The 72089-nt window shown below is 39.0% G+C and overlaps 1 long non-coding RNA gene across 1 annotated transcript; it reads right to left on the bottom strand.

The window, feature by feature from the left end:
* Positions 1–55565: 55565 nt before the first annotated feature.
* On the bottom strand, positions 55566–68625 carry LOC134365184 (uncharacterized). The gene is made up of 4 exons (XR_010021952.1): positions 68550–68625; positions 65499–65562; positions 56223–56373; positions 55566–56004 (listed from the first exon to the last, which is right to left on the bottom strand). It is a non-coding gene; the product is annotated as an uncharacterized LOC134365184 (long non-coding RNA).
* Positions 68626–72089: the final 3464 nt, after the last annotated feature.

Genomic DNA, 72089 nt, shown 5'->3' with positions numbered 1-72089 from the left:
TTCAAGAAACTACTTATCAAAAATCCTCAAAAGTAAATAAAAACAACAAATGAAACAATTCAACAACTGAAAAACACAGTATAACAACAATTTACATAGTATTCACATTTTTTCCAGTATTATAAGTAATCTACACAAGATGTAAAGTACACAGCAGGAAGTGAATTGGTAATACACATACACTACCGCATTTATAAAAGGGACTTGAGCATCAGCAAATTTTTATATCAATAGGGGATCCTCAAGACATTCTTCAATACCTGACGACAACTGTATATTTATACGTCTCCTTCCTGATACAAGTTCTTTGGTGTCTTGAGGTATGTCTTCTGGAAAAATCTTTTCCCATTTAAATTACATTCACTGAGATTTTCCTTTGTGTGAATTCTTTTTTATCTATTAGGGGGAATTTCAGTTCAAGGCATGTCATATTGCATTCATAAGGAGTTTTCTCTTGTGTGAGTATCCTGATGTCTTCTCAAGTGTGACATTGTAAAAAAACCCTTTTTCCACATTCATAAGATTTCTCACCTGTGTGAATTCTCTGATGCATGCTGAGGTGTGACTTAAGCTTAAAACCTTTAGCACATTCTATTCATTCATATGGTTTCTCACCTGTGTGAATTCTCTGATGCATGCTGAGGTGTGACTTTAACTTAAAATCTTTTCCACATTCTTTACATTTATATGCTTTTCCCCTATATGAATTCTCTGGTGCATGCTGAGGTGTGGCTTTCAATTAAAAGCTTTTCCACATTCTTTACATTGATATGGTTTCTCACCTATGTCAATGCTCTGATGCCTGCTGAGGGATGACTTTTGGTTAAAAGCTTTTCCACATTCTTTACATTACCTGAAAAACAATACTGTGATTGTTGTATATTTCTCTTATTTAATTTTTAAGTTATTTATTTTCTTTGCCATCACATATAAGTGAGAACATGCAAAATATTTCTTTCTGTAACTGGCTTATTTTACTTAACATAATTTTTTCTAAGTTCATCCATGTTGCTGTGAATGGCAATATTTCATGCTTTTTAAGGCAGAGTAGTATTCCATTGTAGAAATATAGCACATTTTCCTTATCCAGTCTCCTGATAATGGACATTTAGTTGATTCCAACTCTTGCCTATTGTAAATAGAGCTGCAAAAAACATGGGAGTACGGGTGTCCCTTCTTCATGATGATTTCCAATCCTTTGAATGTATACCCAGCAGTGGGATGGCTGAATCATATGGCAGTTGTATCTGTAGTTGTTTGAGGAACCTCCACATGGTTTTCGATAATGGCTGCACCAATTTACAGTCCCACCAACAGTACAGGAGGGTTCCTCTTACTCTGCATTCTCACCAGCATTTGTTATTCTCTTCCTTTTTGATGGTAGCGAGTCTAACTGGAATGATATGATATTTCAATGTGGCTTTGATGTATATTTCCTGGATGGTGAGTGATGTTGAGCATTTTCTCCTGTATCTGTTGGCCATTTGTATGTCTTCCTTTTGGAAATGCCTATTCAGCTCCTTCGCCCATTTTTAAAATCAGACTATTTGTTATTCTACATTTAAGTTGTTTGAGTTACTTGTATATTCTGCATATTAATCCTTCACCAGATGCATAGTTTACAAATAATTTCTGTCACTCTGTAGGTTGTTCTTTTCCTCTGTTGTTTCTTGTGCTGTGCAGCAGCTTCTCAATTTGATATAATCCCATTTGGTTTTTCTTTTGTTGCCTATGATGTGGGGTTCATATTCATAAAGCCATTGCCCTGTCCTACTTCCAGAACTGTTGCCCCTATAACTTCTCTTTTAAGAATTTTATAGTTTCAAGTCATATTAAAGTTTTTAATCCATTCCTTCCATTCCAAGAGCATGGAATATCTTTCCACTTTTTGTTGTCTTCTTTCATTTTTTTCAACAGTGATTTGTAGATTCCACTGTTGAGATCTTTCACATCCTTTGTTAACTGTATTCCAAGATATTTTATTTTGAGGGTGACTACTGTAAATGGAATATATCTTTCTTGACTTTTTTTTCCTGCTACCTCAAAAACTCTAGTAATTTTTTTTTTTTTTTTCGTGACCGGCGCTCAGCCAGGGAGTGCACCCGTCATTCTTATATAGGATCCGAACCCGCGGCGGGAGCGTTGCAGCGCTGCTAGCGCAGCACGCTACCGAGTGCGCCACGGGCTCAGCCCTTTTTTAAAAATAATTTATTTTATTTATTGAATCAGAATCAATTATACATATTTTGGGGGTTGAACATTGAGATATGTTGATTAAATCAGTATTACTAGCATATATATTGTTACAAATCATAATTATTCTTTATGCCCCTTGTCTAACTTCTCCCCTTCCCCCATTCCCTCTCTCTCATCCCTCTAATTGCCCTAGATTTCTTCTCTTTTTCTGAAAGAAGGGTTACTCTGTTAGCTTGTTGCCTAGATGATCTGTCCAATGCTGAGAGATGTGATCAGGTCCCCCAATATTATCCTAGAGCAGATGCTACTTCTGTCACTCTAAAGTGGGGTTTGTGTAAAGAGACATCCTCTTTTCTTTGTCTCTGCTGGTGGCTCTTCTTGTATTAATGCACTCCAGTGGTTGGCGAACCATCTGTGTGGTGGCTGTGATGTCTAGCCACTTTTGCAGCAGCCATAGTTATTGTGGTGGCTGTGGTGGGCTACCCACGTGGGGTTGCTGTTTTTGGCATGTTCCTTGGCTCTGATGGTATGCCTGGTTGTGGAGTGTGTTTGGTCCCCTTCTCCTTGTCCCGGGTTCCTGGGTAAGCCCAAAGGGACAAGTGCAGTGTGCCTGGTTGTGGGACAGAGGTCCATTCCCCTTCTTGCCTCAGGTCCCTGGGCAGGCCCCAAGGTGCTGGCATGGTGTGTCTTGTTGTGGGAGAGAGGTCTGGACCCCTTCTCCATGCCCCGGGTCCCTGGGTAGGCTCTGAGGTGCTGGCATGTTGTGCCTGGTTGTGAGAGGGTGGTCTGGTCCCTGACTCCATGCCCTCAGCCCCTGGGTGTTCCTCAAGGCACTGACTCAGTGTGCCTGGTTGTGGGAGGGAGGTCTGGTCCCCATCACCATATACCCCGGGTCCCTGGGTGGGCTCCAAGGTCATGGCATGTTGTGCCTGGCTGTGGGAGGGTGGCCTGGTCCCCAACTCCATTCCCTGGGTCCCTGAGTGTGTCCCAAGGTGCTGGCTCTGTGTGCCTTGTTGTGGGAGTGTGGTCCAGTCCCCTTCTCCATTGCCCTGAGTCACTGGGCGGGGCCCAAAGTGCTGGAACGGTGTGCCTGGTTGTGGGAGAGAGGTCCAGTCCCCTTCTCCATGCCTCAGGTTCCCAGGTGGGCCCTGAAGCACTGGCTCAGTGTGCCTGGTTGTGGGAGAGAGGTCCATTCCCCTTCTCCTTGCCTCAGGTTCCCTGGCAGACCCTGAGGTGCTGGCGTGGAGTGTCTGATTTTGGGAGGGTGGTCTGGTCCCCTTCTCTATACCCCAGGACTGTGGGTAGGGCCTGAGGTGCTGGCTTTTTGTGTCTGGTTTGGGATAGAGGTTTAGTCCCATTCTCCATGCCCCAGGTCCCCAGGCTGGCCACGACACACTGGTGCAGTTTGCCTGGAGGTGGGAGTGGGGTCTGGTCCCCAGATCCAAGCCTCCAGTTCCCAGGCAGGCCCCAAGGTGCTGGTGGTGTGCCTGGCCTGGAATTAACTTTTGTCCTTTGCTTCTAACATGGGGGAAATTCCTGTGGGAGCCAGTACTTGAGCTGTGTGGTTGTTTAAATTGCTACTTTGCTGCTGTTTCCCTTGGGAAGGCTTTTTGTGCAGCTCAGGGTTTAATGGTTAACCTTATAGGTACTTCCAGCTCTCCAGAGACCCGGTGGATCTGTGTTCTGTAGAATCCCTGATCTGGGCCTGAGGTTTTTCATCAAACTGCACCCCATGCAATTCTGTATTCCCAACCAGTCTCCTCTGAGTGAGCCTGTGCTGATTGGGGGACAGATCAACTGTCCTTGCTGTGCCCCAGCATTCCCCTGGTGGGCCTGTCTCCCCCACCGCCCATGCTGCAAACACTTCCCATGGGATGGGCCATGCACCAGTCCCTTGCAATGACTCACTGGCTTCTGAATGGCTCCCTTTTTTCAGTTGTTCTGGCTCCTCGCTCCTGCAAGGGTCCATGTGAACCCTATTAGCGGTCTTGCTGTCCTGGGGGCCGCCAAGGCCCTTATCTCTCTTGCAGCCTCCAAGTAACTCCATCTGAAGGGCAGAGCTGCAGCTTCTGCCGCCTCCTGCTCCATGTGCTCATCAGCATGAGCCTTAAGGCAGGCGCAGCCTGAAATCCTCAAAGCAGCTTTTTCTTAATCTCGTCGTAGTTTCTCCTGCCTTCATGAGTTCCACAGGTCTCTCCTCCTCTTCCCCTGAGCTCCAGAGGCCCCAGGTTGGCTGAGGTTACATTTTTATAGTTGTAAATTGATTGATTTGTGGGAGAGAGTGACACTGTGGAACGTCTCTTCCGCCATCTTGATTCAAGGGCTTCCAACACTCGTGATTTTTGCATGTTGATGTATCCTGCTGCTTTACCTAAATTGTTTACTGACTCTAAGAGCTTCTTTGGAAACTTTTTAAGGTTTTCTGTATATAGAATCATTATGTCTGCAAACAGGGATAATTTGACTTTCTCTTTTCTGTTTGGGATGCCCTTGCTTTCTTTCTCTTGCCTGATTCCTCTAGCTAGTACTTCCTATACTATGTTAAATAACAGCTGAGGGTAGATATTCTTGTCTTTTTCCCATTCTTAAGGAAAAGCTTTTGACTTCTCCCTATTCAGAACGACGACATTAGGTTTGTCATATATGGCTTTATCATGTTGAGATACTTTCCTTCTATACCTAATTTGCTGACACTCTTTACCATGAAGTGATGTTGAGTTTTGTCAAATGCTTCTTCAATGTCTGTTCACATAGTCATATGGATTTTCTCCCTGATTTTGTTGATGGTATGTATCACATTTATTGACTTGTGTATGTTGAATGATTCTTGCATCCCTGAAATGAATCCTCCTTGATCGTGATGTATAATTTTTTGTATGTGTTGCTGTATTCTACTTGTGGATATTTTATTGATGGTTTTCCCATCTATATTCATCAAATATATTGGCCTATAGTTTTCTTATTTGGTGGTGTCTTTATCTGCTTTTGGGATCAGGGTGATGTTTGCCTCAGAATGAGTTTGGGAGAATGAACTCTGTTCCAATTTTTTGGAATAGTTTCAAGAGAATTGGTATTAATTCCTCTTGAAAGGTATGGTAGAGTTCAGCAGGAAAGCCATCTGGTCCTGGCATTTTCTTTGTTGGAAGATTGCTGATTACTGCTTCAATCTCATTGCTTGGTATTGGTCTGTTCAAGTTTTCTATGTCTTCCTGATTCAGTCTTTGCAGTTTCTATGTGTCCAGAAATTTCTCTATTTCCTCTGGGTTTTCAAATTTACTTTTGCAGAGTTGTTTATAACAGTGCCCAATGATTCTTTGTGTTTCTGTGGTACAGGTTTTGATGTCTTCTTTTTCATTTCTGATTATTATTTGTGTCTTCTCTATTTTCTTAGACTACCTAAAAGTGTGTCTATTTTGATTATCTCCTCAAAAAACACTTTTCCTTTCATTGATCATTTGTAACATTTGGGGCAGGTTCTATTTCATTTAGTATTGATCTGATCTTAATGATTTCTTTCTATCTACTACTTTTGTTGTGGGATTGTTTTTATTTTTCTAATTCTTTGAGGTGTAGTGTTCAAATATTTATTTACAGCCCTTCTGGTCTTCCAATATAAGCATTTATCACAATCAGTTTCCCTCAGTACTGCTTCTGCAGTATCCCACATGTTTTGATATGATTTGTCTTTGTTTTCAATACTTTCGAGAAATTTTTTGAATTACTGTTTAATTTCTTCTTAGACCCATATGTCATACAGGAGATTGTTGTTTAATTTTCACTTATTTGTAAACTTTCTAGAGTTTTCTTTGTTATTGATCTCTAGTTTAAATCAATTGTTGTCAAAAAATATAAATTAATTAATTTCAATTATAAAAATTTAATGAGAATTGATTTGTGACCTAACACATGGTGTATCCTGGAGTGTGTTCATTGTGCTGAGAAAAACATATATGCTGTGGTTGCTGAATGAAATTTTCTGTAGATGTCTGCCAAGTCCAATTGGTCTAAAGTGCAGTTTCAATCGTGTGTTTCTGTTGATTTTTCACCTTGATGATGTGTCCAATGATGAGAGAGGGGAACTCATGTCCCCAACTATTGTAATATTATAGTCTATCTCTTTCTTTAAGTCTAATAGCATTTGCTTAAGTTATCTGGGAAATCCAATGTTGGGTAGATATATACTTATGATTAGTATGTCTTCTTATGGGATAGATCCCTTTTATCATTAATCTAATCAGTCAGTCTGTGTCTTTTGAGTGGGGTATTTAATGCATTTACATTAAGACTTACTATTTAAATATGTTTACTTGCTCCTGTCATTTTGATTTTTGCTTGGATGTTTTAAATACCTTTTGTTCCTTTATTTCCATTTTATAGTTTGTCTTCTGTGTTTGTTGTTTTTTTGAGGTGGTTAGATAGAATATTTTTTCTCTTTAACATTAACATTTTTGTTCTGTTAATGGATTTTATTCCTTTGTATTCATGGTAATGATTATTGTTCAGATAGGTGATGTAGTATACCTTTCAGAATATCTTGTAGGGCTGGTTATGTGGTGGTGAACACCCATAGTACTTGTTTTTATGGAAAATATATTTTTTCTCCCTCATTTCCAAAGGATAGATTGCTGGGTATAGTCTTTGATGGAAAATTTTGTCTTTTAGTATTTTGAATATATCCCCCTATTCTCTTCTTGCCTTTAGGGTTTTTGATGAAAAATCTGTTGTTAGTCTGTTGGTGGCTCTCTTATACAAACTTGATCTTTCTGCCTTATTGCTTTTAAGATTCTGTCTTTGAGCTTTTCCAACTTCAGAATGATGTACCTTGCCAAGGACCTTTTTGGATTGAAATGGTTCAGGGATCTTGAGCCTACTCCAGCTGAAAATCCATTCTCTCCCTATACTTGGCAAGTTTTCTGTTCTTACATAATTGAACATATTTTCAATGCCTTTTCTTTTTCCCTCCCATTCTCAAACACTCATCATTCAGATGTTAGGGTGGCTTCAGGTTGTCTGCTTGTTCTCTGTGACTTTCTTCCTTTTTAAAAAAATTTTTTACTTTCTTTCATTCTTTCTTTCTTTCTTTCTTTTTTTTTTTTTTTTGGTCCACTTGTGTTATTTTGAAAAGTCTGTCTTCAGGATCATGCATTCATTCTTCTGCTCATTCTAGCATGCTGTTAAAACTCTTAGTTGTGTTACAGATATCATTTAATGACATTTCCAGTTCCATGAGTTTTGCAACATTCTTTTTTTAGGGCAATAGTCTCTTTGTACATTTCCTCGTTCAGATTCTGGATACTTTTCTCATTTTGTTGTGCTTTCTGATTCATCTTCTACCTCATTGAGTGCCCTTGGGATTGTTGCTTGAAATTCCTTTTCAGTCATTTCAAGGACTTCTTGCTCTATATGTACTTGAAAATCATATTCCTTTGATAGTGTCATAAGTTTTATTTTTCATATTTCTAGTATCTCTACATTGGTCTCTAGTAACCCGGTAGAACAGTTATTTTTTCCCGATACTCCACAGTGGGCTTTGAGGAGAGGGTGTCATTTTGCTGATGTGTTTTATACTGACTATTGAATGGGTGTTTTAGTACTGGTTTCAGGAAATGCAGTAGTGTACTCCCCAGGTAGGCACCTTGGCAAAATTCAGTGCTGGAATTGTACATTGGTAAAAACAATAAAAAAAAATAAAACATCTCAAGATAAAAATTTAAAATATTTTGAAGTAAATAAAAGAGAAAATGTAACTTATCTAAATTTGTAGGATGCAGAAATAGAAATCCTTTCAAATAATTTACAGTATTGAATGCATATATTTTTTTAAAAGAAACACCTAAAATCAATAAGCTAAGTTTGTATGTTTGGAAACTACAAGAGAGCAAATTAAATTAAAAGGAAGCAGAAAAAATGAAAATGAGCAAAAATAAAATTAAGAAAGGAAATTGAGAGAAAATTGTCAACAAAAAGTTGATTCCTCAAAAAGATCAATAAAATTTGATAAGCCTACAGCTAAGCAAACTAACAAGATAATGACACAGAAATTACTAATATCAAAAATGAAAAAGGAAATCACTACAGAGCCTGTGGACATTTAAAAAGATATATAGTATGAACAATGCTGATCACAAACTTGATAACCTAGTTGAAATGGACCAATTCCTTGAAAGACACAATTTCCCAAAACTCACAAACAGTAAAATCAAGTATTCAAATAGGGCTATATCTATTATGAAAATTGAGTTAAAAAAAAAAACTTCCAAACCGAAAGCACCTGGGCCCAATGTGTTTACTGGGGATTTAATCCAAACATTTATTAATTTTTATTTTTATTCTTATTTTTTAAAGATGGCCAGCAAAGGAATCTTAACCCTTAACTTGGTGTTATTAGCACCATGCTCTCCCAACTGAGCTAACTGGACATTCCTGTGTGGGGATCCGAACCCTTGGCCTTAGTGATATCAGCACCACACTCTCCCAAGTGAGCCATGGGCCAGCCCCATCCAAACATTTAAAAGGAAGAAATTATACCAACTCTCTACCATCTATTTCAGAGAATAAATGATAAGATACATCACAACACATTCTACAAGACACTAACTCAATACCAAAACCAGACAAAGATATTACAATAGAAAAGTAGAAACCATTATCTCCCATGAACATACAAGTATCTTCAAGAAAATATTCAAAAACCTAATCAAAAAATGTTTAAAGAGAATCACGCACCACAACCAAGAGGTGTTTATCCCAAGCAGGCAAGGCTTATTCAATATTTGAACATCAATTAATTTAATCCTTCACAGCAAAATGCTAAAAACAAAGAAATTAGATGGTCATATCAACAGACTCAGAAAAAGCCTTTGACAAAATACAGCACCCATTCATCATAAAAACTCTCAGTAAATTAGAAAGAGAGGGGAACTTCACAAGTTAATAAGGACTATCTACAGAAAACTGTAAGTTAACATTATTATTCATGGCGAAATACTCAAAGCTTTCCCAGAAAATCAGGAACAAGGAAATAATGGGCCTCTTGCCACTCACAACATCACACTAAAGTACTTCATACTGCAATAACAGAACAAAATGATATAAAAGATTACAGACTGGAAAAATAAATCAATAAAATTGTCTTTGGTTGCAGGTGATATGAGTATCTGCGTAAAAAATTCTAGTAAATAAATAAAAAAACTCCTGGAATTAATAAGTGAGTGCAGGACACAAGGTTAATAAACAAAACTGTATCACGTTTCAACAAACCAGAAATGAGCGAGTAGAATCTTAAATAAAATCAGAATACTATTTGTCAGCACCTCAAAAAATGCAATACTTGCAAATCTTCTATGTCAGAAGAAATTAACACTAAGAATACACAATGAAAAAATGTTCCACAGCCACACAACAACAAAACAAATAACCTGTTTAAGAAACAAGCAAAGAAGGTGGCTCACTGGTTAGCTCCATTGGTTACAGAGCAGAATTTCAATACCAAATTCAAAGGTTCAGTTCCCGATACAAGACAGCCACTCCAACAGCAACCCCAACAAAAAAATAGCAAAGAAATTGAATAGACATTTCTCCAACGATGATATACCAGTGTCTAACAAACACACGATAAGATGCTTAACAGCATTAAACATTAGAAAATGCAAAACCACAATGAAATGTTGCTTCAAACTCAATACAGAATAACAGCTTTCAGTGAAATTGGAATTTCAGTATGCTGTGGGTGGCAATACAAACTGGTACAGCCCTTGCACCATTTAAAAAATACATGTTCTGGCTTCTCAGAGAATTAAAAATGGTATTACCATGTGATTCAGAAGTCCAAGTTCGATGTATATAACCAAAATAATTAATAGCTAAATCTCCAAAAGATATTTCCACACCAGTGTTCATAGCAACATTAGTCACATAGTGAAGTGGTAGATTCCAAACCTCCATCCAAGAATGAATGGATAAATTGTAGTATGTACACAGAAAGGAATATTATTCAGCCATAAAAAGAAATGAAATCTTGATGTATGTTATAACAAGGAACAGTGAGGACACTATGCAAAATGAAATATGCCACTCACAAAATCACAAGTATTGTATGGTCCCACTGGTATGAGTCAAATTTTGAGAATCAAAACTAGAATATCAGGTGCCAGAAGCTACAAGTAGGGGAAAATTGAGTGTTGTCATTTAATGTATATAAAGCTTCAATATTCCAAAATAAAAAAAGTTCTGGACATCTCCTGCACAACACTGTAAATATGCATAATACTACTTAAAGGTAAAAAATGATTCAAATGCTAAAGTTTTTGTTATGTGTATTTTTCTTTACCAAAACTAAAATTAAAATATTTTAAAAACCAATAGATGTAACAAACTAAAATATTTAAAAATATTTGATTAACAAAAATACTTAGGGAAAAGAAAAAGCAAAGGATTAAAATGTAGATGACACAACAACAACAAAGAAAAATAGCAAAATGGCAGACCTCAATATACCCCTTTTTAATAAGAAGATTAAATGGAATTAGTCTAAATAGCCTACTTAAGGCAAAAACTATCAGATTTGATAGAAAATTTAAGATCCAATAATATGCTGTCCAGAGACATACACTTTAAATATAAAAGACACAAACAGACTGAAAGTTAAAAGACAAAATTAAATTAAAAGTACTACACAAACACTAATTATGAAAAGCTTAAGTGGAAATATTAATACTAGCCAAAAGAAGCTTCAGCACAAAATATATTACCAGAAATAAATGGAGCACTGAAGGATGTGGGCCACAATATTGCCTATGAGAGCATTGAAAATGGAAAGGAAATCTCAACCTCTGAGGGGTCTGCTGAAGCAGACTTCTGTGAACAATGGGAAAAGTGCTAGCTGGTCTCCTCTCTCTGCCACTGAGAAAATATGAGAAGAGAGATAAAGAAGGTTGAGTGGCCAGATCACTAAGATGGTTAGAGCACAGTTTTGATAACTCCAGGGTCAAGGGTTTGGAACCCTACATAGACCATCCATCAGTAAATAAATAAGCAACAATGAAACAAAGAAAGATGTTCAAACTCAAACAAAATTTAAAGAAGATATAAAGGAGCCAAAACTTGCTGAGTTTAAAAGAAAACTACTTTTCAACCCAAGTTTTTGCCTACAAAATATTTTCAAAGACACAAACTACTTTGTTTCAAGAATTACAGTGTTTTGTTTAAAAAAATATTTTCAGTATTCTAAGTATCATAGGGTGTGATACATAGACAGTGCCTGCTAAATAAAACTCCTAAAAAATAGCTGCCTCAGAGAGAAGGTGAGGTCAGAGAAAAAAGGGCCTAACACAGAGCTAGCATTGGTATAGTGGATTATAGTACACTGGAAGCTAGTGCTTTTAGAGATGTACAAGGGTAATTTCCGGAATCGAAAGGGCATAATTAGAAAAAAAAGTTTAAAGAGTCATTGGATTTTCAACTATTATAACCTAAAAATAGGCAAAGAAATTGGTCAACTGCAAACAGGCATTTAAGAAAAATGGATTTTGACAGAGAGAAGTGAGAGGCCAGAAGACAGTGAAGAAATGGGAGACATTGTTTCCAGAGACAAATACGGGGTCCTAATCAAAGAACTAAACGAGGTGCCCAATGTGCACAACCTACTGCTCAAACCAGTGACTGCAGGGTACCGCCCCTTTCCACCCACTGTGTCTGAAGGGAAGTGCCCACATGTTCATGCCAGTCTCCTCAATGTGAGCTGGCCACATGTTGAGGAGATGAAGATAACAGGTCACTGGACATGACTTATTAGGGGTTTTAGTCAATTGTATAACAGTACAAGTTTTCTAGGGCTCTTGAGAGGGGCAAAATACATTCTGCATGTGGTAGAAACTTCTGGCCAGAGAGCAAACTGTGGTCTTTTAAAGACTGCTGCAAAGTCTTACTATTCCTCTTATTAAGAGGTGGAATCTAATTGTGTTCCTTTTGAATCAGGGCTGCTCTTTGTGATGTGCTTGACTAACAAAATGGGTTAGGAGACATGTTTTTGGTAGCTGAGTATAGATAACCAGATGCCTCACAGCCACTTCCTGGGCCTCTTGGACAATTGCCGTGGGAGAAGCCAGACAAACCTGACTACCCTGAGACTGCCAGACACTCAGGAAGCCCACCTGGCCACAAAGAGAGAGCTGGATGTCTGCCCAATGTCCCCAGCCACTGGTGTTCTCCCGTGTGACACAAGATACATCATGCAGCAGCCAATCCACACTGCCCTTTTACAGTCTTACCCACAACATTCCAACATGGAGTAAGGAAGAAATTCTTATTCTAAGCAACTTGGTTTTGTATCACTTTGTTACACAGCTGATCATTGGAACACCAAACAAGTCGTTAGAGACCATGGACAGTACTCTGATATGCAACAGGAAGTACGTAGGTTCACTTTGAACATTAGGTCCAAAATAAAACCAGGATTTCACATCTTGTGTTACATCTCAAACTCTAAGAATGTCAATCTTCAGTTAATCATTTTGTCACTTTTCTTTCTTAACTGACTGTTAGCTATGGTTCTAGTTTATAAACATACTGATGACTAATGCACACATCCATTTTTCTCATTCATTTGTAAGTGATTACTTGAAATAAAAGGAGAGTAAAATACAATATGTAAGAAAGTTTAAAAATATGACAAATCATTTTGAACTAGAAACAGAAAACCGTACGGTAAGAAAAACTACACTTAGAATCATTGACATAAATTTATAGAAGCAAAATGTACAAATTATGAAAATCTGCAATTTCTGTTTTTATTCTTTCCATGCCTTTTTATTGGCTCTTAATGAATGTCCCACTAACTTCTAAAGGCTTTCTCCCCTCAGACTCTTAAGAATGTCACCACAGGTGCTTGTTAGAAGCACAGGTCACCAGGGATTGACCGTCACCACACAGGAAAAAACCTCTTCAGGGTTTTACAAGAATATTTCCAATGGAACAAAGTTATTGTCTTTGTAAGTACCAACACCTCCTCCCCCATATAGGCAGTGTATACAGAAATCTGAATAAATGAAAAGAACAAGCAAACAAAAGGAGCAAGAATTGACACCACAAAGGATTAGACACAAGAAACAGGGAAGAGTCCAGGAAACATCCCACTTCACTGGCTTGGGTCACTGCATGGATCGTAGTGATACCACATGTAAGAGAAAAGAAGTAGATGTCCTTTTCATTTTGGATTCATTGACCTTTAGGTACATTTTAAATAGCTACAAAAAGCAGTCAACAGCCAGTTGAACCTATGACCCAAGGAAAAGAGAAGAAGAAAAGGGAAGAAGCTAAAGAAAACCTAGAGTGCAAACCACAGATTACTGAATGAGTCAAGAAGAAGAGCACAGAGATAAGAACAGCACCCAGAATGAAGCTCTGTGATGAGCAATTTTTAGAAGAATTCAGAAAAGAGAAAACCATCAGTAATGGCATGAGAGAAACTAACTAACACAGAAGAATTTCCATGAGAAGATCATGAACAACAGCTTCAAATGTGGCATAAGAGTCAAGTTAGAAAAAGACTACAGAATAGGCACTGGATTTCACTGTAATTTAAGTGATAATTCCATGTTTTATTCATGAATCAAGTACAGTCTTCCAAATCGGTACACAAACCACAGGACTTGTAAGTGAAGCCTTCTTGAACCAACAGCCTAAATCACCGCACCAGGTCACTAAAGCTACATTTGCCATCCAGGTAACGCTAGCATGAAAACTGCCCAGCTGAGTACACTCAACATGTCGATCCATAGAACTTCAGGGAAATAAAATGGCCAAATATTTGAAACCATTGCATTTTGATTTGTTCTTACACAGCAAATGCTAAATAATACATGTAAGCTCCCAGAACTTGGTATATGTAAACAAAATTATGTGGGTGAGAAATTCTTAAATTACATGAAACCTTACAGGCTGCTTATTCAGCAACATGTGCCTTAGCACTCACGAACCATGTCCACTGTGGAAAGCTATGTGTTTATTTCCAGGTTGGCAGTCAAAAATATTCTAATAGAGGTGGAATTTCAGAATTTAGGGCCAGGGCCAGCCCGTGGCTCACTTGGAAGGGTGGTGCTGATAACACCAAGGCCAAGGGTTCGGATCCCCATATAGGGATGGCCGGTTAGCTCACTTGGGAGAGCATGGTGCTGACAATACCAATTCAAGGGTTAAGATCCCCTTACCAGTCATCATTTAAAAAATAACAACAAAAAATTTAGTGCCAATAAATCCTCATATCCCATGAGAATTTGGTATATTCTCTTCTCAGGTTCCATTCCAATCATGTAAAAAAAAGAGTTGGCCTTTTTGACATGATATTAGAAAGACCAGAGACAAATTATTAGTCAACTCAGATACTCTGAATTTTTATATCTTGGTGTATCAACATGCAAACTTGACCTTCCATATGTACATTTCCTTCAAGCTGAGGTTTACTCATTTCTACTTTCCCTTTTTAATTCATGCTCCCCGCTCCCCATAATACCCATGTAATACAGTGAAAAAAATGGAGAATAAATAAAGAAATAACTCACCAGAGATTTATCTATATTTTCTTGTTCTTGGAAATGCACAGTGCACTCTGGCAGCTTAGCTGGGAGAGGAGGGAATGGAGTGGATTAAGGAGAGAACTGTTGTGGCTTGACCCCAGATTCTCCTGCCCAAAACTCTCTACATGTTAGCTGAAAAAGACAAACAAACAAACAAGAAGCCACCCAGTGAGACAACAATCCTTTATGGTCAATAAGTTGCAACAAAGACCCATTAAATGTACATCTGTAAGTACATTAATTGGTACACATTAGACACACAATTTATTTTTGGAGTTAATAAAAACATACATTACCTACTGATTTAGCAAGAATCAACATTACCTAAAATAAAACTTCACCACTTAAATCAAAGAAAAACACATTGTGTCATTGCTAAAACTAATGCTATAGAAATATAGTTAGGTTATATTAACTATTTTCATATTAACATAATGACTCCACACATGACTCCAGATAAGTGTTTCCACTACAACACATCTTATTTATATGTACCTAAATATCTGTTTAGTATGCATCATGCAACCCAACATCATTTACCCATGAGCATATAGTTAAAAAATGTACATTATGGGGCCAGCCCATGGCCCACTTGGGAGAGACTGGTTCTGAAAGAAAGGCCAAGTGTTCAGATCCCTATATAGGGATGGCTGGTTAGCTCTCTTAGGAGAATGTGGTGCTGAAAACACCAAGTCAAGGGTTACGATGCCCTTCCCGGTCATCTTTTTAAAATAAAAAAATATAAATTAAAATTAAAATTAAATGCACATTATGTATATTTCTTTTAGTACACTATTCCAGTAGTAATACTCCCAGCACCCAAACCCTCATATAGTATGCTCTGACAATGAACTGGGCTTTGCTATGTGACTTGATTTTGCCAACAGCACATTAACAAATGTCATACAAATATAAGTTTGACAAGTACTGGCCACTGGTGATTGCCTTCTTAAACACAATCATAGTGTGAAGAAGCCTGGGGCTACACTTTTGGAGACACAGGGCCCAGCCAAGAGTCAGCACAAACCACAGGATATGTGAGTGAAGCCATCTTGAACCAACCAGCCTCAGTCAAGTCAACAGGTGACTAAAACCGAACTGCCCAGCTAAACACACCCAAAATATGGATTCATAGAACTTCAACATAATAAAATGCCTAGGTTTTTAAAGATATTTGGGTTTTGATTTGTTCCTTACATGGCAAATGCTAAATGATACACCTAAGCCCCCAGAACTCAGTATGTTTTGAACAAAATTGTGTGCGAAAAAACCTTAAATTATATGTCAAATACAATCAATATACCTTCAAAACCACAGGGACGAGTTTTGAAAATTACAATGAATGTCAATTAAGAGAACTTCATTGAGGTTCCTGGTACTAATGCAGGCTATGTGAATCAATAAAACCAATTGCTTGCACGACAGTAAATTATGGTGCAAGATTTCCTGGATTTTTGTTTTGTTTAATATCATGCAGAAGTTGTTAACTTTAAAAACATAAAAAGTGTCTGTTTCTTATTAGTAGTGAACTGTACCAGAGTAATTTCAAAAGTTCATGGAAAAATATAATTAAAAGAAAATAGGGATCTGTCCATGAAGTGTTTGAAGCACACTAGTATTCTAATTTTCCCATTAAGTAATGTAAAATTGACTCCTATATATATATATCGGCAAAATTTGTGATTTTCAAGAAGAGAATACTAACAATAAAGGAAGTACTTGTTATTTACTCTTTGTGGTGACATGATCCACACAAAGCACTGGAGATCAAAAAAGGATAAGGCTGTGTAAGGCAATGTATGTTAAAGCATAGATTGTTTTAAGTTCACTTCAGCATTACAGAAGTAATCTCAACAGTGAACAAACAGTTGTTTTGATGGAAGTGTGGTGAAATGGAGAACAGGCAAAAACTCAGGATATGTAAGATGTACAAATCATGTGACCCTGCACAACCCACATTTCCTCATGTCTAATTATTTTCACTTTTCTTACAAGATCGAAATACCTCGCAAAATATTCCTGAACTACTAGAAAGAAACTGTGAAGATATAAAACCATCAGCATACCTCTAGATGCCAAAGTTGGTGACAGCCTGAGTTTGAGAGAGCTCTGACACTTGGAACAATGAGGAAAAATTGAAGGAATGGGAGTGTGTTCAGAGAGCACTGCAGACAGATCCCCTCAGCTGTGACAGGTTATTCCAGCAACCCACAGAATACATTTGAACCTCTTCAGTGACTAACATTTCCTAGGTCTTTGCCTATTCTTCTCAAACTCACTCTCCCTTTTGGAAGTTGGCCTAACCTTCCAATATCACCCAGTCTCAGGTAGCTACTGAATGAGATATTACCGTCCAACTCCTGTTCACTGTAAGCACTGGACTGAATAACTGGGTGGGCTGTGAAAGTTAGGCCCTTCTGGGACTCTTTTGCCTTTGCTCTGAAGCAGTACTGAGAGGGTTCAGGCCACAGTGATCTTCTCCCAGGTGAGATTACTATTCATATTCATAGGGTGCCCTCCTTCAAACTCTGTCATAGCTCCTGTACCCCAAAGAAAACCAAATTGTCATCCCATGCCCCAATATCCCTCCTAGAAGTCACTGTCCCTGAAAACTTGTTCTTATTTCAATGTCTGTAAACACAATCCAGGAGTGCTAGGCAGACTACACAGTGCAGGGGGGACCAGAAACTTGAGCTGAAGAGACACCAAGAAACCCCACAACCCAATTGCCACAGAGTAACACTCTGTCTGCTCACACCTTACAGTTATTTCTCTGGGAATCTAGAGGCATTGCACTAATATCAACATGCTTATGTTACAGATGGGTAAAGTCAATGTCCCATAAGTCAGTACCAGGTTCCTGGATGGCAGAGCTGGAATGTGACCTCCTGCACATCTCCCAGGCTCACTGTCTTTGCTGGAGTGAGAAGGACTGAAGCCGTGTTGGGACCTAAAGCTGCCTGGGATGCGGAGGGGGGGAGGATTTTTAAAAGGACAGTTTTTTCTCTCCACTCTAGCTTCCCATCCCTTGACTTTCTTATCTCCCTCACTACGTAGGAAAACAAGGCTGAGAAACTAATTAGTACTTTGCAAAGCTAACAGTTCTTTCTCTGAGATTTGTAGAGTTATGAGAAATGATCAAGGCCAAATGACTGGAAGCTGACCTGGGGCACAAGCCAAGTGCACCAGCCCAAATCAAAATCTTGCAGGGTCCTGAGATAACTGTGAAGATGAGAACAGAAACCAGATGAGGCCTTGGTGAGACCTTGTACCTGACCCATAGACACGGACCCCTTATAGCTCACATCTCCTGCTCTCCTCCCACATTCGATTCCCTCAAACCTTCCTTTAAAAACCCCTCAGTAAATGTAAATCTTTGAGATGGTGTAGCTGCCAACTCCTTCAACTGAATACAACTGCCCTTCTAAAACCCACTATTTGGGCCGGCCCGTGGCTCACTCGGGAGAGTAAGGTGCTGAGAACACCAAGGCCCCGGGTTCGGATCCCATATACGAATGGCCGGTTCACTCACTGGGTGAGCGTGGTGCTGACCACACCAAGTCAAGGGTTAAGATCCCCTTACCGGTCATCTTTTAAAAAAATAAAATAAAATAAAATAAAACTCACTATTTGAATTCTGAGGTTTTTACTTTTCTTTTCAAAGGGGAGGGCAGCCGGACCTGAGTCCAGTATCATCTTCACATGCCCCAGCCACGTTCCCATCACCACCTTGGACCAGCTCCCCCATCCTGGGACATCTGGAACTGGCTTCTGAACACCTGGCAGCGCCGTCCTCTGATGGAACTATCTGGAACCGTCTGGAAAGCATAGCCCAGGCGCCCCTTCCCTGGCCCAGGTCTGTACTCACACTGCACATCAGGCCCCGCCCACCGAGGCCTGCGGGCTCCTCTTTCATGCTCGGACCCACCTTCAGGGACACACAATCCAACCCCGGGATCTGAGGAGCAGCGTTGGGAACAGCGGAAGCATCTGGAATCTCCACACAAAAGATGGTGGAGTGGGCGGAACTGCACATGCGCAGTAGAAACCCTGAAAACCCTGTCCCGTAGGACTCCTGTGAGGGTGACATCATTTCAAGGCAAAACTACATTTTCCATATAGCGAGGTAAGCGAGGATGCACATGCGCAGAAGAAACACACAAAGACCTATACTCCTGTGCCTGCTCTGTTAGTGGTCAGTGAGACTACATTTCCCAGAGTACTCTGGGAATTTCCATTAGTAAACAAACAAGAAATTTTTAAAAATTTACCCTGCACGGAGTACTGCTACTGCTACTGGGAGATCAGTCCTCGTTAGGTCACGACTGGTCTCCAACCAGGCAATAGACTAGTCTCTATTCCACAGATGTGGAATTCTGATTTTTTATTAGATGTTTGTTTGACAACTTGAGACTTTGTGGCAGTAATGGGGAAATTCAAATGGGGGCCTGATATAGCCATTATAGACCCATGTCTATTTTTATACGTGCATTTTAAAGTATGAAAAAATTGAGTCCCAGTTAAGGTGCCAGAATGGATGGTTCCCAGCATCCCTCTCTCTCACAAATCAACCAATTTACAAGTATAAAAATGTAACAACAGCCAAGCTAGGGCTGGGGGAGCTCAGGGGAAGAGGAAGAGAGACCTACAGAGTTCATGAAGGCAGGGGAAGCCATGATGAGAGAAAGAAAAACTGTTCATAGCGTTTCGGGCCACAGCGGCCTTAAGGCTGGACCTGCTGAGAGCATGGAGTAGGAGGCAGCAGAAGCCAAAGCTGTGCCTTTTAGATGGAGTTGCTTAGAGGCAGCAGGGGAGAAGAGGACATTGGTGGCCCTCAGGACAGCAAGACCACTAATAGGGCTCCTGTGGACCCACGCAGGAGCAAGGAGTCAGAATAGATGAAAAGGGGGAGCCATTCAGAAGCAGGAGAGTGACTGCAAGGGACCAGCACAGGGCCAATCACATGGGATGTGTTTGGAGCACAGGTGGTGGGGGAGATGGGCGCACTGAGCGAACACTGGGACACAGCAAGGACAGCCAATCCTCCCTCAAGTCAGTGCAGGACCACTCAGAGGAGACTGGTCAGGAATATAGAATTGCATGGTGTGCAGTTTGATTAAAAGACTCGTGCCCAGATCAGAGTTTCTACACAACCCAGGTGCACTGGGTCTCTGGAGAGCCGGAAGTAACTAAAAGTCCAACCATTAAACCCTGAACTGCACAGAACGCCTTCCCTATGGAAACAGCAGCAAAGCAGCAATTTAGCTCAAGCACACAGCTCAAGTACTTGTTCCCACAGGAAGTTCCACCATTTTAGAAGTAAGCAAAGGGCAAAAAATTAGTTCCGGCCCAGACACACCAGCACCTCAGGGCTGCCCCAGGACCTGGAGCATGAATCCCAGGATGGGGTACCCTGCCCACCACCAGGCACACTGCCAGGGCCAAGGAGCATGCCAAAAATATCACCTCCATGTGGGTGGACTACCACAGCCACCATAGTAATCACGGCTGCTGCAAAAGTGGCTAGATATTTGCAGATGTTTTGCCAGCCACTGGAGTGCATTGACACAAAGAGAGTCACCAGCAGAGACCAAAGGAAAGAAGAGGATGTCTCTCTCCACAAAGTAAATTCCAGAGTGACAGAAGAAGCATCTACTCTATAATAATATTGGGGGACCTGAACACAGCTCTCAGCATTGGACAGATCATCTAGGCAACAAATCAACAGAGTAACCATTATTCTTTCAGAGGCAGAGAAGAAATCTAGGGTTATGAGTGGTGAGAAGGGGAGAGAGAGGGGTAGGAGGGGACTGGACAAGGGGCATAAAGAATAAGTACAATTTGTAACAATATACATACTAGTAATATTGGTTTGATCCACATATGTCAACATTGAATCCCAAAAATATGTATAATCAATTATGATTTAATTTAAAAAAATAACAAAATATGAAAAAATCATATCTCCATTTTATTTTAAATGTGTTTTTAAAAATATACATGGTTATTATCTTTCAAAACATTGAGATGTTTGTTCTCATCTGTTAAACTAATTTGTGAGTCTCATTGCATTCTATTAGACAGTTAAAAAAACTGCTCTAGTGTATAGTGAAATAAAATAGCAGGGTCACAGGGTAGGTGCATTTCTTAATTCTTGTGCCAATTTACACTTGCAGTGTTTGATAATTAATTGCCCAGAAATTCACATTTGTCCTTTTATTAAATAAAATTTTAGTACTTTGGTGTGTGTGTGGGGGGGTGGCCATGAACTTTGCCTTTTCTTCTCTGGTTTCTGCAGCAACACAGGCAAGGAGATCATTACACAGGTTTATCAAAGTTTCTGTTATGATGAAGTTTCTCTTAAAACTGGAACTAGTGCTGGCTGTTTAGCTCACTTGGGAGAACGTGGTGCTGATAACAGAAACATCAAGAGTTGAGATCCCATTATTGGCCAGCCACCAAACAAAGAAAAACCACAAAAAAAGCAAAAATGCCGAGCTTAAGTAACCAGAGTTGACATGGGCTTGAGTGGTTTGAATGTGGGGCAGAGTAAAAGAAGGGCAAACTTTGGGGGTGTGTGGATGGGATGTGTGGGAGGCTGTGGTCATGCCTAAAACTTATCCCTGGTTTTCTCTTTTCCCAATGTATTTTCTGCCTTGTTTAAATTCCTCTGTTTTCTTTTATTCTTCAACTTCCCCTCAGTGATATTAATTGCAGATCTAGGGAACTCAGCTTTGATCTTCCCACAGCCTTCTTGTCTCAGACATTAGAATCAGTAGACTCCCAACTTTGAACTCCTAAATCCCATGCCTCTCTCAAACACTTATTGGTAGGGGATGGGGGAATCCTTTAAACACAGGATGATTGGCAGGGATTGGGTGGTGGGAGTCGCTGCCTGATCTTTCACACTCTGGATACAGTTTGTCACTCTCTCTCTTTGTATGTCTGCCTCCTTTCCATAAAAATGGAGACAGTAATACACATTTGGATGTGAAGCCATCACCCTGAGCCCACCTCTATTAACATAAAGTCCAATAATGCAATCCCTTTCCTTCCCCTGTGAAAGTAAAGTTCTCTCCTCCAATGAGAAGAGGCTCAGGGATGATGCCTAAGTGCTTCCACACTAGCCATGTGTTGTAGCTTTACCTGTTCAAGTATACACTTCTATTGTTAAACTTATTTCTAAGGATTTTATTTTGATTCTATTGTAAGTAGAATCGTTTCTTCAATTTTATATTTCTATTATTTCTTTCTGTGTACATAAATACAATTGATTTTTGTATATTGATCTTGTCTTTTGTAACTTTTCAGAACTGTAACAGTTTATCACTAATTCCTTATGGTTTTCTACATACAAAAACATGTCAACTGAAAATACAGAAAACTGTACTTTCCCATCTAGATTCCCTTTATTTACTTGTTGCCAGTTTTTCTGTGTAGTACAACGAGGAAAAGATGTGTTGAGGGAGGATTGTTTATCTTGTTTCTAATCTTAGAAAATAAGCGTGTGAACTCTCACCACTAAAAATAGTGTGAGCAGTGGGTTTTTCATATGCTCTTCATCAGTTTGAGGATGTTCCCTTTTATTCCTATTTTGTTGAATGTTTTCTTCATGGAAAGATGTTGGCTTTTGTCAAATTTTTTTTGTCCATCTATTGAAATGTCGTGTGGCTTTGTTTATTAATTTATTGATATACTGTCTCATACTATGTATTTTTTTTCTATTAACCAAACATGTCCTCCTGGGATATATGAAACATTGACACGGGGTATAATTATTTTTATATGTTGCTTGGATCTATTTACTTTTTTTTTTTTTTTTAAAGATGACCGGTAAGGGGATCTTAACCCTTGACTTGGTGTTGTCGGCACCATGCTCACCCAGTGAGCTAACTGGTCATCCCTATACAGGATCCGAACCCATGGCCTTGGTGTTATCAGTACCACACTCTCCCAAGTGAGCCACGGGCCAGTCCCTCTATTTACTTTTATATTTTTACAAAATTTTGCAACTACAGTCATAAGATACATTCTTCTGAATTTTTCTTTGCTTGTAATGTCTTTGTAGAATCTCGGTATCATGGTAATACTGATGCTGGCAGTGAGTGGAAAAGCAGCTCTAGAGCGGTTATCTCGGGGGGACTTCGGGAACAGTTGATGGTAAATTTCCAAGTGTTTGATAGTGTTTATCATTAAAGTTTCTGGACACGATCCTTTCTTGTTATTTAGTGGTTTTTCATTGTTAATACAATCACTTCACTTGTACTAGGTCCATTAGTATGATTTATTTTTTCTTGAGTCAGATTTTGCAATTTGCTTGTAGGAATTTGTCCATTTCATGTACATTATCTAATATATTAATATGCCATTCTGCATATTATTCTTCTGTGAACAGTTTTACGTGTGAGGATGGTAGTAATGTCTCCTCTTTAATTTCTAAATTTAATTATTTGTCTCTCTTTCTCTCTCTGTCTCTCTCTGTCTCTGTCTCTCTCTTTCTCTCTCTCTGGTCTAGTTAGGATTTGTCCATTTCTTTAATCTCTCATGATCCTAACTTTGGTTTTCTATTCTTTTTCTTTTCCCATTATCTATTCATCGATATCTCCTGCAACCATGATTCTTTTCTTCCCTCATCCTACTTTCTATTTTATTTGCTCTTCCTCTCTCAGTGTCTTCACATACAAGCTCAGTTTACTAATTTAAAATCATTCTTTTTTAGTAAAAATATTTACATCTATTGACTTTCCTATAAGCTTTGCTTTAATTGTCTTCCACACTTTGTCAATTGTATCTTCATTTTCAGTCATGTAAGTATTTTCTAATGTCCATTTTGATTTCCTTGACCCGTTCATGATTCTGGAGTGTGTTGTTTACTCCAGATAAATATATTTTTAATTGAAATGTAATGTAAGATAATATATCAGACAGTATCTCACTCTGTAAATTTAAGTTTTTCATGTGTGATATTGTGCTTCAATTGTTCAAGGCTATACTGGTGTAATATGAAATGTATTTCTTACCATGGGCTGAATTTCAAAAATATGTGAAAACCACAAGTTATTCTTAGTCACTCTTTTTGCCTTTGAAATGTGTTCACCAAGTTGCCTCTTCCTTCTAATGTGGTCCTCACAAAAATCTGCCTGTAAAAAGAAGGGTCTCATTTACTACTGTGCTTGCCTCTGTGTGTGTGTGTGTGAGAGAGAGAGAGACAGAAACAGACACAGAGACAGAGAGGGAGAGAGAGATACTCTCTTGTATCCTGTGCTGCAGTTGCCCACTGCTCCTTAGACCGCAGGCCAAAAATAAAAATCTCAGCCTCCATGCACCAGCATGCATTATTCAAATAGAATTTGGGGAGTGGGGTCACCATGAGTAAATGTTTACAACAAGGTGAAAGAAAGAAGACCCTCAGGTGTCTGAGAGTGCAGGGCACTCGGGCTATTCAGATGTGCCACAGAAGTGCTGGATTCACCCTTGTTAGGAGCCCCCAATTCTCCCTTTCTCAGAACTCTCTTTCATCACCTTCGCCCCTAACTCTTAATGTCTCTGCTCTTAAGAACTAAACGCTTTCTCCCTCTCTGACTTGTCCATTCCCATGTAGATTGAATGAGGCATTGGGGCTCCAGGACCTGCAGGCTGTGATCATAACACATTGGCAGCGAATTGTTAACCGTTTACTGTCTCTTTCTTCTCACTTTTGGTTTGTGGACTCTCCCATCGCTTCATTCCCACATTCAGTTCTTCCTCAATAAATGGCTCACAGGCTGGTGGAGGGAGTACATCTTCAAGATCACCTAACAGAAGAGTAAAGGGCTTACCAAAAAGATAAGAAAAAATGGTGATACAGCATTGGTTAGAATTTCAGAAGCCTTTTACATGGGCCAACCCGCTTGCTGCTTTTGCAGTTATTCACAACCCCAATGGGACTGGTCCCCTGGCAGCCCTCTCACTTCTTATACTGTCTTTAAAATGTCCAGTCACTTTCAAACAAATTGAAGTTGAATTTTTTTTACTATTTTTCCTACTACAATAACTTATTACTGATGAATATCTGTCCTTACCAATGTGACTAATGTCCAGCTTTATCTTTCTTGGGGAATTCCTTTTCCACCCATTTAGGGCTAAGAAATTTACTTCTGACTTGATTTGGGATAACAGACATCTCCTGTCATGGGCTGGGACCATGCTAAGTGTGTTGAAACCACGGAGATAAGTGTTCCATCCCATCTCCATGTTTCTAAGCTCACTTACAGTTATGCAGGGTCAGAAGACTAGTTATGACCCATGATTCACCTCCAATAATGCAGGGAAGAACAAGTGTCCAATCTGAAATATGCTCCAGGTGAAGTAACTCTAAGAATTCAGGACCAAAAACAGGCTTGGTCCCTGAGTGACTCTGAGCAGCAGCACGTACCCCTTGTTGACCTGAATGTAAAGGTGAGTGAGAAATATGTTCTCTTGTCTATAACCACTGAGATAAGAAGTTTACTTTTTAGGGGAGAAGAACAAAGTCAAATCTGGTGGGTCTCACAATCTGCTCCAGCTCTCCACGCCACACGGAAGGGAGCACGGAGATGTGCTGAGTTGAAATGACAGTGGTGGGCTTCAGAGAGATGAGGCCACGGGAATTTGCAGACAGAGTTGCGGAGAGGAAGGAGCAATGCAGAGAGTGAGAAAGAGAGAGAGAAATGGAGATCATTATATGTGCATATACTCCAGACTGTTTGGATAAATACAGCACCCCACATGCATTGTGGGGGGAATATTGAGATGCTTGCAAAAGATGAATAGAGCAATAATCGGGACACTACAGGGCTCTACGGGCTTGAAAATATTTTGTATTTAGTCACAGTCGCTGGTGAGGTGCTCCGAGTGGGCTGGGGTCTGTCTCCTGCTCTCCACCTAGACTCAGGTCTCTGTCTTCTCCTAACTCTGTCTGGGTTCACTGCTCTCCACATGCCTTCCACTAAAAATTGTGGAGGTTCTGCACACTGCTGTCATCTCCCCGTCTCTATTTGGTATTAGTCCAATGACACTGGTTTAATATAAAGTCTGATAAATCTAGGGGCCAGCCCGTGGGTCACTTGGGAGACTGTGGTGCTGATAACACCAAGGCCACGGGTTTGGATCCCTATGTAGGGATGGCTGGTTGGCTCACTGGGAGAGCGTGGTGCTGACAACACTAAGTTAAGGGTTAAGATCCCCTTACCCACCATCTTTAAAAAAAATAAAAATAAAAAATAAAGTCTGCTCATACTGTCTAAAAAATAGAAACACAGTAGAGACACTTACATTCATTACATGAAGTGCTTTTACTATGATACCAAAAGCATACTGAGATATTACAAGGAAAAAAATTCAAACCCGTTTACCTTGTAAGTATAGATCCAAATTCTTCAAGAACAATACAACCAAACAGAATTCAGCAACATATAAAATAATTATTCCCAATGACCAAGTTAAATTCTCAGAAATAGAAGTTTGGTTAACAGCTAAAAACCATTTAATGTAATATATCATACCAATACAATAACAAAACCACACGACCATCTCAACACATGCAGAAAATGAATTTGACAAAATTTAACATCCTTTTATGATGAAAACACTTAACATAGGAATAAAAGGAAACATCAACAACAGGTAAAGGCCATTAAAATACAAACAAACTCACAAACAAAGACCCACAGCTAACATTATTCTTCACAGCGAAAGCCAGTAGACTTATTTTCTGACATCAGGAACAAGATCAGTATATACATTCTGAACACATCTGCTTATTGCTGTACTAGATGTGCTGGCCAGGACAACTTGGCAACAAAAATAAGCACTACTTTGGAAAGAAAGTACAATCATATTTATTCACAGAGTACATGATCTGGTACATAGAAAATTGTAAGGAGTTCACTAAAAGCTACTAAAACTAATAAACAACTTCATGAAACTAATAGGATAGAAGATCAATGCACAAAAATTAATCAAATTTTTGTACATGAGAAATAAACAGTCATAAATATTCAGAAAACGATTCTACATACAATAATATTAAAAGCAAAACACGAATAACTCAAACAAAAAAAGTGTAAACTTAAACAATGAAAACTACAACACACGGCCAGTGTGGAAAGACTTAGGTATCATTCCTGAGCCTCCTGTCCTTAATAGAGAGAGAAAAGGAATTTCATTCATGGACTATGTTACAAAATGGGCTCAGGGTGAGTTCTACACATCAAAATATGTATTGATGTCTCCACTTTTATGGACAGGAGACAGGCTCACTAACAAAAGGAATGAGGAGCTATACTTTAGAGGATGGAATATAGTCACTGGTGGCCCCCACCAACCCCGGCTAATCATTCTGTATTTAAAGGATCTCTGATATCAGACCAACAAGTGTTTGGTGCTATTATTGTTAATATTTTTTATTGTAAAATATATGTAACAAAAGTTTTGACATTTTAAGCATTTTAAACATACAATGATTGAAATTAAATGCATTGACAATGCTGTGTAAACAGCACTTCTATATACCCAAAGCTGTTTATGACCTCCTAAGCATAATCTCTGCACCCTCTAATCAATAACTCCCCATTATTACTTCCCCTTCAGTTTCTGGTAACCTGTAATCTTCTTCTGTCTCTAAATTTTTCTTTTTAACTTATTTTTTCTTAATTGACCCATGATAATTGTACATATTTGTGAAGTAAAATATGATATTTGGGTACATTTATATACTGTGCAGAGACTACATCAAAGTAACTAATGTCTTTTTTTTTCCCCTAAAGGATATGGGGTTTTAGGTCCCAGCATGGCTTCAGTCCAGCTCACTCCAACACACCTACATTATACCTGTGCTCCTTCATTTCAGTATATACACAAAAGCAGTTTTTCCAGCTGTGCAATGTAATCCACTGAAGGCTCACAAATTAGTTTATTGGATGAGAACAAACATTTTTTAACAGGCTGAAGGAATTATATAAATTTCTTGTTTGTTTACAAATTCAAAGTGAAACAGAGAAGATTTTTCAATAGTTTAAAATGCATTTGTAAAAAACAGATGTGGGTTCTATGACAGGAATACTTATATCAAAACTAAAAAAAGAAAGTAAAAGAACATGTGACTTATTATGATTATTGACTAGCTGACCCACATTTGAATTTCTCCATTATTCCCACAATGTTCCAGGTTGTCACGTGCATGGACGCCAGCCCTTATTCAGCAGGTGCTGGTCTCCTGGTAACAGGACTCCCTGCTGAGAAAATAAGCCAAATGTTTTTCTTCTTTGGTTCCTAAGGGAAGCCGGAGAGACTTCTGGGAAATGTCCTCAGTTCTCCTGTGACATCATCCGTAGAGGACTATGGGAAGGGCTGCTCCGTGTTGCTTCTGCGCATGTGCTGCTCCACTCACTCCCGCCATCTTCGCCTGCAACTTCCCACCCTGGGACTCTCCAGAAGCTACTCCTCAGATTTTGGGGTTTGCCCCTGAAAGTTAATGCCAGGCTGAAAGAGGAACCCTTGTCCAATGGGTAGATCCTGGGGTCAGGACGGGGTTCCCAGCACTTGGTGGAGCAACATCAGCGGGTGTCAGCGGCTGGAGCTGATGGGCCTGTGCGAGCGTGAACGTGGGACAAGGGACACAGGTGCACTGTCAAGGGTCAGAGTGTCAGAGGTCAGGGCACTTCAAGAAGAGCAGGTGTGGCTTCCGCTGCCCAAAGCTGACATTCCTGGGAATTGAAGTTGGCCGTGGAGGTAACTATGTTTCTGTGTTGCTGCATTCTGGGTGGTTGTAGTGTTGTTGAAGGATTTTCAACCTGTACTCACAAGATAAATTGGTCTGATTTTTTTTTCTTTGTGATTTCTCAGGATGCTTCTGGTGTGGTAGTAAAACTGCCTCATGTAATAAACAGAAACGTGTCTCTGCTGTGCTTCTATTTTTTGGACAGTTCATGCAGACTTTATGTTAAATCTCCAAATGTTTGGTAGAATTTAACTGAAATTTCTGAACATAAAAACTTCACGGTGTATAGTATTTTATTATTAAAGCACTTGTAATAGTTCTATTCAGATTATTAATTATTTTCTTGACTTTATTATTATTTTTATTATGAGGAGTTTCAGGAGTTCTCTCTTTCTAGGAATTTCTTCATTTTATCTAAATTAACTAACATATCAGCATAGAACTCTTCATATTACTCTTCTCTAACATTTTCTTGGTTTTCTAAGGTTGGTACTAATGACCTATCCTTAATTTTAGCTATTGGGCTCTTCCTTTTTTTTTTTTTTTGCTTTGGACTAGCTAAAGATTTGTCAATTTTTTTGATCTTTGGTTAATCTGCTGATTATTTTATTGTTATTTTTTATTGTTTTTTATTTTCTATTTCATAGTATTGTCTTGTAATTTTTTTGTTCCTTATGCTAACTTTAGGTTCTATTTGCTCTGCTACTTTCATTGTCTTATTGTGGAAGCTTAGGTTATTGATTTGAGATCATTGTTTCTTTTTCTTATACTTAACCAGGGGTCAAGTTCAAGATGGCTCTCAAGTGGGGGTGAGCTGGCTTGGGGTTTGCAGACAATAAGAGTATGTGAGATGTTCATGTTCCAGCTCTGCCGTGAAGGAGCCTGTTGCTACCTATATAATATTCAGTTTATCCATCTGTGCCTTGATCGTATTAATACTGGTGAAATCCCCCCAAAATCCTGTAGGAATAATTGTGAAGTGTGTCCTGACTAAGTGTTACTATGCAGTAATTGTATTTGTGTGGTTTCTTTGTGTCTGTTCAACAAGCGCAGTTTCTGTCCACTCCTGCACTGTAGAGCCTGCCTAGCACTCATGGTTTGAGTTCAGAGAAGTTTATACAAGAATTAATTTCCATGGACAGTGAGATCTATAAGGGAGAATGTTGTACTGCATGATGGTTCCATTTTGGAAGAGTGCAAAGTAGTTCTCTTGCACTGTGAATACGGGGGCTACATAAGTAGGAATTGTACCTGAAAGGACACTTCTCTCACATGAACACCCTCACTAGCCCTTCAGAGCAGAGACAAAAGAGTCACAGAAGGAAGGTCTTATGTTTGTAGGACCCAAGCAATTTTTGAGACTAAGTCCCAGAGTTTTGGGGGATACTGCCTTCTTCAGCAGTTATCAGTGACTGGGTGATATTGATAAGTTCAGACCAATTTTCAGCAGGGAGATGTGACTTGGGTGAGAGATAGGAAAGAGCCTAGGAAGTCATTACTTATTGGAGGGGTCTTCCGGGTGTGCTCTGTAGCAGAGGATAACCTGTTATAATTGAGAGGATTTGTCTACATTGCTCCCTAACACCCCCCCATTACTTCATTCTACCCTCATTATTTCCAGATTGGAGCTCTCTTAATCCTAGTCTGTCACCATAATTTGTGTCCAAATAAAAAATATGCTGATACTTCCTCTATTCTGATAATTCTTCCTGGTTGTTCAGAGAGGGTTTTCCAGCATCTTTATGCCATGTAAAAAAGAAATTGGATGTGAAGTGATGAGTAAGTTGCCCAGGGTCACATAATTTATACATACCAGGCATACTGAGACTTTGATTAGTGTTATCTACTTTGCCGCAATAAAGTCAAAACTCATATGGAGTTTCGGGATCAATTACATAACCTGCGTTCAATTTAGAACAGACGTTTCAGAAAACATTGCCTTGAACATGCCTATCCTTTCTTTCTTAATGCTTTCTGTGGATTTTATGGGCCCATGGGGCATTATAACTATATTGCATTTCATGTCACTAATCTAATCTTTATAATCATAAGTTCTAGAGGAAGTTAATCGAAGCCTATATTCCATTATTTAAAAAGGGAAAATTAGATTGAATCACACAATTACTTCTAATCAGTTTCTTAAAATGTAAAGAAAGCCATGTACATATTTAAACATAGTCTTGTGATCTTAAGAGAATTTATTTTTATGGTTCACATGACATATCTTATTACCAGCAACCATGCTGAGGTCCATCTGGTTGACATTTATTGTGCTTATAACAACTTGTGTGATTGTGGAGTTCTGTTCATTGTATTTGTCACATAATCTGATTTTTTCTTTTATTCCCACCAATATGTTAAACATACTAAATTTGAGGGGATTGAAGGTATTAGAATTTGATGGGTAGCAAATGAACAAAAACTTACTCATTTAAAAAACGTTCATTTATAATTCTATGATTCAGTGTTTGGGCTGGGCTGAGCTGGGCTGTACTATGCTGGCGTCACTTGCAATCACAAATGAGGCTATAGGGGTCTGGGGCCTTGACTGAGGCTGGTTCCTTGAAGAGGACATCACTCAAAAGGGTAGCAGTTTGTGCTGACTCTTGGCTAGGCCCTGGTTATCCAACAGGCAAGCCCTGGGCTTTTTCACAACCTGACAGTTTTAAAGAAGGCAAACTCTGTTGGGCAATTATTCTTCAAAACTACATTTGCATCTCATTTACTGAAGTCCCATTGGACAAAGTAAGTGAAATGGCAAAGCCCAGTGTCATTGTGGGAGGGAACTATGTGAAGGCATAAATAGAGGGAGGCACATCGCTGGGAATCACTTGTGGAAATTATACTATGACAAATATACACTATGTACATTGTACCCCACACCATCATGGGCCAGAAATGTGACGTTGCAAGATGCATACTTTCCATGAATTTTTGGTCTATAAAAACAAGAGGTTCCAGTGGAAACACTGTTATGGACTTCTGTGGTGTGTCTTTAATAATGGGAAAGTAGTTAATACCTCTCAAGTATCTTTCTATAATATCACTTTTAGTGAGTGTGTAATGTTTCTTTTTTGGTGTGCTGTCATTTATTTTAAACAACCATCCTTAAAAGATTAATTTGCTTTTTCTGTAACATTAAGTGTTATTAAATCGCTAGTGAATGAATGTTTTCATTAACCTAAGGATAAATTGTGGGTGTGATCTCTATGAGTGAAGAGAAAAAAGGATCAGCACACTCAGTGTGGGTGCTCCTTCAGGGAGTTCTTTCCTGCCCATTATCATGTAAGGGACTACTGCCCCACGGGGAGGCTTGTATTGTTTTATTTTGTTTTCTAGTTGTTTTGTAGACAGCTTTGCCCAGGAGAATCTAGAGCCAAGCCCAAGATTCATTCCTCTCATGACTGCTTCCATTCACTTTCTCTTCCATCTATGATTCCTGACTCCTCTACCTGTTTCCAAGAGCAAAGAAAATAAATCCATCTCTGGTAAATTGTTTATTTAGGTATTCATCTGATGCTTTTACACTATGCTTTAAGAACTTTATGAGTATTCATTAGTTAAAGCAAAGAAGTTAAAATAAATAAACTTAATGTTAGTGAAATATACATAAACAAGAGAAAGTTGGCATGTTGATATAGGTGGGTTACAGGATTTTGGAGCCAACTAAGTTGAGTGCGAATTGGTCTCTGGTCTTTCTGATACCATCACAAAAAGGCACATTGTTACATGATTCCAGTTGATCCTAAGATGACAACATGCTAAATTCTCATGAGACATAAAGTCTGAAGCAGGGTCTTTATTGGTCACATGCATGGTGCAGTGGACAGTGTTTCACTACCAACCTGGAAATAAACATTCCTCATTCTGCAGTGGTAGCAGTTATCCAGTGCTAAATCACATATCAGTTAATAAGGTTATTCAGGAATTGCTTAAGCGGTGTCATCCCAGGCAGCTTTTGAAAGTTAGCACTTGAAGCGTGGGAAAGCCTGGAATATGTAGAGGACAGAATCCACTGCAGATCCTTAATGACTGTACACATTTCTCTCAGCTGCTCTGTATATGCGGGTGGAACAACCGACAATACAAAGTTATATTTTCTAGTAAACATTTTTGTTGGACATTTACATTTTAATCCACTCGATATGGCTTTAGTTCAGTTCTTCAAAAGTTCACCAGTAACTTAAATCATCATCCAATTTAATGACCTTTTTTTGGCTGTTCCTTACTTGAATCTTCTGATGTGCTTGAAACTGCCATTCATGATTTTTCTGTGGTAATTGCTCTCTTAGTTTGTAACAACCTTGATGCTGGTTTCTTCTCTGTATGTTCTGAATTCTCCCCCTTCCTTTTTGTCTACAATGCATCTCATCCATGTGTTCCATCTTGCTCCCATTCATTTCACTGCAGTTCTGTTTGACTGATTCAGCTTGCTGAGGTTTGATGCACCTGTTTCTCTCCAGTTCTGGGCTCTTTCCCAGCATTTAGGACTGTAGGTTCAACCCTCTGTTGAATGCTTCTTTGTAGCTATCAAAAAGCACCTTGAACTCAACAAATTGCAAACAAAACCCACAGTCTTTATTCTTCTTATGTAATGGAGGTACTTCAAAATCTCATGGAAAGATTACTACTACCTTTTAGTTCTATCTTTCACTTTCCTTTTTTTTGTCAGCTGGCCAGTGTAGGGATCTGCACCCTTGATCTATGTGTTATAACACCACACTGTAAGCAACTGAGCTAACCAGCCAGCCCTACTCCTTATTTCTATGAACTTTTTGAACTACACTCATATAATATTGTTACCAAGAGTCTTGACCCAAACCACCAAAAGGGGATTTACCCCAAACTCCTCCCTCTCCCTCCATTCCAGTTGCATCTGGTCTCATGTCCTGCTACTTTTGTTTTCATGTTTTTAAATTTTTATTGCTGTGCCTGTAAAGGGGGAGAAAGTGTTGTTGCTCAAAAACAGTAACTTTCTATTTTACCTTGGAAATCTCACTTTGGGGAAAACCTGAAGAGTACATTTGTTTAGTGATGAGGATTCATCTCTCTTGTACTTTATGCTACTAGCCAGGAGGAGTAGAAGCACACTTAGGAGTCAGTGGGAGAAAGTATGCAGGAGTTAGTAGGATACTTGTGAGCAAGAGTCAAGAGGAAGATAGGGCTTGCCCCATGGCTTACTCGGGAGAGTGCAGCACTGGTAGCGCCAAGGCCACGGGTTCGGATCCTATATAGCGATGGCCAGTGCACTCACTGGCTGAGCGTGGTGCAGTCCACACCATGCTGAGGGTTGTGATCCCCTTACCGGTCAGGAAAAAAAAAAGAGGAAGATACACTAAATAAAAACAGGGAGCACAGCTTTTAATAATTTGTACCTTTTTCTTAAGTTTTATGTCCATGATTCTATCTTTAAAGAACTTTTCATTATAATATACATTACCTAAAATTTGACACTTTAATCTTTTTTAAAGTTAGAGATCAGTAGAATTAAATACATTTAAATTAATTTGCAACCATAAGCACCATGCATCTGTAAAATATTTCATGTTCCTCAAATAAAATTTGTACTTGCCAAACACTAAATCCCTATTTTCCTCTACCACAAGCCCTGGCAAGCACTATTCTGCTGTCTACATCTATGTATTTTTCTTCTTTAGAAACCTCATCTAAGTACAATCATACCATATTTGTTTTCTCATGACTGGCTTATATCATGTGGCTTAATGTCTTCAAGCTTCCTCTATGTGGTAGTACTTTCCAGTTTTTTCTTACTTTGTACACATACACCACCTTTTGTCTATTCATTCATACATGGGTGGATGCTTGTTTGGCCATTGTGGGTAATCCTGCTGTGAACATGCAGCTGCTAATGTCTGGTATAGTCTCAGCTTTCACTTCTTTTGAGGCTATACCTAGTAGTAAAACTGATGGGCCACATGATAATTCTATGTTCATAAACCTCCATAACATCTTCCACATTTTACATTTCCACCAGCAATACATTATCGTGGCAGTTTCTACACTTCCTTCCCAACTCCTGCTTTTTTTCTTTTTTCTTTTTGTACAGGCCATTGTAATGGAGGTAAAGCAATAGTTTTTTGTGGTTTTGATTATGCATTCCTCTGATGACTAAGTTATGTTGATCAACTTCTCATGTGTGTATCAGCAATTTGTATCTCTTCTTATGCGTATTTTTAAATTTTCTTGTTTTGTTTTTTAATTGTAGAATTTAAAAATATATATTCTGAATATCAATATCTTATGACATGTTTTCTAAATTAACCTCCATTATATTTGTTGTCACTTAACTCCATTAATTGTGTCATTTGATGCAGAAAAGTTTCTAATTTTATATAGTTTGACTTATTTTTGTTGGTGTTCTTGTATCTTGTGTAATATTGATTAAATCATTGCCAATTCCAAAGTTATGCAGTTTCTCCCCTATCTTTTTTCTTAGTTGAACCTTTAAAATTTACCATTATAATTGGATATCATAAGATAAAATATGAGATGATTGTTATTCATTCATTTAGACACTAATATTTGATCTAAATTGTGACAATCCATGTTTCCAGTTAAGGTACCATGTTTGGTCTCTAATGACTTTAGCATTTCTAATATTCCAGATGCTGTTGTCTAAGCAAGTTGCTAAGACCAACCCACAGTTGAAGAAAATTAGTTTTTACCCCAATGGTAGGAGTGGGAAGGAATTTGTGGCTGCCTTTTCTCTATCATATATGTCATTGTTACAATACAGTTTAAGCAACACACATTCTCATTTCCTTTTACGTTTCTTGTTTTATTCACAATTTGTTTACAAGTGTATTATTTAATGTTTGAATATTTGAGGCTTACCTGAATTTCTTTTTCTTTTTTATTTCTAATATTATTTCATTTTTATTTAATTTCAGAAAACACATGTAAGAGTTCAATCTTTTTTTTTTTTTTTTTGTAAAGATGACCGGTAAGGGGATCTTAACCCTTGACTTGGTGTTGTCAGCACCACGCTCAGCCAGTGAGTGAACCGGCCATCCGTATATGGGATCCGAACCCGGGGCCTTGGTGTTATCAGCACCGCACTCTCCCGAGTGAGCCACGGGCCGGCCCAAGAGTTCAATCTTGAGACGTGTTTTATCAGGTAGCATTTGTTCTGTCTGGTTGAGTCTTCACATAGTGCCTTATAATTGTCAGTCAGGTCAAGACAGTGTCATTCATGTCTGTATTCTTACTGATGTTTCATCTGGTGGTCACATCTATTAATAAGAAAAAAGTATTCTCCAACTGTAATTGTAGACTTTTTGTATTTCTTGATCAGTTCTGTGGCTTTTTAAAAGGAAAATGTCTTTTGAGGCTTTGTTTTTAGGCACATACATATTTAAACTCATTATAATATCCTAGTGTAAGATCTACTTATTATTATGAAAGTTCGCTACCAGGGTAATACATTTTGTGTTGAAGTTTATTTTGTCTGGTAGGAAGATCTCAACTTCAGCTTCTAATTCTTAGAGTTTGTATAATATAATTTTTGTTTTCTGTCCTTTTACTTACAGTCAGTGTCTTTGAATTTGAAGTGTGTCTCTGTAAATAGCATGTTGTTGAATCTGTTTGTCTGTTTTTCTGTTTATTCAAGCCTCACAATCTCTGCCTCTATTTAAATATTTACTCAATTTACAGTAAACTATATCTTTGAATGTAGAACACCAAGAAATGTCCATATCCAGAAAATTTAACCTATTCTACCAAACATTTGGATATTTAGTTTCAATTCTTCCTAAACTCTCCAAAATACAGAAGCAGTAAAGAGACTTCCCAAATTATTTTATGAGGCCAGGATGATCATGATAACAAAACCACACAAAAAGAGCAAAAGAAAAGCAAAATTGTGAACAATATGTTTTATGAATGTAGATGTAAAAATCTTCAATAAAGTACAAACAAGCAGGATCCAGCAACATATAAAAATAACTGTACTCTTTGCCAAGTTGCTTTTATTCCAGGAATACTAGTTTGATTAAGAGCCCCAAGTCAATCAATATTATAAACCATATCAATACAGTACTTAACAAAACCACATATCCACCTAAATAGATGCAGAAAATAAATTTGTCAGGATTCAACTTTCTTTAAGATGAAGAAACTGAACAATGTAGGGATAAAGAAGACATTCCCAAACTGATAAAAGGCCTATTAAATCCTCAGAGCTAACATTAGCCTTAATAGCAAAATTCTGCCTCATTATTTTCTAAATTTAGGAACAAGATAATTGTATCCATTTACACCACATCTATTCATTACTGTACTGAAGGTGCTAGCCAGAACCCAGTTAACAGTTGCTAAAAAAGAAAAAAAAAAAGAAAGAAAAGAATAGAAATGCAGAAATATATAACAGATATCTTGTTTGGAAAGAAAAAATGTTTAATTGTTTTTATTCACAGATGGCATAATCTCATATTTAGAAAATCCTAAGGAATTCACTGAAAACTCTTAGAATTAATAAATGAGTTTATAAAAGTAACAGGATACAAGAACAATATGCAAAAATTAATTGTATTTCTTTACACAATAAATGAACAATAGAAAAATAAAACTAATGACACAATTCTAGTTACACTAGCATCAAAATTAAAATACTTAATAATAACTTGAAGAAAAGTGTGTAAATGTGAGCAATTCAATACATGAGTAGAGTGTTAACACCTAGATATCATCATCTCTGAGCCTCCTCTCCTTGGCTCTGAGGACGTTTCCTTCACAGAGGGAGGAAGGGGTTGCACTCTTGGCCTTTATATTATTAGACATCAGCTCAGAGTGAGCTGTACATCTGAATAGGAAAAATATGACACAAAGAAACTATGTTTTTCCTTTGCTCTAACAGCACAATCATCAACACAGAAGACAAACATCTGTGACCAAATGTGTGGGGTTTCTCCCCACTAGCAAGCAAGACAACAATTATACATCAGACACCAGTGTCCTGTAATTCAACTCAATTCTGACATGATCTACCTGAACACAGTGTTAGATCTCACAGGATGAAGCCTCAGGCACCAAGCCGTCCCCTCATTTTGGGTGCCACTTGCAAGTCCAGGCCTCTGAAACTTCTGACCAAACAGCTATAAATTAAGGATTCACAACCCCCTCCTTGGATTCAATTAGTTTGCTTGAATGGCTCAAAGTACTCAGGGAAACTCATACTTACACTAACTGGTTTATTATAAAGAATATCACAAAGGATACAAACAGATGCATGTGATGAGGTATGGGGGATGGAGCGTGGAGCTCCCATGACCTCCACAGGTTGCCCCCTTCCAGGAACCTCCATGTGTTTAACTATCTGGAAGCTCTTCTCACCCTGTGCTCTTGGGTTGCTATAGAAGCTTCATTATGTAGGCATGATTGAAGCATGGACAACCATGTAGAAATGTGATTGGACCAAAGGGTCTGATCTAACACTAACAGACTGGGTGGGAAAACCCAACAAGACCTGTTTGTTCAGGTTCTTCTTGACTTATCTGTGCCGCATTCCTTCCTCTCTGGCATAGAGCAGAGCCCCTCTTGAAATGGGGTCTTATCACCTACAATCAGCTAATTTGGGTGAGGGGACTTTCTGTCCTAGAGAGAAAAAGGAGCAGATAAAAAAGCAGAGAAAGGTAAAAGAGTAGCATGAGAGAGGAACTGTAGATGAAAAATGATATATAAATATTATAATTTCTCACCATCCAAATGTGTGTTACTGTCTCCATTTTTATGGACAGAAGACTGAGGCCCACAAAGAGGAAATGACAAACCATATCTTAGAGGATAGACAGTCACTGATTCACCCCCACTTCACACCTACCAATCATCATGTATTTAGTAAAGCCCAGATATCACATCAATATTTCTTTATGTTAGAGCCTAGGAACCAGGGGTCTGAGGAAGAGAGTCTTTAGATGATAAATTCTGAGTCAAAATGTCTCTGGGGGGGATCAAGACTGAGTTCCCTAGATTTGTAGGTTAGTAATTGGGGGGCAATTGTAGGATCAGAGGAAACACAGGAATTAAAACATGTCAGAACATACATCTACATCAGAAAAATAGAAAACCAGGGATCAGGGTTAAGCAAGAGTCAGCCCTCTCACACCCCCTACTCATTCATCCTGAAACATCATGCTTTTTTAATTCTAATTTTCATTTTACACATGTCCACATCAACCTGGATAACTCAAACAGGCCCCATTTGAGAAGGAAGAGCAATAGCAGTAGGAGCTCTGAGAAACCCTTGTGTGAGAGTCTTTGCCTAGTTTATGCCTTAAACCAGAGAAGGAAACACAAAGGTCAGGTTCCCCCCATACACAAAAATAATAATAATTAATTAAAGATTTAATAGACGGATAGATGGACAGGTGGATGGATCTTGGGGGTCTGGGGAAATAATTTTTAGAAACTGGAGTGTAAATTAGACCAAGAATTATGCAGTGCACTTTCCCTATGGTCTTGGTATTTTATTCTAATATACAGTATCCACTACAGCAGAGTTTTCAGCTGCATAATATAATCCATCGAAGATGCACAACTTAGTTTACTGGGTGAGAAGGAACATTTTTATATTGGATTAGAAGAGTGTTATATTAATGACATGACTGGAAACAAATTAAAAGAAAAAAGAGACTATTTATTTATTTATTTATTTAGCTTTAGAATGGACTGTAAAAAAATACATGTGTGTTCTACAATCACAATATCTTTTTAACTGAACATTTAAATAATTAAGTTAATTTTTATATCATCAACTGCTTTGCCCACATTCAAATTTCCCCCATTGAGCCCACAATGTTTCAGGTTGTCACACCAGGATTTAATAAAGAAGCAGAATTTCACATGCTGTCATGTGAGCAGAGACCAGTATGGACCACCCGGTCCTGTGTGCAGGTCGCAGGTTTCACTCCCCGGAAAATGAACAAAACTTCCTCCTTTGGTTTGTAAGGGACTGGAGCTGAGGCCTGTGGAAATGTTGTCTCTTCCTTCAGTGACGTCACCAGCAGACCATGAGCTGCTTCACCTATTCTCACCATCTTCTGCTGGGGCATTTCAGACCCTGCAGCTCTCCAACACTGGTCTGTAGGCTGTGGAGATGGGTTCTGTGTCTCTGAAGGTAAATGTAAGGATTAAAGAGGAGCCCCTGAGGACTTCAGGGGACCCTGGTGAGTGGGTTGTGTGTCCCACCAGTTAGTGAAGTAGAAACCTTGGTGGATCTTTTTTCGGCCAGATCTGACATGCCATTGTGAACTGAGGTTCCAGGCCAGGCCAAGTGACCAACACTAGCACTGGGGTCTGCAGATCCTGGTCTGAGAAAGGGGTTGCTTGAGTTGTGCTTTCAGTGATTGCTTTATCAGAAGAAGGTGTGCTGCCAGGACACCGGGTGCTTTTGTCTAGTTATACAAAAGCTGGTTCCTGAAGCTGAGTGAATAAATAGGGGGAGGTTTTTTTCAGAGATAATGCATGTGGGAGGTCTGTAGTGTGAGTTCACATTACAGCTCTGACTGAAGGATGTGGGCAATGTTACTAGCATAAATAACATTCAGTTTACCCATCCATAAGTTGTTGAGGATATTAACAGTAATGGAGTAATGCCCCTGGATTCCCAGAAAAATAATTGTGAAATGTGTTTAGGCCAAGACTTACTATGTGGCAGTTGTATTTGTGGGGTTTCTTGGTGTCTGTTCGGCAAGTGAAATTTCTGTTCCCCTCTGGTAATATGCAGCCTGCCTAGCATTCCTGGTTTGAGTTTACAGAAGTTTATACAGGACCTAGTTTCCCAGCACAGTGACTTCTAGGAGAGAAATTGGGGTACTAGATGATGGTCTTGTTTTCTTTGGAGTAAAGGAGGTTTACAAAGTTTGAGGGAAGACATGGTATGAATAGAAATTTCACATGAAAGAACACTCCTATGGCCTGAATCCTCTCAATATCACTTTAGAACAGAGTGAAAAGAGCCCCAGAATGGGCAAGACCCTGGCTTCCTATGTCCCAAGTGATTATTGATCCTACTGCCTACAGTGAACAAGAGTTGAGTGATACTACATTTTCTGAAAGCTATCAATGACTTGGTGATATTGGAGGGTTTGAACCAATTTCCAGAACAGAGAAGTGAGTCTGACTGATAATGATAGACAAGGACCTAGGAAATATTACTTATTGGAGTGGTCTTGAAGTTGTGGACTGGGGTACAGTGATAACCTGTCACAGTTGAGACAATCTCTCTACAGAGCTCTCTAAACACACTTCTATTTTTATTTATTTTGTTTTTAATTTTCACTCATCTAGTTTTAAAATTTCCCCGCAATTGTTTTCACAGCTTGAGATCTCTTAAACCTAGTCTATCACCCAATTTGGCATCTAGAGAAATGCTTGTGATCCATCTACCCTGAGGTCTTTCTCATTTTGATAAGTGTTATCAGTTTTGCCACAATTAACTCAAAACAGGTGTTTGTTTTTGCCATCATTTTTGTGACATTGAAGTCAACTTACAAACATTGCTTTAAAATGCCATATTTTAAACATCTATACTTATTTTTAATCCCAACACTTTCTGGGGATTATGTCACTATAAAGGGTTGATAACAAGTGTTTTTCCCTAATGTTAGTTTATCTATTCCTAAAAATCATAAATTGTGCAGGAAAATAATAAGAATCCTATTTTATGTGATTTGAAATGGGAAAATCAGACTGCATCACATTTCTGCTCAAAACCTATAAAAAGTAAATAAAACACAGTACAATGCTCCTGTATCAGAATTATGTTATGATGTAAAAAACAAGACATGTTCTTTTAATCTTCAGAAAATTGATTTTGTTTTATGCACATAGCTTCAACCAAATTGGTTTACTCAACTGATTTTTTTGTGTGTGTGGTTTTCAAAATTTCTACATGTGGTTATAAAGTTCTACTTAGTGTATTTGGTATGTAATTGAAAAGTGTCTCTTCCACTCTCGTAATAGGTAAAAATGTTGACTTTCATATGCTTAGATATATCAGCCTTTCCAGTGTAAGAAATTCTCTGTATCAGAATTTGGGCTGAGCTCAGTTGGGAAATTCCTCTTCTGGTGTTGTCTGCTTTACAGATGAGATTGAAGTCACCTTGTGGCTTGACTGAGGCTGGTTCATTCAAGATGGCTTTGCTACATGTCCTGTATGTGCTATTCCCTTTTTCTCCAACAGGATAGCCCCAGACTTTATCCAAATACAAACATTTCTAAGAATGCAGTCCCTAGTAGCAAGCACTTTTTAAATGTATGTTTTCATCACATTTACTGATGTCCTCTTGACCAAAGCAAGTCCAATGGCAAAGCACATGTAGTCAGAGGGGACTACATAAGGATGTGGATACCTGAAGGTTTGTCATTTGGAACAATTACTGGAATAGTATATCACAAGGAACGTAATTATGTATTTTTTCTATCTAAATTTGGGTGAAATATGTTGAATTGCAACATACTTCTAGAATATTTACATATATAAATGCTAGAAGTGTTATAGTAGAAACACTCATTTAGAGCCCTGCCTTGTGTCAGTGTATTAATAGAAAAATAGAGCATATAGCCCATATTTCCTAATCAGTTGTCTTTTATCTTTATTTTGCTTTGTTTTCCTTTGCTTTGTTTTTACCCAATTTCTCTGGCTAGAAATTTTAGTAATATGAGGAGCAAAGTTGGGGAGGGTAGGTATCTTGATCTTGTTTCTGATCTTCCAGTAAAAGGTTTTTAACTTTTCACCATTGGGGATGGGGTTAGCTTTGGGGCTATCATATGTGACATGTAATGTGTTAAGGTACTTTTCTTCTGTTAACCTAGAAAAAAAATACAGTACAGAAAATAATCTCCAACTATGTTGAGTTTACTCATGAATGTAAAATTAGATTGAAATCAGGAATGCACATCATGGCAAGCCATGAAGGCATTCTGTGAGGGAAGGGTGAGAGAAGTTTTTCTTGGCATTAAGGGAGAAGTTCACATAAGCTGCTTGGAAACAGAGTTCATTGGTTTTGGAGGCTCAAATTCAGGTTTGTCATCAGTTCTTTGGTTGAGGTGCCATTATTAGGCAGTTTCTTTTTGGAGCATCTTATCTGATTTAGTGCAATAGCAAATGATGCCTAATGATCAACTTTGCTACAGAAATGTATGTTTGTGCAAAGATGGATATGATGGAAGATGTGAAGGGATTTCTGATAGATTTTTTGAAGGTCCTTGGAAAAATTCTTACCTCAGACAAGCAAGCATGAGCCCCCACCTCTTGTGCATTTTTTGGCTCTAATTTTTCTGTTTCTTACAGAAATTAATTCCATCAACTTTTACATTTTCACCTTTCATCAAGAGCTTTTATTTGAAATCATCACTGATAAATAAGTCTAATGTCAGATTTTTTGTGTCCATTGTTCCTGGGATGAACGTGTTCTAGTCAGTGGATCTGGTCTCAAATTGGGGGTAATGAACTCCTGTAAGTCAGTGTCAGGAGCCTTCTAATTACATGTGAGAAATGAAGAGGACTTAAACAGTTCATTTTGGCCTGGGTTGTCTGAGTTTTATCCTTAAGTTTCATTTATCTAATTTTTAGGCATTTGTTATCTCACAGCACTGGGCAAACATTATTTTGACAGGAATGGCATTTCTATACAGACTTAATAGATAATGAGTACACAGTTTAAAAAAGAAATGCAAAGTAAAAATACCAGAAACATGACCATTCCAAGATGTGTAATGGTTTTTAAACCATTAATTAGACTTAAAGGCACTCGATTAAATAAATCCAATGGCAGTGGAGAACTAGGTGAGGCTTACAGTAGCCTTGTGGCTTTTTCTCTTATTTTATGCAACTGAATCTCTATTGCCCCAGAGGATTTTACTAAGGCACAACAGGTAGTGTTAGCAATAACATAGACAACATCTTCCTGAGCTAATAATGAAGAACAATTCTATTATCTAAGGCTATCCTGGCTAGAGATGTTAACGTGCTGTTGCTCAGCAATACATTTTACTATGGAATCTGCAAAAATTCATAGTGCGGCTGCTAGGTTTCTTATCATTCCTTCATTAGTATCTATAATATATGTGGTTGAAGAGATCTGCCAAAGGAAGCTAATCTAGAATTCCATAATTCACCAAGCAAAACACACTTGACCCCTTGATGTAGTGGGTGGGGACTAGTACAATGAATATTCCATTGATCAGCTTTAGACTCATTATGTATTGCTAACAGAGCAGTCAAACATCCCAATCCACATTGGCCTCCTTCTGTCCACTGACTAAACGTATAGATGCCCAAATTGAGGTATCCCACCTACAGAAGGACATGTGCCTGATGCAAGGACAGACAATTCTTCCTTCTGTGAATTATTATATGTAATGAAATTAAACCAGGAGTTAGTTATATTACTATATATTGTTAATGATGACTCCTCTGGGGATTGGTTTCAATAACATTTTTTAAATATCTTAGGGAGACTGAAGGAATGTTTTAAGGAAGAACCATAACACATTTCTAGGGTCCTGAAACTGGGTAAAGCCTTGGCTTGACTCTGCCAGTGGGCTGGGTCAGAATGCTTCCCAAACCTCCTGGTCTCTGGATTGTTCATATTCTGGTCCCCCAAGGCAGAGGGATAAGGCCTGAGATGCTCTTGCCATGAGTCCAGAGAGTCTAGAACCCACCAGACACTCATTATTAAAAAAAAAAGAGGGTAAACAAGTTGGAATCCAAAGCTAGTCAGTTCTATGCTGTAGTTCCCACTGGTTTACTGAGAAATGGAAATGTGCAGTTTGTCCACTTATGAGCACAATATATATAACTCACATTTTCAACAGGAACATGTGAGTAATTCTTAGTGTGCAGAAAGTTGATCAAACTTGTCTTTAGGTGTCTGTACTTGAGGTAGATTTTAAATCACCCTATATGAAGAAACCCAATGAAAACCAATGAAGGGAGTCAAGGTGTGCACCTCCTGGGCCCAAATACATTGAATGAAGTACAAAGAGATTTCTTCTCTGGACAGGCTCCCACATCAGGTAGGTCTGTGACATGATGTGGTTAATGAGAGAGGCCCACCCGGGCTTCCAGACTGGATAACATGGTTTCCATAGAAAATGGGGGAATACAGCATGGTGGACAGATTCTACAGCCACCCTGAGACCTAGAGCAACAAACCTAAAACTTAACCTCTCATTTTTCTATCTATGAGATGGGTCAGTCACACCTGTGTTAGGAAGTTTTGATACATTATCAAAACATTTTCACATCCAGTGGATATTAGAGAATACAGTGAATGAGAATAAATAAATCACATGTACAAACTGGTATTTACAGTAACTTGTGCTTCTGCACAGAAAATAAAACAACAAAGTGAGGAGTCATCACAGACTTAGAGTAAATATCTGCAAACTGTATGTCTGATAAATGGTTAATACACAAAACATAAAAGACTCAAAGTACTTGAGAACAAAAAATACATATAACCCTATTCAAAAATGAGCAAAGATCCTGAATAGACATTTCGTAAAAGAAGACATGAAATGGCAAATAGAAGCATGAAAAAAATCCTCAAGTTCACTAATGCTGAGAAATGCAATTTAAAAACCACAATGAGAACACATCACACCTGTTAGAATAGCTACTATCAAAAAGATGATAGATAATTTCATGAGCATGTGAAGAAAAGAGAATCTTCATGAACTGTAGGTGGGAGTGTAAATTAGATCACCATTTTGGAAATAAGTGTAAAGTTTTCTCAAAAAGCTAAAAATAAATCTACCATAGATGTAACCACTCCACTTCTGAGTATACATTCAAATGAATTGAAATCAGTTTGTCAAAGAGATGTCACCATTCCAATGCTCATTACACCATTATTCTCAACAGGCAGCATATCAAAACTACAGAAATGAACAGATAAAACTGATAAAGAGTTTGGATGTGTCGTCCCACCAAAACTCACGTGGAAATCCCAATATGGCACTACTGGAAGCTGTTTGAGTCATGAGTGAAGATCCCTCATGAATGGATTAATGCTCTACCTGGGGGAGGAGGGTTAGTGAGTGGGTTCTCACTCTTTTAGACCCTATGAGAGCTGGTTGTTTAAAAGACCTTGGCACCTCCTCTTGCTCTCTTGCTTCCTCTCACCCTGTGATCAGCTTGTATCCACTGGCTGCCTGCCATTTCCACCATGAAAAGAAGCAGCCTGAAGCCCATGCCAGATGCAGCTGTCCCAAAAATCATAAGCCAAATGAACCTCTGTTCTTTATACATTACCCAGTCTTGGGTATTCTGTTATAGCAACAAAAACATACTAAGACAAATATAAATGTCATGCGTATAAAAAATGGAATTCTACTCAGTCTTAGGAAAAAACAAATTGTCAATTGGGGCAAGATGGCTGAATCTAGAGGATGTCAAGTTAAGTAAAATAGCCATACTAAAAAACAAACAAACAAATACTACATAATTTTAGTTATATGTACTCCATAAAAAGTCAAACTAAGAGAAATAAAAAATAGAATGGAGATAACCAGAAGCTGAGGGTTAGGTTGGGAGTCAAGGGTAAATTTGGACATGTTATTCAAATGGTACAAAGTCTCAATTTGGCAGAAGGAATAAGTTCTGGTGATGTACTGCAGAGCACGGTGAATATAGCTAAGAGTAACGCATTGTATATTTCAAAGTTGCTAACAGTGGATTTTAAATGAACTCACCATGAAATGATAAGTATGTGAGGTAATGAATGGTAATCAGTCTGATTTTATCATTTCACAATGCATACATGTGCTGAAACATCACATTGTACCTCATGAACACATACAGTCATAATCTGCCAATTAAAACAAAATAAAATTTTTTAACAAGCAGGAATTACCCAAATGAATTTTAAAAAATACAAACACGAATAAGTTAAATATTGTGCACAGGAAAAACCCCTTTAATTAAAAAACAGAAATTGGTTGAAAATTAATGAATGGCAAAATATATGGAAGGTAAACAGAACCAAAAGACAGTTACACTGGCTGGCCATACTAATATCACACAAAATAAATATTAAAACAAAAATGTTATTGGGGATAAAGAGGGACATTTTATAATGACAAGCATATCAGGCAAGAGAACATCATGACAATTATAGACACACATGCATCAAACACAGAAGCCCAACATTAAATAAAAATAATTGGGGAGGAAATTGTGAGAAGTAGACTATTCTATATAAATATCTGGAGATGCCCAGTGAAATTTTCACTAATGGGCAGAACAACTAGGCAAAATAGTGACAATGGTATAGGAGTGCTGGACAACACTATAAAGCAACTTGACTTTACCGATATGTGTATGTACAACATGCCACCCAACAACAGAACACACATTCTGTTAAAGTACACATGGAATGACCCCAGAAAACACCATTTGCTAGGCCTTAAAATAGCCGCAATAATTGTGAGGATTGAAATCACACAAAGTATGTTCTCTGACCACAATAGGTTTAAGTTGACAATAATTAACTGGAGGATATTTCAGTAGTTCACAATTATGTTGAAATTATAAGGAAGAAACACCAGTCAGTAAGTCATAAAGTCACAAAACAAATTAGAAACACTTTTAGACTGAAAACAAAAACATGAGATACCAAAAGTCAAAAAGGAGTTAGAATAAAAAGAACAGAAAAAAAGAAAATACAGAGTTTAAAATGATAAAGAAATAATGGTGCTGTAATTTCTGCCCACTGGTACCAGAGATTAGGGGACAGAAGAGTGGCAAGTGGAAGTGACCTCTTGGCCCAATGGGCCCTGCAACACCTTGTAGAGCTAGGGCTGGGTCTGAAGCTCACAGACCCCTAGAGCTCATTCACAAACCCTTCACAGACAGGTCTAAAAGCTAGGTAACTGGCAAAAAGATCCTCAGAGCCTTGGTTGAAGAAAGAGTAGTCTTTATTCAGCACACACACATCTAGGAGCTAGGCAGTACAAAGGAGAAACTCAGAAACTCAACTGCTACCAGCTAAGTCCAAAGAAAAACTGAAACTGAGCAGCTGCCAGTAGAGTAAACATGCTCTATTTTTAGACACTTGGATGCCAGCTCTGCCGGCCGGCCGCACTGCTTCACAAACTGAAGAACACACAAAAGCAATTAACTAGAAATATACATGGGTGCACATGCACACTAACTCTACCCACACACAACTTGTTTATGAGAAATGTAGAGGGAGCCTGAATAAATTATCCAATTTTCCCCAAACACTTGCATTCAGCCACGCCACAAGTTCTATGCTGGACCCCATTTTGTTTACTCACACTTACACTTCCTTGGGGCTTAGGTCTCCTCCCATCACTAAGGTTCCAAGGACAGAGAAGGGGCAACTGCTGACTCCAGGAGGCTTCTTCAGTGAAAACCGGCACTGGGGCCATTGGAAGGTCTGCAGATCTATGTGCAGGTAAAACCATGCACAAAGCAATAACCAAGTAGAACTGGGATTTGCTCCATTGCTCCTCCTAGTGGCAAGATACAAACACAGCACTCCATCACTGCAGACATAAACACAAGATAGCCCTGAAGTACAGAGCACGTGTTACACACAATCATATCTATTATGTGGTCCCATTTAAAACTATGAGGAATAGGAATAAGGGATACATCTTACTTCTAGACACTACTTTTCACTAAATAGAGTACGATAAATGTTACAGTTCATAGCAGTTTAAATGGCTGCAGATTTAATCTCTTAATAGTTATGTGTCTGATTTGTATATTCTCATGGAAGTATTTCTACTCAACCCACAGACTAGCTCTGTGTTAGCTTCAAACTTTAGAAAAAATTACATTTACTGAAGAGAGTTTTGTAATAAGTGTCATAAAAACTTACCTACAATAGGAGAGTAGGAAAAAAGAAAGAAGCTCAGTACTTTAGAAAATTAAAAAAAAAAAATAAGTGGCATATAATGTCAAAAATTCTGAGGTAAGACTTCTAGTGAAGATGGCAGAATAAATGGTCCCCAGTGTCACTCTCTCCCAGAAATCAACCAATTTACAAACATTAAAAAGCAACGACAGCCAACCTGGGGCTGCTAGAGCTCAGGGGAAGAGGAGAAGAGATCTGCAGTGTTCACAAAGGCAGAAGAAGCCATGATGAGAAAAATAAAAAATCACCCCCACCATTTTGAGCCCCAGCCACTTTAAGGCTGGACCTGGTAAACACATGGAGCAAGAGGTGGTAAAAGCCACAGCTGTGCCCTTTGTATGAAGTTGCTTGGAAGTGGCAGGGGAGAAGAGAGACCTGGTGGCCCTCAGGATAGCAAGGCCACTAACAAGGTTTCTGTGGACCCAAATAAGAATGAGGACCACAGACAACAGCAAAAAGGAGCCACTGAGAGGTCAGTGAGTTATGACAAGGGACCATTTCTCGGGCTATCCTATGGGAAGTGTTTGGAGTGTGGGTGGTTGGGGAGTTGGGCCAACCAGGGGAACATTGCTGCACAGCATAGGCAGCTGGTCTGCCCTCCAGTCAGCACAGGATCACTCAGTTTAGACTGGTCAGGATTATAGAATTAGTGGGGTTGCAGTTTGCTGAAAAGAGTCAGGCCCAGACCAGAATTTCCGTACAACCTGAGTGTACCAGACCTCATGAGACCTGGAATTACATACACGATCAAGCATTAAAGCATGAGCTGCACAAAATGCCTTCCCCAGGGAATCAGGAGCAAAGCAGAAATTTTGCTAAACCGCAGGGCTCAAGTGCTGGTCACCACAGGAAGTTCCTTCATTTTAGATGTAACCAAAAGACAACAAGTTTCTTCTGGGGCAGCACTTAAGTGGTGGGAACAGAATAATCCAACCCAAAAGTGAAAGAAAAAACAAAACACCCACAGATAGCAAACAAAGTTTGATCTTAACTAATAAAGGTCTAACACCACCATAGAACACCTATAAAACATAGAAGGACCAGAAGCTCCTGGGTTCCCAAGCCAGGGAGGTGGGAGTGCTGAGGGCCTCAGCCAGGCCCATGAAACATGCACAACCACTCCAGTGATGACCACTGAGCCTTCACAGAAAGAATGCTGGGCTCCTGAGCCAAGGGCCTCAGCCACATACTCCCAACATCCAAATTCCACAGAGTGATGACCACCAAGCCACTGTAGGAAGTGCCCTGGGCTCCCAAGCTGGAGCTGTGAGGATCAAGTGTCTCAGCCAACCCCCAACATCCACAATGAGCCCAATGATGACCACTGAGTCATTACAGGAAGCACCCTGGGCTCCTGAGCCAGGGCTGTGGGGGGCCAAGGTCCTCAGCCATTCTGCCCCCAAATCCACAACCAGCCCATTGATGACCACCAAGCAACTGCTAGTAGTGCCCCGGGATCCCAAGCTGGGATGGAGGGCCGAGTGCATTGGCCACACCCCCTAACATCTGCAACAAGCCCAGTGATGTTCATTGAGCCACACAGGAAATGTCCCAATCTTCCAAGCTAGTTCAATGGGGAGCTGAAGGCATCAGTCTTATCCCCCAGACATCCAGAACAAGCCCACTGACAACAAATGAACTGCCACAGGAAGCATCCCAGGCTCCTGAGCTGGGGCAGTTGGGGGCTGAGAGCTTGAGTCACACCCTCCTGACATCTTCATCAAGCTCAGTGATAACCCAGCCACCACTACAAGCACCCAGGTCTCCCCTGCGGAAATGAGGGAGGCCACAGGCTTCAATCATGCTCCACCTCATTCCCCATCTTCCCACCCTATTTCCCCACCCCCTTCTCCTCCCCAACTGCTCCACAACATCTTAGAATGAGGTGTGGAGCCAGGGGGAACAAAACACAACCATACCTAGGCAAGCTTCTGCCATTTTCTGGGCCCTGCTATGGTCTGGAGGCACAGAAGTACAGAAAGGTGAACCCATCCACAAAGAGGCAAGCTACCACCACTGCCCTGGGTCATGCCAGTGTCCTAAGTTATGGAGTCAGGGGAAGATGCATCCAGCCACAACCAGATAAAGAGCACACCAAAAACACCATTTTCATGCAGGTAGCCCACCACAGCCACCACAATTGCCATGGCTACTGCAAAAGCAGCTAGGCTCTATAGCAGCAATCCCAGCCACTGTGCACATGGTACACCAGAGTCAACTGCATTGAGACAAGGTGAGGCGCCAGTACAGATGAAAGAAAAAAAGAGGTCTTTTCCACAAATCACACTCCAGAGTAAAAGAAGCATCTGATTTGTGATAATAGGGGAGGATTTGATCACACCTGTCTCAGTACTGGACACATCATCTAGGCAAAACACCAAGAGAGGAACAGTTAATCTATCAGATGGAGAGAACAAGTCTATGGGCATTAGAAGGGAGAGGGAAAAGGAAAGGATGGGGCAAAGGGAAGTGGGAGGAAGAAGGGCAGAGACTGGATAAGGGGCATAAAGAATAGTATAATTTGAAACAGTGAATATACTAATCAGAAAATTCTGAGGTAAGTCACATTATTTATTATCTTAAGTGTAAATATTTCCTATCCATACTTGTGCTGGGTTCTATCAAGATATATTTTTAACAAATACTTATATACATACACACAGCATACTCGGAGCTGTTTTGTGCACTGTACGGTGTAGCAGCATCTCTGGATTCTTCCCACTAGCGATTTTAACATCCAGTTATGACAACAAAAAATGTCTTCAGACATAGCCAAATGTCCCCTGGCAGGCAATATCATCACTCATATTTAACTGTTGTTACATAGTCAAAACTCTAAAAATAGTTCTGATACTAAATTTATCAATTCTATTTGAAAATTTGCATTCACATTACATAAATTGAGAGCTTTTTCATTTCAAATTATCTGACATATAAAAAATGAAAGTTAAGTTGAAAGCTTAGATAAGTTAAGGATATTGATGAAGATAAATTTATTTTCAGTGTTCAATGAGATGTCCCTGCCTGGTAAGGTGTTCCATATTTAATAAATTGTTTCTCACCATAATTTAATTTTTCCATAAGCAGACTTGGGTGTAAAAGGTGACAATACATGTTTCTCTTCTGTGTGAATATTCTCATATTCAAGGACTTGTAACTTATCTGAGAAAGTTTATAATCTTAGTTAGCATAGTGGGCTACATGTGTTGAAACACAAAGAGATCACACATGAAAAGGGTCAACACAGTAAGCATTTCTTACATAAGTATGAATAAAGGATTCATGGATAGAGCTGGAAAGAACTATGGTTTTTTTCAATTCATGGTCTTAAATTATGGTGAATTTCTCCCACCTATGGCCCCCAACTCCACCCTGGCAGTCATCAGCCCTTTAGTCCCAGAGAACATGAGAAATCACAGACACGCATGAACATTTTTTTTTTATTGCCTGGCCTTGAAGAGGCCTGAAAGTAACATTTATCACCTGTCTCCATACTCCCCTGAACACAGCTAAATTACATGGTTCCACACACAATAATTTCAGGGTGAGATTGCAGGCATGTGTACAAAAGAAAAAAGGTGTCTTTTGGAAATATGTACCCAGTCTAATCCATACAGAATTTCCCCCCTGTGCAAATTATCTCATGACTGATGCAGGTTGAGTTCTTTTCACTTTACTTTTCTTTTTTTGTATTTTCAGTAGCTGCCAGTACAGAGAACAATGCTGTTATTAGCTCTAACCAACAAAATGCTAACTATAGCCAGCCCTGTAACTGCTGAAAAAAGATGTTTTCACAATTATTGACCTCCTTCTATATCTGACGGGTGAACATATGGTGATTCAACCAAACACTTATTAAATTCCTTAAAAATCAGAGAAAAAAAAACTGTACTACAAGTAAAAAACAAAAGTATAACAACTATTTACAAGGAATTCCTACTGTATTCAGTAATGTAAATAATCTACTCAAATGTAAAGGATACAGAAGAAAATGCATAGTAAAATTGAAAAAGTACACCATCTATAGAAGGGGCTTGATCCTTTGCCAGTGTTTTCTTCAACAGGGGCTCCTGGAACCAACCTTCAATACCAAGGGACAGGCGAACGTTTATAGAGCTTCATCTTGCTGTAAGTTCTCTGATGAAACATGAGGTGTGACTTATGGCAAAATGCTTTCCCACAACCATTACACTAATTGGGATTTTCCCATGTGTGAATTTGTTCGTGTCTATTACGGTGAGTTCTGGTAAAATGCTTTCCCACATTCCTTACATTTACGGAGTTTCTCACCTGTGTGAATTCTCTGATGGCTGCTGAATTGTGACTTTCAGTTAAAAACTTTTAAACATACTTTACATTCATATGGCTTCTCACCAGTGTGAATTCTTTGGGGGCTGCTGAGGTTAGACATTTGGTTAAAAGTTTTTTTGACATTCTATACATTCATACGGTTTCTCACCTAAGTGAGTTCTCTGTTGAATGCTCAGGTGTGAATTTTGGTTAAAAGCTTTTCCACAATCTTTACATTCATGTAGTTTCTCACCTGAGTGAGTTCTCTAATGAATGCTGAGGTATGACTAGGTTAAAAGCTTTTCCAGTCTTTCTACTCATATGGTTTCTCACCTGTGTGAGTTCTGTCATGCCTCCTGAGGTCTGACTTGTGTCTAAAAGCTTTTTCACATTTAAATTCATATGGTTTCTTGTAAGTGTGAGTTTTCTCTAAATGCTGAGGTATGACTTTAGGTTAAAAGCTTTTCCACAGTCTTTACATTTATATGGTTTCTTATCTGTGTGAGTTTTCTGTTTCTCACCTGTGTGAATTCTCTGATGTCTGCTGTGGTGTGACTTTTGGTGAAAGGTATTATTACATCTATTACTGTAGAAAATTTTTTCATATTCTTTACATGGTTTCTTACTTGTGTGAATTCTCTGATATAGAGTGAGGACAGACTCATGGTAGAAAAATTTTCTACATTCATCATTTATATATGGTATTGCATCTATGTGAACATTCTCAGGATGGCTGAGGAGTGAATTTTCACAAATGTTTTTCCCACAGTTAATACTTCCATAGTACTTTTCTCCTGTGTGAATTCTCTGATGCATTCTAAGTGTGAATTTTGAGAAAAAATTTTCTCATGTTCATTCCAACCATAAATCTTCTCCTGTGTAGGTGTTCTCTGATGTGATGTAATGTATAATTTCTTAATAAAAGAGTTCTCACATTCAGTGTATTTACAGTGTTTCTCTCCTGTGTGCATAATCTGATGTTTAATGAGTTCAGATTTTTTATAGAACATTTCCCCACATATATCACATTGAATAGTTTTCTTTTACCCCTGAGCTATTTCTTGGTCAATGACAACTGACTTACAACAACCTTTCTCATATTTATTACACTTAGGTGGTATCATTGATATGAGTATTTTTATGTGTAAGTATTATTGACTCTGTGTTGGAGGATTTTGCTTTTCCACTGTATTCTCAAGGCAGCAGCTTTTCAAAATGTATTCTCAGTTTGAATATTCGGATGCTGACTAAGGTGATCAAGATATCTGGGAAATTTTCCAGTTATATGATAGTCATCAGGTTTCTCTCCAGCAGGCATCTTCTAGGGCTCTCTAGAAAGAATTGCATTCTGACATATATAAAATTCCTCATGTCCCTTTCCTGAAGAGTATTCATTATTTACAATCAGATTTCAAACATGATAAGAATTCAAATAAAATGATTTTCCTAACAAAACTCTCTCTTCAGCTGATGTGTTGCCCTTGGTGATTACAATTTGCTGCAAGCATTCAGCATGAATTTCTTGGTTCCTCTCCACTAGGTCATCTTCTATCTGGACATCTCAAATGAGAAAAAAACCACTATCTATGAGCAACACATAAGCATATGTCATTGATTGTTCAAGTAAAGGTACGGAAATGCCCTCCAATCATAGTAACAAAAGATTTTATAATACAATCAATAATATATATTGCTTTCAGGAGTTTATGGGATTTCTTCTTACTGACAGTGTACTATTGTACTAATACATTTTTCTAATGTTATACCATACTTTTCTTTCCTTCTTTGTTCATTTTTAAGGTTGAATTTATGAGTAAATATTTGTTAAGAATTTTTACCCTGTGCCCTGTAGTTTTCAACTAAGCAACTTTCATTTCTTTACATCATTCTCTTTTATTTTTATAACAGTGGGTGTCTCCTGCTATTGTTCTCACTTTTTCACTATGAAGGTGGCTAGGTTTTCCTTCATCAGGTATTTTCAGGTACAGAAGTGAGCCAATTTATTACCACATATGCAGGAATATGGCTTAGGATAAGGATTTTGGATTTGTGTTTATATGCTTTCCAATTCTTCCTTAGAAAATGGCTACAGGAATGTGGAAGTTTTTCAAATAATATACTTTTCTCCAACCTAGATAAAGGTAGCTTCCTCCAAGTTTCTCTAAAATGATAACATCTTCTTCTTTTAAACCATTACAATAAAGGAAACTTCAGATCTCCCCCCTAGACACCTACTTCTGTTCTAAAATATATGGTTCTGCATCCAAGGCTGTTCCCACCCCACCTTTGAAAAATGTTCTTTTGACTCCTTCTCAAATCAACTTGTATTCTATTCCCAATTTCTGGTCCACAGACCACCACATGATAGTTCATTTCTTGTGAAAGCTTTTTTTGTGCAGTGAAGCTTTGGTGGTCTTCTATTCTAATAAAAATATTCTCCTGAATGTTTCTCATTTTTTTGAATGATTTACACAAAGAAAACAGAAAAATGCTAACTTTTAACTCCACTCCCAAAGAACAATCTTATGCCCTCAACATCAAACCTTTAGTTCACATGGCCTTGGCACCAAGACTCTCCTGGTTTTCCTTCAAAGTCAAGGACCACCCCTTTCCCCTTTCTCATGCAGGGTTCTTCTCAGTTTCAGGATTTTCGTGTGGTGGTACAAGGCTCACTGCTGTACCTCATTTCCTATTTTCTTATGGACTTCCTATGTGATGTACTGCACTAATTTCTGATTCTGTGAAGAGTCCCCACCAGAACAATGAACCTAACCAGATGCAGCCCCTTGAACTTAGAATGCTGACACTGCAGAACAGACTTGTAAGAAAAAGATATATTTCTTCATCAATTATCCAGTTGCAGGTATTCTGTTACAAGCAACAGAAAACAGATAGAGTATGAAAAAATGTACATGAGAATTGAGGACACAAGTGCATCTGAAAACATTGAGAAAGCAAATAGGAAAAATAAATGTCAAAGAAGACAAATGTAGGAATTAGATTTTGGGTTCATTTAAAACAGATTCAGCAAAATAAAATATTGGGATGTCCATGGGTCACCAAACCTCGATGATTATGTAATAAAGGGCTTGAAGACGTGCCATTTTCAGGTCTGGGACTTGGGGTGAAAACTGCTAGAAGCAGCTGAACACTGCCAACATCTAATGGGCTTTACTTGGCTTCTGCCGAATATCTGCTCACAAACCTTGCATGATCTTGTTTGGGCATTCTTCATTTGTCCATGGCTCTGCTCCTTCTTCTAACTTGACAATCAACTCAGCTTTGTTAATGTAGTGTTCTGTTAATGGGAAGAAATGTAGGACTTTTGAAAGCTGCTATATCTGATCCTCGGAAGAACAGCAAGAGCTCAACTTCTGAAGTTGTGCAATAAAGAGGCCAATTTGAACCTCATGATAAAGAGAGATAGCACGTTTTCATGAAATGTAATCTTACCAAAATAGTATGAAACCCTATAAATGGTTCCTATATTTATGAACAAAAAAGAAACTGGTTCACCTGAAAGTTACTGGGGAGTTTTACTCAGTGACAGCAGGTTGCTGTAGGTCTCCAGCTTCACATCCCTGTATAAAGTCCTCTGAGCATCATTCAGGTTCTGCCACTCCTCCCAGGTGATGTCCACAGCCGTATGCCCAAATGACACCAACTCCTGTAATGATACATTGTTTCCAACTCGAGTCAAAATCACGGGGTCTCAAAACAGAAATATGGGAGTTGACACATATGTGTGTGCATGTGTCATATCTGTCTTCTGTAAGATGCCACTGTTTTGTACTCCATAGAATGGAAGAAAAATCAAATGACAAATATCAGACTATAATAAGTTATTTCTAAAAATAATATTACAAAACTTAGTTTTATACCTTAAGAAATATACTTGTTGTTAGTGATAAAAATGTGAATAATTTTTTTCTTTTTCAAGGAGAGTATAAACAGGAATGAAGACATACACATAAATACATTCCTGAAATACTCTGCAAGATGAACAATTTTAAACTCAACTAGAGTATGGACTGGGGTAAGAAAAAATAGAGAATATAGTGTTATTTTGTATTCAGTTTGCACTTAACAGAAATGCCAAAAAGTTAAAATCATCCATGTGAAGTGCATGGTCTCTTGAATATGAGGAAACAGCAAAAGACCAGTCACAAGAATATGAAGAACACACCCCACATTAATGGAACTACACACAGCACCATGTCTGAGTGCATGATAATACACAATAGAATGATTCTGCACTTAAATATGTGATGTATTTCAAACAGTAAAACATTTTATGTAGTTATTGTTTATTAATTACTTATGAATTAAAAGTACATAAAAAAGGCATTTCAAAATTTCTTTCCTATGTGCCAATGGACTGCTTGTGTCTACATGAGGATGTACACTGCAACTTTCTAAACCACAGGGAGCAAATAATGTGGTCCTGAAAGTAGATACTTTATTTGCATTTTAACAGTCATGCACTACACATGGAGAATGAAAAAGGCTTTTAGGGAGAGTCAGAGGGGAAGAAAACAGCATGACAGAAACCAACTACATTACAACATGGTGAAATAAGCACACATAATAGAGACAACACTATGAAAAAGTGAAAGAAAAAGCAAAAAAAGAACATGGTAGTAATTTGCTCTGTAGAAATTAAAAAGAGGAGTTTTACTCTCAGGCTATCTACATAGTCACAGCTAGTTAGGTCCTGGCCCTGTAAAGAAAAGTTTGAAAAATGGGATAAATATATAATGGGGAAAAGTGAAACAGATTTGAAAATATAATACTTGAAATATCTGTGGAAATGTCCAAGTGGCAATTGTGTATATGATTCCAGCATCAAGGGAGAAAGTTAAACTGATGGTAAAGATTTCAGAAGTATCAAAATTTCCACGTTATCTGAAGACATCAGAGTGAGTGAACCTAGCATGTTGAAAGTTAAAAAAAAAAAAGGTACATAATCTGCGGAAACAATTAAACATAAGATAGAGGAGAAGAAAATGTGGCATTAAACCATAATATATGAATTAATTCTCCCAGAGGACAATTCTTAATATGTATTTGCCTCAAAAGAGATTATCAAACTATGTGATACCAAACCTAATAGAACTTCAAGGAGAAATAGAAGAATCCACTATCAAAACTGGAGATTTCAACACCCTCCATCAACAGACAGAAAACCATAAAGGCATAGTTAATAACATGATCTGGATAGAATGGATATCTACAGACTACTTCTTCCAACAACAGAATAGATATTGTTCTCAAACTCACATTAAAATCACTAAGACCATATTCAGAGCATTAAAGCACACTTTAGGAAAATTAAGATAATAGAAATTATACAATATGTGCTCACAGACCACAAAGTAATTAAAGTATAAATCAGCAATAAAATAATAACTAGAAGATCCCCAAGTAGGGTGGGATTTAGCAATACATTCTAAGTAATTCATCAGTTAAAAAAAAAAACTCAAGAAAAATTAAAAATATTTTAAGTAAATAAATGTGAAAATGGAGCTCACTTGTTTAGCGCACAGCATTGTAACACCAAGGTCAAGGAGTTCTATTTTTGTACTGGTGAGCCACCAGAAAAAAAAAAAAGTGAAAATGACTCTTACCAAAATTTGTAGGATACAGAAATAACAGTGCTCTCAAAAAATGTTATGGCACTGAATGCATAAATTAAAAAAAACCATACACACACATCTAAAATCAATAATCTAGGTTCTTACCTTTGGAAACTAGGGGAATATAAAAAACCTAATTAAATTGAAAGGATGTAGAAGAAAAGAAATAAAAACTAGAAGAGAGATAAAATTGAAAAATAATCTGGAGAAAAAATAAACTTAAAAGGTGATTCTTTAAAAAGTTCAATACAATTGATAAGCCTATAATCAGGCTAAACAAAAGGTAATCAACACCAGACAGAAATTACTAATATGAGAAATGAAAGACAGGACATCACTACAGGTCCTGTGGACATTAAACAAATAATAAATAATATGAACAACTCTGTTCACACATTTGACAACCTACATGAAATGGACCAATCCCTTAAAAGGCAGTTTACCAAAACACACACACAAAAATACACAATGTGAATAGGCCTGTATCTACTATGAAAATTGAGAAAACAAATAACAACATTCAAAACAGAAGCACCTGGCCCAGAAGTATTCACAGGGGAATTCAAGCCAACATTTAAGGAAAAAAATATACCAACTTCCTACAACTTATTGCGGATAATAGAAGATGAAATACTTCCCAAGTACAAACTATTATCTCTCATGAACATATATGCTGTGAAGTTTAATTCTAGGTGTCAACTTGGCTAGATGAAAGAATGCTGAGAAACCTGGTAAAGCTATCTTTTTAGGTGTGTCCATGAGGATGTTTCCAGCAGAGATTAGTATGAGAGTCTGAGTGGCCTGGGTGGGAAAAACCCACCCTCAGTGTGGGTGGGAATCATCCAATCCACTGGGGGTCCAGAGAGAACAAAAGACAGAGGAAAGAGGTGGAGCTCGCTCTTTCTGCTGGAGCTGGGATACACTCTTCTCTCCTGTCCATGGACATCAGAGCTCGAGACTCTTCAGTTTTGGGGTTGTAGAACTTACACCAAGGACACCAACAGCTTCCCTGGTTTTGAGGCTTTTGGACTTGGCTGAACCACGCTACAAACATCCACTTTATAGACGGCCTATTGTGGGACTTTTCTTCATAGCCACATAAACTAATTCCCCTAATAAATCCCTCTCATATAATTATAACATATTCTATTGATTCAGTATCTCTGAAGAACCCTAATACACATGCAAATAAGCTCAATAAAATATTACAAACCTAATACAACAATGTCATAGAGAATTATGCACCATGTGGTATTTATCCAGGTGGGCAAGGGTGGTTCAACATATAACATCAATTGATGTAATCGATAAAATGAAAATACTAGAACAAACAAAAAAATCACATTATCACATCAATAGATGCAGAAAAAGCATTAGAAAAAATACAGCATCCATTCATCGTAAAAATTCTCAGTGACCTAGGAATAGAGGGGAACATCACAGCTTGATAAAGATTATCTACAGGAGAACTGCAGCTAACATCATCCTTAATGGTGAGAAACTAAAAGCTTTCCCAGATAATCAGGAACAAAGCAAGAATGTACCCTCTCATCACTCCCCCAATATTGCACTAAAATTACTGCGTAGCCATAACACAACAAAATAAAATAAAAGATTTACAGATTGAGAAAGAAATAAATGAAATTGTCTTTAGTTTCAGATGATATGATTATCAGTGTAAAATATTCTAGCAAGTAAATGAAAACCTCTGTGAATTAATAACTGATTAGGACAAGATTGCAGGATACAACATTAATACAGAAGTTAACCACTTTTCTTTACCCTAGCAATGACTAAGTAAAATTTAAGACAAAAGACACAATACTATTTACATTAGCAACTCAAAAAAGAGAAAAGAGAGAAAATCATCTGCAAGAAACTAACATGAAGAATACATTGAAAAAACACCTACAACTAAATAACAAAATGAATAATTAGATTAAAAAATAAGCAAAGGACTTTAACAGACATTTCTACAAAATTGATATACCAATGTCTAACAAGCTCATGGCAGAAATGCAAAACCACAAGGAAATATCATTTCACACTGAATAGAAAATAATTATTGGCAAAATTGGAAACTCTGTATGCTTTTGTGAGAATGTAAAGTGGTTCAGCCCCTATTTTAAAAGAAATAGTATGGCGGCTTCTCAAAAAAGTAAAAATAGAATTATGATAGGATTCATAAATCCAAGTTTTGTGAATATATCCAAAATAATACCAGAATCTCTAAAAGACATTTCCATGCCTGTGTTCATAGCAGCATTACTCACAGAGTTAAGAGGTCAAAGCAACCCAAATGTCCAGCCATAAATGAATGGATATATAAAATGTGGTATATAAATAAAAAGATATAATAGCCAATCTTAAGAAGAAAGGAAATCTGAACATATGCTATAACATGGAACCTTGAGGACATCATGCAAAGTGAAATAAGACAGTCACAAAATGCCAAGTATTGTATGGTCCCACTGATAAGAGTCAAAGTTTCAGAAACACAAAGTAGAATGGTGGTTGTCAGAGGCTAGGAGAAGGGGAAAATTGAGAGTTGTCATTTAATTTATATAGCGTTACAGTTTTCCAAGATAAAAATCTTGTGGATATCTCCTGCATAACAGTGTCAATGTACTTAACACTATGTAAAGGTTAAGAAATGATGCAAATGGTAAATTTTATGCTATATGCATTTTATCAAAGTTAAAAATAAATTAATTTAAAAGCCAATAGACGGACAAAACTAAAATGTTTTTTAAAAATGAATTAATTGCTAAAAAGTTAGAAAATAAAAAGCCGAGGATTAAAAGGCAGATGAGGCAAATAAATAGGAAACTGCAAAGTGGCACACTTAAATTAAACAATATCAATAATTAGTTTAAATGGAATTGCATTACATATTTTACTCAAGGCAAAGAATGTCAAATTTTATAGAAAAGTAAGACCCAACAATATGTTGTCCAGAGAACTACACTTTAAATACAAAGTAACAGGGCCGGCCCGTGGCTCACTGGGGAGGGTGTGGTGGTAATAACACCAAGGCCATGGGTCCAGTTCCCTATATAAAGATGGCTGGTTAGCTCACTTGGGTGAGCATGGTGCTGACAACACCAAGTCAAGGCGTAAGATCCCCTTACCGGTCATCTTTTTAAAAACTAACTAAGTAAATAAATAATAAATACAAAGAAACAGACTATGTAAAATAATGAAAAATATATCTACCATAGCAACACAAATTATGAAAAGCTTAAGTGGAAATATTAATACTTGCAAAAGAATGTTCAAAACAAATTATGTTACTAGATATAAATGGAACACTGAAGGATTTGGGCCACACTATCACCTCCCATAACATGGAAAATTGAAAGGCATCTCACCATCTCGGTGTCTGCCAAAGGTGACTTTTGGGCAGAAAATTAAAAGTGCTACCTGGCCTCCTGTCTCTGTCACTGAAAAAATAAAAGAAGGATGTTCAATTTTCAAACAATTTAGAGAAAATATGAAGGAGCCAGCACTTGTTGAGTTTGAAATAAAACTATTTTTTAATCCATATTCCCACAAAAATATTTTCAAACTGTTAAACTGTTCTTTGGCAAGTATCAAATCCATCATTTTCCAAAAACAAAAAAAGAACAAAAGTATTTCTAGCTTTCTAACTACCTTAGGGTTTGACACATAGATAGTCCTAGTAAACATAAAACTTCTAAGGAAATAGCCACCATAGAGAGACAGGGAGGTCAGAGAACAAAGGGCCTGACTCAGAATGTGTGAGGGTAGCATTGGTCTACTGGATTTTAGCACAATGGAACCCATGTTTTATGGCAGTGATTACACCAGATAATTTTCTGTATCAAAAGGCCAGAGTGAGAAAAAAATAATAAGGAAGGTTGTTGGATCCACCAACATATAATAACGAAAAATAGGTAAAGAAAGTCAGTCAACTGCAAACCCAGGCATTTAAGGAAAAGAGATATTGACAGAGAATGGTGAGAGTCCAGAGGACACAGTGAAGAGGCACAAATCATCTTTTCCATGGACGAGGACTAGACCCTAATGAAATACTAAAGCAGGTGCCTGACTGAAATAAGAAGCTACTCAGACCAGAGCCCATGGGGTGCTGCCCATTCTCACCAACACTGTGTGAGGAAAAGTGCACACATGGTCATGCCTGTCTGTTCACTGTAAGCTGGATGTGTGTTAAAAAGATGACAGGACTCCGGAGCTTATTTAGTGTGGAATATACTAAAAAGCATATGTACTTCACAGGGCCTGGTTTTCCAAAGCCTTGCAGTTTCAAATATTGACCTTGCAAGGAGAGGAAATTTCCCTCAGGGTATAAGTCTCGGTTGCAAGTTAAGGATTGTGGCACAGCAGGTTGCTGGCTCAAAGACAGACTAGTTACTGATTGTTATGTAAAGATACTGAGAAATTGCTGTTAAGAAGGAATGTTTGCTAAGATCAAACTGTTGTTGATAGGACCACTTAATTGCCTTACTGGAATGTCACCTGGCTTGTTTCACTGAAAGTTACCAGCCTACACTGTTAAACCATAACCCCACCTTTTTCTCTTCCTGTAACTTCCTGGTCTTGAAAATAAATGCAGGAAGAGGAACCCAATTCAGTGTTAATTTCCCAAGGAAGAAATGCCTCTCACTTTGGGGCCTCTCACTGCTCAAAAGAGATGGGCTTTGAGTAATCCTTTCATCTCCATCACCCAGAGGAAGTAGGGTGACAAATCCATGGGTGGGGCAAAGCAATGCAAAGCAACAATTTAGTTTGGATTTTTCTCAACTGCATAATGGTAGGATATTTCTAAGGCTCTTCAAAAAAGTATATTTTGCATGTGGTAGATATTTATGGTCAGAGAGCAAACTGTGGTATATTAAAGAGTGCTACAAAGTCTTGCTATTCCTGTTATTGAGAGGTGGAACCTAATTGCCTGGTTCTTAGTGATGTGCTTGACTAAGAGAATACACTGGAAGAGATGTTTTGATATCTGAGTAGAGATAATAAGAATCCTTGCAGCTTCTGCCTGGGTGTCTTGGTCACTTGCTCTGGGAGAAGCCAGACAAACCTGACTACCCTGAGAATGCCAGTCTGTGAGGAAGTTCAATATGGCCACAAAGAGAGGGCTGGATTTCTGCTCAATGTTATGAGCCAGTAGAGTTTTTCCAGCTCAGAGCAGAGATATCCTGTAGCAGACAACCCACATCACACTCTCCAGTTTACTGACCCAAAAACATTGTGACATGTAATAAGAAGATGTTCTTATTTTAAGCCATGAAGTTTTGTGATTCTTTGTTGCAGAGCAGATCACTGGAAAACCAAAATTATTAGGGACCTTAGGTAGTACTCTGATTTGAAACATGAAGAGTGTAAGTTCACACTGAATATCAGATTCAAAACAAAGAAAGAAAGCATTTCAAATCTTATCTTACATCTCAAACTACAATTATGAATGTAAACGTTCAATTAACTGCTTTGTCAATTTTTGTATTAACTAGCTATTAGCTGCAGTTCTGCTTTAAAAACATTCTGATGACTAATGCACACATCCATTTTTTCATTCATTTGTAAGTAATTATCTGAAATAGGAGAATAAAATACAATCTGTAAGAAAGTTTAAAAGCATTATGGGTCTTATTGAACTACAAGCAGATAACTGTATATTAATAAAAACTATAAATAGAATCACTGCTGTAAATTTATAGAAGTCAACAGCACACATTAAGAAAATTTGTGCTTTCTGTTTTTATTATTTCCATGTCTTTTTTTTTTTTTTGATCATTGTTCAAACATGTCCCAGTCACTCCTGAAGGCTTTCTCCCCATAGACTCCTAAGGATGTCATCCAGTGAAGCATACATCACGGGGGATTGAATCTCATAACCCAGCACACATTACTTTCAGGTTTTTACAAGAATGATGTTTCCAATGGAACAAAGATACTGTCTTTGTAAATACCAACATCTCCTCCTATATCAGCAGTGTATATGGAAATTAGAATGAAATGAAAAGACAAAACAAAGTAGCAGAAAGTAACACAAGAAAAAATTAGACCCAAGAAACAGGGAGGAGTCCAGGAGATATCTCATTTTGGTGGCTTGTGTCAGTGGCTGGGTGTAGTGATCGCACATATAAGAGAAGATGGGGAAGTGGTTTTAATTTTAGATTTGTTGACCTTAGGTGACATTATTTTTCCTGGCAGGTGGCTGGTGCAGAGATCTGAACCCTTGACCTCGATGTTAAAACATGATGATCTAACAACTGAGCTTAGAAGCCAGCCCCCTCAGATGCACTTTGAATAGCCACAAACAAGCATTCAACAGAGTTCATCCTACGATCAAAGACTAGGGAATTAGCACAACCTGGAGAGAAAGAGGAGTAAAAAATACAGATGACTGAATCAATGAGAAAGAATTTCACATGAGAAGAACAGGGCACAGGATGAAGCACTGCGATAAGCTATGTTATAAAGAAGAAAGTAGAAGAATTCAGGAGAAAAGAGCAAAAACCATCAGTGAAGTCATGAAACAAACTAATAAACTAACACAGAGGAATTTCCAGGAGAATATCATGAACAGGAGTTCAAAATGTAGCAAAAGACTCAAGCTAGAAAAAGACTAGAGAATAGTCATTGGATTTGACTATAATTTAGGTTATAATTCTAGGTTTTACCTATGAATCTAGTACAGTCTTCCAAAGCCATCTGGAACTAGATTTATTTTAGAAACTTTATAAAAAGCTTACTAAGCAACTTGTTCCTAAGAACTAGGTAACTATTTCCACTGCAGGAAGTGAGAAATGTTGATTTCCAGGTCAGCAGTGAAAAACTTTCTAATAGTCATAGTTTTACAGAATTTAGTACCACCAAATCTTCACATCCCAAGAGAATGTGGCAGATTCTCTTCTAAGTTTCCATTACAATCATGTAAACAAGTGCCCACCTTTTTTCCATGACATTGCAAAGACCAGAGACAAATTTTTCAACTTAGGTGATTCTGAGGTCTTACAAACTGCTCTATCTACATGCCAACTTTATCTTACATTTCTTTCAAGTTGAGTTTTACTCATTTGCACTTTTCAATTTTAATTTACACATGCCATAAAGCCCATGTAATACAACAAAATAAGAGTGAGTAATAAATAACCAAAAAACTCACCGGAGATTTATTCATCTTCTGTTGCTCTTGTAAACTAAACCCATAGCACACTCTGGCAGCATAGCTGGGAGAAAAGAAAATGAAGAGGATTAAGGAGAGAACTGTTCTGCCTGGGCTCTAGGTTCTCCTTCCCAAAACTCTCTACTTATTAGGAGTAAAAGGCCAAGAAACAAAACGCCTTACTGTGAGAGAACAGTCCTTAATGCCTCAATAAGGGGCAACAAGGACCCCATTAAAGATGCAGTTACAAGTACATGAATAGCTACACATTACACACTCAATTTATTTTTGGGTTAATGAAAACATACATAACCTACTGACTCAGCACAAATCAATATTACCTAAACATATAACTTAGTAACTTAAACCAAAGAAAAGCACATGGCATTACTAAAATTAGTGTTGTAGGAATAGCTTGGCTATGTTTACTGTTACCCTATTAACATATTAAGTTGACACATGACTCCAAAAAAGTGTTTCCATTTTAACACTTCTTACTTTTATGTACCTAAATATCTGGATAATGCATATTTTGCAACCCAGCATATTTTGCCATGATTATACAGGTAAAAAAAAAATACACACAATGTATATTTCTTCTGGTACACTGATCTCCCTGTACCCAAGCCCTCATATAGTATGCTCTGACAATAAACTAGTCTTTGTTGTGTGACCTGCTTTGGACAGTGGCATGTTAGAAAATGTCACACAAACATACATTGCAAAGTACAGCCCATTGGAGCTTGCCTGCTAAACACAGTCATACTGTGAAGAAGGCTGGGGAGACACAGGGCCCAGCCAAAGGTCAGCACAAACCACAGGTCATGTGAGTGAAACCATCTTTAACCAAACAGCCTCAGTCAAGATACCAGGTGACTAATTCCATATTTGTAATCCAGGGAACACTAGAATGAGAACAGCCCAAGTAAATGCACCCCAAGATGTGAATCCATAGAACTTCAAAAAAATAAGATGGTTGGGATTTAAGCCTGTGGGGTTTGATTTGTTCCTCACACAGCAAATGCTGAATGATACACCTAAAGCCACGAAACTCAAAAGATATTTAACACAATTATATGGGGGAGAAAGACTTAAATTACAAGTCAAATTTAATCAATATGACTACACAAACACAGGTAGAAGTTTTGAAAATCAAAATGAATGTCAACTACATGGATTTCAGTGAGGTTTCTAGCCCTAATAGAGGCTATGTGAATCATAAAAAAACAATTGTTTCCACATCTGTAAACTAAGTTGTAAGTTTTGTTTTGTTTTGTTTTTTACATCACATACAAGTTGTTTACTTTAAAAACATACAACATAAGAAGGGTGTTTCTTGTAAGTGTGTAATGTACTCTGCCAGGGTACTTCCAAAAGTTCAGGGAAAAAAAGAATGGAAAGAGAATAGAAATCTTTCCATAAACTTTTTGAAGCACACTAGCATTTTAATTACATTTAAGAAATTGGTTTTGAGTAGAAGGGAAGTGCAATCTAATTTTCCCATTTAAATAATGTAAAATTGCCTCCAATATACTCCTGCAAAATTTATGCTTTTGAAGAATAGGCTACTAACATGAAGTGAAAATTAAATACATTATTTACCCTTTGAGGTGACATAATCCAAAGAAAATTCCGGAGTTAAAAAAGGATAGATATGTTTAAGGTATGTATGATAAGGCAATTTTCGCTCTAAGTTGACCTCCACATTACAAAGATAATCTCAAATGTGAAAAAACACTTGTTTTGACTTAAGTATGGCAAAATGTAAAACGCTAGCCAAAAAGTCAGGATGTCGAACATCAACAAATCACGTGACCCTGGGCAAGTCACATTTCCTCATAAACAAATTTTTAACTTTTCTTATACGGCAGAAATGTGGGGAAAACCATTCATGAATGACCAGAAAATAACTATGAAGATAGAGAACCATCAGCACATCTCTAGATTCCAAATTTGGTGACAGGCTGGGTTTGAGAGCTCAGACACTGGGAACAGTGAGGGAAGATTGAAGGAATGCGCGTGTGTTCAGAGAGCACTGCAGACAGATCCTCTCAGCGGTGACAGGTTATTCCTGCACCCCACAGACACCTTCAAACCCCCTTCAATAAGTAACACCTCCTGGGTCCTTGCCTCTCTTTTTCAGTCTAACTCACTTCTCCCTTCTGAAAGTTGGCCCAAATCTTTCGATACCATACAGTCTCAGACAGCTACTGAGTGAGGTGTCATCACCAACTGCAGTGCATTGTAAACACTGGACACAGTTACTGTTTGGGCTGTGCAAAGCTGGGACCTTCACCTTTCTGGGACTGAAGCGGTACTGACAGGGTTCCGGCCACAACGATGCTCCCCCAGGTGGGATTCCTATTCAAGTTTGTCACACATCCTTCACTCCAAAGAAAGTGGGATCAACATCCAGTGCCCTAATCTCCTTCCTAAAAGTCACTGAACTGGAAACAAGGTTGTGTATCAACTTCTGGTAAACTCAGACCAGGAGCGCCAGGCAGGCCACACAGGGCAGGAGGGACCAGAAACGTGACCTCCTGAAGAGACACTGAGACATCCCATAACACAACGGCCACAGCGTAACACTCTGTCTGCACAAACCTCACAGTTATTTTTCTGGGATCTGGGGCATCACACTAATGTCCACACGCTCACGGTACAGATGGTGAAGTGAACGTCCCATAGGTCAGTACCAGGTTCCTGATGGCGGAGCTGGAACGTGACCTCCCCACACCTACCAGGCTCGCTGTCTTCACACGCCCCCACCCACATTCCCATCGCCACCTGGGACCTGAGCCCCCATCCTGGGACATCTGGAACTGGCTTCTGCACACCCGGCAGCACCGTCCTCTGACAGAACCGTCTGGAAACGTCTAGAAAGCGCAGCCCGGGCGCCCCTTCCCCTTCCCGGCCCAGGTCCGTGCTCACGCCACACGTCAGGCCCCGCCCGCCCGAGGCTCGCAGCACTTCTGCCCCCAAGTGCCGGGACACCGTCCTGTTCCCCAGAACCCCGAGGCCCGCGGGCTCCTCTTTCACCCTCGCACCCACCTCCAGGGACATACGATCCAGGGGCAAAATCTGAGGAGCAGTTTGGGGACAGCAGCAGCGTGGACGGAGTCACACATGCGCAGAACATACCAAGAAAAGCCCTTCCCACAGTCCTGCGCAGGTGGCCTCATTGCAGAGGAAAACTACATTTCCCAGAGGGCAGAGCGAGTGGAGCAGCACATGCGTAGAAGGAACTTGGAATGGCTGTTTACTCCTCCTGGGCTGGTGACGTCATTGGAGGGCGAGACTACATTTCCCACAAGCCTCTGGGGTCATCCTTTAGAGACCAAAGGAGAACATTTTGTTTATTATCTCAGCAGGGAGGCCTTTCACCAGGAGACCGGGACCTGACGGATGAAGAGTGGTCTCTATCCAGGTTATTGCGAGGTGGAATCCTGATTCTTTATTAAATCCCAGTTTGACAAACTGGGGCATTGTGAGAATAAGGGGGAAATTTGAATGTTGGCCAATTTCAGCATGATATTAATAAGTAATTTTACTTTTTTTTAGTTGTCATATAGTTATTGCTATTCTAGAACCCACGTTTATTTCTGCAGATGCATTTAGAGTATGAAAAAAATCATGCATCATTTTCCTTTAAATGGTTAAAGAAATGAGAATTAACATGGTAACTCTTCTAAGCCATTGAAAAATGTTTGTTGTCTTCCAGTATACTCACAGCTGGCCATGTCTCCAGCCCTGTGACAAGTCAGCTCACATCAAGACCTCTTGGAGCCTCGGTGCCCTCTATGACATGAGGTCAGTGACTCTGTTCCCATGGAGGAGGTTGGGCATCCAAGCTGCCCTGAGTTTGTGACCCCACCTTGTCCCACCCCAGAGAGGGGAGGCTTGCTGCGTAGGGACAGTTCAAGCAGACATGCTGGAGAAGCTGCTGGAGCACTAACTGTGGCACCTGGGCAGTGACCTCTCTGACTCTCCCATTTTCCTGTGCTCCTGCTGAGACCTCACCTCTGCCCAATGGGTGCTGGACCTGCTGCTGGGAGGGTGAGCACCGCTCCTTTATGGTGCAGAGGTGACCCAGCTCCAAGTAGCTGTGGGTTAAGAATGTCACTGCTCCTGAACCGTTTGCATCTCTGAAAAGTGGGTGCTGAAAGAACCAGACCAAGAGGGTCATTGCAGAGACTACATGGAATGAGCCATGGAAAGTGCCTATCTAGTGTGCGCCCCTCTGGAAAGGACTGGAAGAGTGGGTCATGTTGACTATTTCCCTCTCCCCATGACGCAGCCCCTGCCTCAGCTCTCACCAGCCCCTGGGTTTGCTTAGCACTATTTTCAAATTTGTAAGAGGTTCGGAATTCCACCTAGAGGTCCCCTGGGCAGGCAGAGTGTCCAAGCTTCACTCAGGTGTATGGGAAGGTGCTCATTGGGGTTTATTCATTCAACAAACATATAATAAAGTGCCTGCCACATACAGTCACTTTTGTAGGCACTTAGCATAATCCATGAAACAGAACAGAACAAATTCCTGTCCTCCTGGGCTCCCACTCCAGTTGGGAGTCAACCAGTCACAGTAAGGCTCATAGCAGGTCTTGTCCAGACCACAGATGTGCCACCTCCTGTAGATTAGGATGCAGCCTCCCATGTTAGGGAGGGGATGGCTGACCTCAGTGATACCAAACTCAGGTCCAGCTGCCCACCCAACTGAGGAGAAAAAAACCACAGAAGTCAAGTGGTTGGCATTAGGAAAGCTGATGTATTCAGCTAAAGGAGACAGCAGGCCATCCCATCTCAAAGATTTAGATTTACTGAGTGGTTCCTAAAGGATGGCTTGAGGGAACAGAACATGGGAGGTGAAAAGCAGGAGAGAAGGGTGCCTGAGCCTTGAGGGGTCCATGTCTATGAGTCAGGAGGTCTCACCAAGGCTTCTTCTGGTTTCTGTTCTCACCATCACTGTTATCTCAGGACCCTGCAAGATTTTGATTTGCTCCAGTGTAGAATCATCTTTTCTGCAGTGTTTTGCATATTTTCAATTCACAGAGCTCTGGCTTGACTTGGCTGGTGCCCAAGGTCAGTTTCCAGTCATTTGGCCTTGATTGTTTCTCAAAACTCTACAAGTGTCAAAGAGAGAACTGTTAGCTTTGCAAAGTACTGATTAGCTTCTCAGCCTTGTTCTCCTCTTTACAAGCAAGACAAGAAAGTCAAGGGATGGGAAGAAAGAGTGGAGAGAGAAAAAATCTGTCCTCTTAAAAGTCCCCTACCCCTTGCAGCCCAGAGGGTTTTAGTTCCCAACATGGCTTTAGTCCTGCTCACACCATCACCAGGACCAGCTGGAAATGTGAGTGGATGCTGGGTCATGACGGCGGATCCTGGCAGTACCCTGGCCCCACACACCTTGTCATTCCCACTGGTCTGGGCCCAAGGTCTGGGGTTCCCTGAAGGAGGGAAGGAGTCATAGAGCTAAGAATGGGGTCACAAGTGCCCTGGGCAGGAGAGCCGGGCCCTGCCAGTATCAATCCCGACTCATGATGATGCAGGGCCCAGGACAGGGACATGGTGAGCCTCTTCCTCTCACATCAGCCATGCACCTGAGTCCTTTGTGCCCAGCTGCATGTGGGGCTGAGGTGACTGCAGCCACCAGTCCTGAGAATCTCCTCAGTGGGAAGATGAGAATCTACATAATAGGGAGCACATCGGTGCCCCGACCCGCGGGACATTCAACGCAGACCCTGGAGGGGGTGTGGGAATTGGATGGGACAAGAGATGAGAGAAATGGAGACAAGACAGTATTCTGATCAAGTCTTCGTTTATTAGCCAGAAGGTAACAGCTCATATAGCCAGCAGGAGGGAATCAGCAGATAAGGAAGTGAGCAGCAGATGGTTTACTGAGAAAACCGCAGGGCGGGTTGTTCCAGTAAATGGAAAATTCCCCTGTTATCTATGGCAAGTTGCAAAGTTACCCACACCCATAGTGCACAGGAGGGGGAGGGACAGAAGATAACAGCAAACAAGGCTCTGAGGCCTCGAGGCAATAGCCGGGCTCTATGGCTCCCGACACATTGGTGCATGAACTAGAAGTTAAGATGCCTCTGGGTTCCTGTGAAGGGTGGACAGGGATGGACTCTGCTTGTTTTCTTTCTTAGAGGGTAACAAACACTTATTGTGTGCAGCCAGTGAAGGAACAGAGCAGGCACCTGCCCTCCCTGCCCAGGAGACAGACAGGAGCATGGCAGGCTTCCTGATAATGGGGAGAGATGGCGATTGATGGAGCGCCCCCTCGACAGATGTTATCTGCCAGCTCCTGGCCATTGGCCAGCCCTGCCACTGCCAGGACAGCCCGCGTGCTAAAGTGGGGGGCTGGACAGTGGATGAGCCCACACAAGGGGTGTCATGTGGGGCTGTGGGGAAGGACAGCCCAGGCCTTTGACTGTGCCACCCACTGACAACCCACAACCCACAACCCACAGCACCAACACTCCATTTTGGGTGTTGGCTGGACCAAGACTTGGAAGGTGTCTCTCTACCCCCAGCTCCCCTGCCTCCAGAGGCAGGTGACCTATGCCAGCTCACCATGCCTGGTGT

This window comes from Cynocephalus volans, chromosome 16 (genome assembly GCF_027409185.1).
Source record: "Cynocephalus volans isolate mCynVol1 chromosome 16, mCynVol1.pri, whole genome shotgun sequence".
Classification (NCBI taxonomy): Eukaryota; Metazoa; Chordata; class Mammalia; order Dermoptera; family Cynocephalidae; genus Cynocephalus; species Cynocephalus volans.
The sequence above is the reverse complement of the archived record's forward strand: the minus strand, read 5'-3'. Positions and strand labels throughout refer to the sequence as shown.